General features: G+C 38.9%; 2 protein-coding genes and 1 non-coding gene across 4 annotated transcripts; all 3 read right to left on the reverse strand.

Annotated features, from left to right (window-relative positions):
* Window positions 1-705: 705 nt before the first annotated feature.
* LOC141592466 (oligouridylate-binding protein 1-like) lies at window positions 706-8,295 on the reverse strand. Of its 2 annotated transcripts, none has more exons than XM_074413150.1 (12): window positions 7,848-8,295; window positions 6,065-6,126; window positions 5,589-5,691; window positions 5,429-5,505; window positions 4,941-5,002; window positions 4,741-4,828; window positions 4,558-4,633; window positions 4,442-4,472; window positions 4,003-4,122; window positions 2,952-3,034; window positions 1,864-2,037; window positions 706-1,149 (listed from the first exon to the last, which is right to left on the reverse strand). In XM_074413150.1, the coding sequence occupies exons 1-12, from the start codon at window positions 7,977-7,979 to the stop codon at window positions 883-885; spliced, it is 1,275 nt and encodes a 424-aa protein (XP_074269251.1). In that variant the 5' UTR covers window positions 7,980-8,295; the 3' UTR covers window positions 706-882. The 2 variants fall into 2 exon arrangements, with proteins under 2 accessions (XP_074269251.1, XP_074269250.1); XM_074413149.1 differs by having other exon boundaries at window positions 2,952-3,037.
* Window positions 8,296-10,277: 1,982 nt separating this feature from the next.
* On the reverse strand, window positions 10,278-12,258 carry LOC141590471 (uncharacterized). The gene is made up of 3 exons (XM_074411063.1): window positions 12,061-12,258; window positions 11,215-11,358; window positions 10,278-11,093 (listed from the first exon to the last, which is right to left on the reverse strand). The coding sequence occupies exons 1-3, from the start codon at window positions 12,256-12,258 to the stop codon at window positions 10,278-10,280; spliced, it is 1,158 nt and encodes a 385-aa protein (XP_074267164.1).
* A 44,781-nt stretch (window positions 12,259-57,039) lies between these two features.
* LOC141593868 (small nucleolar RNA R71) lies at window positions 57,040-57,146 on the reverse strand. Its single transcript, XR_012521926.1, has one exon. It is a non-coding gene; the product is annotated as a small nucleolar RNA R71 (small nucleolar RNA).
* Window positions 57,147-72,089: the final 14,943 nt, after the last annotated feature.

Genomic DNA, 72,089 nt, shown 5'->3' on the forward strand with positions numbered 1-72,089 from the left:
TGTCGTGACTCGTGATGAACACTTTTCGACACTTTTGAAGGTCTTTGTGAAGTTTCGCAAGCAAACCCCCTAATGTCATTTATATTGATACTACTACACACAAGTATTATCCTGTAGAACAACTAAATTCCGCAAGTAATTTTGATTGAAAAAAAAACCTTGTGGGAACTTTTCAATCTAGATAAAAAAATAAGCTTATTAGCTTCAGATATAGGTTTATGACTTTATGTTTAAAGTAATTTTGTTAGATTATGAAGATGATGTAAGCAACACATCCATTACACAATGAATGTCGAAGATGATGTAAACTTCTTGTCTCATAGTCCATCCTCATAAGATTTAGAGTGAGCGAATGAAATCTCAACCAAAATATTCCCAAATCAAAGCTGATCTAACCCTATATCACGCGGAAACCGTAGAGTACGATTGCAGTGTCGGCTGTCCCAGGCTAATCTTGCTAAATAGAAAATTGGTTTCAGTTTACCTTCAAAACCTTTACAAAATGAGAGAGTGGCCACTCGCAAGGGTCGTTTTCCTTGAAAAACAAAATGTGTACAAATTGATCGTATGTCGATAATACGGCTTTATATAGTATCATGCTACACCTACTTGGCGGTTATAATATGACCCAACATACTCATTTTGTACCAAGTAAATCAGAATATCACAACTACGTCTACAAGCTTTTATACAGTACACGAGCTCTGCATGTGAAGTTTATATATGACGCAACATTGATACAATTCGTACAACAGTTCATGTTTTATAGATTTGTATGAAACACAGAAAATCAAACCCAACAGTTCGAGACCCAAAAAGACGGAAAAACACTATAAAACATTCCATATTCCCAGGAATGGGAATGGTTAAGGGAATAAGGAGTTAACGATAATACATGAGGTGCTGTGAAGTAGCCATATTAGGGTACCCACCGTCGTATATTGGCTGACTAGCTCCAGGCCCACCCATTCCCATGGCACCTGGTTTCATTGGAATTTGACCCATTACTGGTTGTGTGCCAACCATTTTGGCCATCGCCAGCTGCCTTTCATAGGCAACAAGATCAGCTGGAGAGAAGACTTGTGGCACAGGTGGAGGAAGCGGTGTTGAGCTTGTTCCCGGTGGAGTAGGCTTACTACCCCAAGAACACTGCAATAAGGATCAGACACCATGTCACTATAACAGGCTAATAGCATTAAAGTTAACAGTTAGTCTCGTGGGAAATGTCTCGTGAATAGAAATTCTGAAATTTACCATTAATAAAAGTTGTACTTAATATATTGTTTAATAGTTATTCCACACTTAAGATAAGTCACAAGGATAAAGAAGAATCAAGCTGCAGCACGAATCAAAGAATTTACGATACATGTAACAGCACGCTTCAGAACACTCTTCTAAGGCAACGATGTAAGTAACAATTAAGGCAAGAATGACCTCAACAAAGACGAACACTGCAATGATAATGCAAAACTGATGTAAACATTAAACCCTTTTTTATCCATTGTAATGTTTCCAATCCATTTCTTTTTTGGGCTGGGAAAAACGGCCCTGATAAAAAAAAGAACTAGGCCAAAAAAATAATTTATGCTAAATGACTTCCCACTTTCAAGCTTTTACTAATTCATAACCATTTCTATAACAGCATAGGTGGATATTAGTTTCATAAGAATGAGCATGCTAAATAATGTTGAATTCTTCAAAATGCATGCAAACGAGTAAAAGGAATTACAAAATTAAAAAGAAGACATATTGTCTTGTGCAAGTGTGATACTATAAGTGATTACTTATATTAACCCCTTGCATCATCTCATCATGATGCTATCTCACCAATGTGCTCTTTGTAATGTAAAGCATTCAAATTACCTTAATAGGTTTTCCGAAAAGGGGACGTGTATTTCCAAGTTGGATAGCCCGAGCAGCTTCCAAGTGAGTGCTGTATCTCACAAAACCAAAGCCTTTATCCCTTTGCACCCGAACATCTTCAATAACACCAGCACCTAGGGCATGAAAATGGCGATGAAGATCAACTGAAGTCGCCTGGTGGGAAATCAAAAGAAATGAGTTCCATAAAGAGAAGACATATGTCATAAATTGTATAGAGTAAATACATAGGTGTGATTAACTCATGATTCCAAATGTCATGCCGCAAGAAACTATGAAATGGGCCAATGTAAATAGAGTAATTGAGTATCACTTTAATTGATGGTCCTTTTTTAGTGTATCACTCCAGTTTACAGCATCACACCAACTAATAATATCAACAACACTAATGTAATTACTTTTGGTTCTGAAATAATTTCAAGAACTTCACTGACACTAAAGTACAACATATTTACATCTTCGTGAAAAACATTGTTTTGACATCCAAATATAAACGATGAATGGCCAAACCAGGTATTTATATTGAAAATAACTGATTCTACACCAGCATTGTAATGTTTGAAGCCTTTTTTTAGCAAAGTCAGCACCAAACTCCCATGCAAAACAATACAACATTATCCCAATGCCTCAAAGGATCGCACCTATGGCGTAATGGCAGGATAAGGGGTGTCTGATGTACGCAAAGAGATTGCTTCGGTATACTTATGGTAAGAACCGTGTTTAGAGAATACGGAGTCTTAGGCCCCATTACGCCATTAGAAATGGAAACTTCACATGCACAGCATTACAGCAAAAAAAAAAAAATCCAAGCCATGAGTGAATTATGCTGATTAGCCTTAGGTTAATACTGAATGGAATATATAAACCATCTTTTCAGCATGCAGATGCAAACACCTTATTTACCTCACTTCAACAAGTCCATGACAACCCTATTGTCAACCAGTTTTAGATAACAAACTATCAATCTATGATTAAAAAGATCTAATAAGTAAAAAATCATCGCAGCATAATGGCTCAAAGATATCTCATATTTACATTGGCATCAAATTAAATAAGTAGAGTTGACTTGCCTCCATAGCAAGGTTGCCAACATATACAGTGGTATACTGTGGATTGTTCTCTGGACCATCCTCATTTGTCTTTTCCTGGCCATCTTCTGCACATCAAAGTCAACATTTAACGGTCCAGCACGATAGTAGTGATTAAATACAAAACACAATGTTCCAAAGAAAAATAACCCGTGTAGTTTTCAAACACGTTCTTTCACTCTAAAGGTTCGGATTATTGAAGAATCCAACTTTTTCAGTGATTAGGATTTATTATCCAAAAGGGGTGGTGAATTGGACGGAGAAGTGGCTCACAAAATTAAGGTAGGTCGCTTGAAGTGGAAGAGTACAACATTGTTCTTATGTGATTCCGACATGCCTCATATATTAAGGCCATAATCTACCTAATAAAACCTGCACTATTATTTTGTTTATTACCCAACTTTGCACTTTAATTTGCCTAAAAAAAACATTGCCCTTTAATCTCATTATTATTTTTAATATCCTCATCTTCTTTTTCCAAGCATGGACGGGGTTGGACAATTTTTGATGTGGAAGAAAATGTACTTATTTTATAAATAGCTTACTGGCCCATAAGGAAATAATTCTTACATGGTTTGGAGATTAGGAGAGAATCCATGATTAGAGAATTGGCATTCAACCAGAAAGACGCCTCAAAGTAGCCTACACAATAATCCCCTCTGGTATTTCGAACCTAAGGGATATAATTACACGGTTCTGACCGACTAACCCACACACACAGTGGTTCAGAGGTAAGTAGGTCTGCCTTTGTTGCTCCCTCTTTCCCCAAACTTTTGAGTTGAAGGATGGGAATATTCTTTCAAAAGCAATTTGTTACCTTCAGTTTCAATTTGTCATATCTTATTCTATAACTTATCTTACTAGAATTTGTAACCTTTGTACATGAACTAATTCTACTTTCACAACGGAAGTTCTGACTTCTGACTATTAAATGTCGACTACTGGCTCATGCTATGGAGGAGTTGTGGATATGAATATGAAGAAAAGATTTACAATCCCATTCAAGTTGTGATTGTCATCATTGCAGACTTACCAGATGTTCCATAAGTGACTTCCACGACGCTCTTCGAATCTATGCTCTGATTGTCATCATTGCCAGAAGCTCCCTTTGTGGCCCAGTTACAGCGAATTTGTCTACTTCCAAGCCATTTTCCTACACAGAACAGAGACGACATGTTAAAAAAATAATAATGGTGGGCTAATATGCCAAAAGGAAATGTTTACAATGCACCCAAGCAAGAAGCACGAAAGCTTACAAAATCTAACAACATACACTATAGTACTATACCTATATCGTCGCTAATTCGCTATCAGCCTATCATTACCCTAGTGAGTAGTGCCTCATATGCCATACACATATATGACCAATAACAAGCTAATTCGTCAACAATCAACTGTTCACTACAAAAGGTAGGCAAATGACAGCTGACTCAACGTTTACAAGAAAAAGAAAAAAAATGAATGGGCCATACCATTTAGGTCATTAATTGCACTCTGAGCATCCTACAAAATGTAATGCAAACATAAGTACAGAAATCACATCAGATATTTCAAAAATACCTCAGGCAAATTCAAAGTTCAATTGTACCTGTTGGTTCCTAAATGAAACAAACCCAAATCCCCTAGAACGCCCAGTCTTCTGATCCCACATGACCCGGGCATCTCTGCAACCACAAAAAGTTGAAAACCCAATTCAACGCCCAATAGAGCAATAGTAACAAGTGACTGAACAGAAATGCAGAAGAAACTAAAGGATCAAAACATGACTTACGAGCAGGTTGGATAAACAGAGAAGCACTGAAAGAGTGTGGCATCTGTAACCTCGGGACTAAGGTCTCCTACAAATACGTTATGATGGGCTGCACCAAGGAAGAGACCATATCAGAATACATTCGACTCCAAGCAGTCATCTTCTGTTTGGCCCTTATTACCAGAACAGACTGCTGGCAGTAAAGAAAATTGTCCACATACTTGATGTATCCTCCCTCTGACTACTAGCGTATGCCCAGTTAACTTTGATAGGTTGACCAAACCTGAAAATTATATTTTAGAACACATTAACTTAAAAACTAGGCAACTCGATAAGGGTTAGCTCAAACTAAGCATAACTGTTATGGGGTAATGAAAGTCAAGCAAATATGAAAAGGACGAATGTGAACGAAATGAAGGGGAGATAAATGGGTGGTGAAGAGAGGGTGAAACCATCGTGGGGAAGCTATTACTCCCACGTGGGGGTAATACATTACCGAAAGAGGGAAGTGGGGAACTCACCCCTTCATAGGATAAATATTACCCTCTCATCATTTCCTCTATCAAGTGTCCACTATCACTACCTCTATTTCCTTTGATTTCCTTCCATTACTCCGTAATAAAATCCCCCGATCCTAACAAGCATAATACTTAACTAGCAATAAGAAATTGGGGAACAAAGTAAACCAATCATGTTAAAAAAAACTTACAGATGCCGCCCATTGAGAGACAAAATAGCAAGGCTAGCTGATCTGCGATCATAGTAGTCCACAAAGCCATAGGACGACTGACAAAACAAGAAAACAATGGGTATTTTACTTTTTTACAGCTAAATAGGTATTACAACATTTGAAAATGAGAAAGACCTACTTTCTCCTTCCGAATCAGCTTGCACCCTTCAATCGGACCAGTGCCTGTGAAAACCTCCTGCAGAAGTGGTTCAGTGACTTGGGGGTGAATGTTCCCAATGTACCTGAATCATATCCCATCCAATCGAAATACAAACATACGTTTTAATGATACTAGACCAAGCAAGATACAGAACGCCCATCCAAAGAAAAGTGCAGCATATGTACGCATTAACATATCATCAGTATTCGCCAATAAAACTAAGAATTATGAACAATAGAACTGTAACAGATTATGAAAAAAGACACTCTTCACAAGCAAGGTAGGACAAAAGCTAACTTCAAAACTGTGAATCACTCCAACCCCATGTCAATACTATGAAAAAAAGTCCCCTAAGTTCCTGACTCAAATTTCCTGACTCAAATCTATTCGTCAAAAATATGAAAAGAAAAGGTAAAAAAAAAAAAAGAAGAAAAAAAAATCTAATAAGCACTCACACACTGCGGCATGCACTTGCATCAAACCCAGGTGGCAGATTTCCACTCAAAATTGTCTCTATCTGCAAAATAAAAATGTAAAACAAGAGAAAAAGAAAGAGATTCTAGTATCCTACTTGTTAAAAAAATCCTACTAAATCTGACGTGAATATGCTATATTCTTTCATAAACATGTAGGCATGACGAGAGATATGCCGTCCAAAAAAACTGATACTAATGCTGATGTGTAAAAAGACCAAGATGATAAAAAGACTAGGGTAAAAAAAAAATAGATAACGAAAACATCATTATCTAAATCTATGATCACTTATTGAGATAGCTTAAGCAAATTTCCATAGAACTAGACATTAAGGGTGTGTTTGGATTGAGGGATTTGGAGGGAAAAGAAAGGGAGGGAGAGTAAGGGATTTGGACTTTGGAGGGGGAGGCATTTGGAGGGATCCATTTTCCCTCCTCCAAGTCTTATCAAAATCTCTCCATAATAGGCAAGATTTGGAAGGAAATTGTATCCAAACACTCACACCCCATTCCCCCTCCCCTTCCCTTCCCTCCCTTTCTCTTCCCTCCTTCCCCCTCCCCTCCCTTTCCCTCCACTTGTGCTATCCAAACAAACCCTAAGGTAACAAACCACTTTTTGGTTAGCAAAATGAAGGTGAAAGGATTTTGGAGGAGAGGGAAAATGGATCCCTCCATTTCCCTCCTAGAAGGCAAATTATTTCCCAGCAACATTGGAAAGATTTGGAGGGAAAATCACCTCATCCATTCTCCTTCCCCTCCCCTTCCCTTCCTTTCCCTTCCCTCCCTTTCCCTCCTTTTTTCCAATCCAAAGAAGGCCTAAGGTACCAAACCTTATGCTATGCAGCTGAGAAGTGCATTCATATCTGATAATTCCTCTTTTCAGAGAGACACATCACTACATACTATGTACTGAAAACAAATAAATCCCTACCACACTAACCGGACAAATCATACAAAAAGGAAGAATGCAGAAAGTTGAATAACCACCCAAATTAGTTATGCTCCTTAAAAAAAAAAAACCTTCAAGCCAGCTACCTCTAATTCACCTCAACACAACAATCTGCTAAACAAAACATGAAGCCGCGCTTTGAAACGAGTGGATACATGTATGGCGCTATACTGCTATGCCACTAAACATGACTAAGGTATTCGATGGGACATTGCACAAAGTAACTCGCATCTAAAATGGATCCTCCCAAAATCAACCAACTACATGTATACAGTAAACATTGAGCTATGTAACTCACACCTTATTGAGCCAACTTTATATCTTCAGACTTCAGTCGACAAGCCTCGAGGGTCGAGACTAAATTTAATTGCAAACTTACATTACTTTTTTTCTGGCAGATATATAAAACATGTGTACTCTTAACAGAGAGTTACAAATGTCTAACAAATGAGAAGACATGCTCAAAATCATAACAGACACTTACTCCACATTGGATGAAATTAAACATCTATTCGATTATACCCCGTAAACGTTTTCCAAATTCCCTTCACATATTTTAAAAAACGTAAACAATCAAATGGAACGGAGAATACTAACATAAATGTCGAAACAAGGGTTCTTCAACTTCTATCCACCTCTATACTATAATCAAATTTCCCACCAACATAAACCTTTTTTTTCAATAAAGATCGTTTCTTTATCACTAATACAGGCTAAAATTCATCATATCGAAACACCCATCAAAAACCCATCAATCATTTACCAAAAATCATAAAAATTCAAATATAAAATGAATAAAAATCATTAACAAATAACCTGAGGGGGAGGAGCAAGAAGAGCAGGATGATAGAGTGAAGCTTGTTGCTGAAGCATCTGTTGTTGCATCAATGCTTGTTGTTGCATCATGGATTGTTGCTGCTTCATCAACCTTTGTTGTTGTTGTTGCATTTTAATTTTATATTTATTGATTTTATTCCTAAATTTTAAAGATCAAACTATTTAGGGTTTTATTTATTACTTTATCTATATGTATTGTAATAAACAAAACAAAAAAGGGAAGAAATTTCCAAATAAAAATTGGAAATATACAATGATGAACAAAAATGAGAAAATGGGTTTGCAAAAATGGAAAAAGAAATTTGAAAAGAAAAAAAAAAAGAAAAAAGCCCTCAAAAAGTGAGGAAGAAAAAAAAAAGATGAAGAAAAATAGGAGAGAGAAACGAGGAGGAACAGGGCGAAGGTGTCGTCAATTTAGAAGACGATCATTGATTTTATATTTTTATGTTTTTTTTTTTTTTAAAAAAAAAGAAAAATTACAAATAACCACCACGTACGTATTTTTACAAATTACCACCACGTATTTACATTTTTACAAATAACCCCCCAACTTCACGTATACTTTCCAATCACCACCGTATTTTAATCCCGAGTATCGATTTTCATATTTTTCGTCTTCTTAAGTTACGATTTACGCTAAATACCCAACTTGCCCTTACCTACAACAATGATTAGTCAATCTCACGATTACTTATTCCACTAAAACCCCAATTAATTCTCAGTTCATTCATTGCTTTCTAAGAACCCTAAAACCCAAAATTGTTGGAGCGCTCTCTCATCTTCCTTAACTTGAAAAATCAAAGGTTTGTTTCTATTAAATACTTTGTAATGTTTTTGATTTACGAATTAGGTAGTTTATGGTATGAATTTCTCTTTAATTTCGTTTACGATTGCATATCCGTGTTTCCGGATTTCTTCCATTTTTTGTATACATTATTCCGGTATTTTCTGTTAATAATTTTGGTTAATTCTCATTGAGCTTATGAAATATTACATTTCTCCTGGGGATTTTTTTTTTTTTAATTCTTCCCTCAAAAAATTTGTGGTTAATTCTCGACATTTGTAAATGATTTTCGTTCAGGTTTATAATTATGCAATATTGTCTGTTTTTTTTCTTTTGAGCAGGTTTTGTTTATCTATACTAGTGGATATGGCGTCAAGTGGAAATAAGATTCAAGGTTCAGCTCTTAGCAAGTGTAAGTGCGGATTTCAAGTGAAAGTTTGTAAGTCTCTTGATCCAGACAACTATGGGAACTTGGGAAGAGGTATGAAGGATGTAAATTTTACAGTATGAGCAATGAGCGTCTTGGTTGTAGATATTTCAAATGGATTGAAGAACCTGAAACTCAATGGCAAAAGGACGCAATTGAACAACTTGTAGAAGCAAAAGCGAAGATGGAAAATGCTTTTTTAAGTGTTGTTACTAGCAGATCATTTATCATTGATCAATTTTCAAAAACCGCTGCTGAAAATGAAGTGTTGAGACTCAGGAACAAGGAGTTAGTTGAGCAAGATAATTTTCGTAGAGGTGTAGAACAATTTAAGGGGGTGCTAATTCTATGTTATGCACTTTTATTTGGGTGCTTTTGCTTGTGCATAAGTATGATGTTTGGTAACTAAGCTTTTTCATTCAGTTAGCATGAATGAAATATGTAATGTTAGTGTATTAAGATGAATTTGTAATGGTGAAAGACGGTGTTAAGTTTGTAATGTTGTCAGACGGTGTTGTTAAGTATGAAAATCTTCGTTGTGTCTGATGATTATCACTTCCCACTTCCCCACAAACGATGTTGTGTCTGCTGATATACGAAATGCTACTGCCCGCTTTCCGACGGCTATTATCACTTTCATCACCAATTGATTTTCGACTTTAAGGTAGAAATATTGTATGATAGTGGTCCTATCTAATCGATTTTATGAATTTTACATACACCAAGGAAATTAAAACGAAAAAACAAGAATCTTGAAGGTGATGTTATTGGCTATGCAACACACAAAAATTTTCGCACAACCTGAACTCAGTGCATATGAAATACTACTGGCGACACTCACACATTTTGAACATCATATATAAAGAGTAATAGTTTGCTTAAAATCAAGCTAAACTTTTGTGCTGCTCTTCGTCAAAAAGCAAATTCGCTAAGTGATACAATAACAGGCTCCGAAGTTCGAGTTAATGGCAGCTAAGACAAGTAAGTAATTGATACAAAATAGACTTAAATAGATCTAGACTGTTTCTAGATTACCCAAAAATTAATTTCATTGACAGTTTCACTAAATGACCATCTAGCCTAAGTTTATTAATCCAAAGATGGTTGGCTCCCAGTTTGGCTCAAAATGGTTTGATCATGTGTTGCTTTTGCCTTCTTTGCATCACTTTTCTTTTTTACCGCCTTTACCCAAGCTGAATTAGTTGGAGGTCTTCCGCCTTTGTTCTTTGATTGAGTTGCAGATGCCAGATGGTGCATTTTTACAACTTTTGATATTGTGACCAAGTGTTCCACAATTGCCACACTTAACTGACCTCTTTGCCTTTTTTCTTTTAGATGCCTCATCAGCTTCCTTTCTTCGCTTCTTATTTGATGGTCTCCCAGGCATCTTTCTCATGGAGGGAGGTAATGGTTGTACATGGTCCGTCCTCTCCCATTCGCTTACTCCGGGCATTGGATTCACTACGGGAGTATAGGCTAACAAGTACGTCTCCCTTGAGTATGCCTTATCAACAAAGTGTATAGGCCTCATCCTTTGGTTGTGTATGCAAGCCATATCATGTGTGCATGGTATTCCAACCAACTGCCAATGCCTACAGTTGCAGGTTTTATCCTCTAGATTGACAGCCCAACTATTTCCCTTGTAGTCTACCTCAAACTTGTTGTCTACAGCTTTGTGGATTTTGCAATATCTTGTCTCACTTGTTAACCTTTCGAAGCATTTATAAATATAGGGCATGAAGGGCTTCTCGTACTTTAAAACTCCATCTCTTTTTTCCGACATTTTCTTCATTACATATCTTCTCAACCATTCCATACAAGTGAGGATAGGCTTATCCCTGGCATCCTTTAACACCGCATTAAAAGTCTCACATAAATTGTTCAAAATCATGCTAGACTTACAGGTTGTTGAGAATGCATGTCTACTCCAATGGACAGGGGGAATCCCATTAACATAGTTGTATGCATCAGTTGACAAGGATTTGATTTCCTCAAGGGCACATTTGAATTCGCCCTGCAAATTGAAACTGGTCAGTTAGCTAAGCAAAATTGAAACTGATCAGTTAGCTAAGCAGTACTTGTTTTTTTGAGTCATAAAAAGCATGATTCAAATTAAAGATATGAAAGTGACTAACCTGTGTTGTTGCCCAAGCTGCTCTCCAAAAGCTATCCTTGTAAGCTTGACCAGGGAACTGAAGCTTGAAATTAGCCCAAATGTGTCTAACACAAAACCTTACATCGGCTTTAGGGACAACCTCTTTTAACGCATCTAGAAGTCCCTATGGATGGTTTCGGTAAAATGCACAATTTCAGTTCAATAAGCAGAAAGCGATGCTAGGGATAAATTTGTAAACTCAGTAGTTAGTATATTAATGCTCAAGTTGTAAACTTTTTTTGCGATTATCAAGAATAAATAGTAAATATATTTGGGTTATTGAGACATGGATACGGCAAGGACCAATCTCATCTTAACTACAAAGTGACTCCTACTATCTCAAGTATGTACATCTTCGACTAACTTGAACTTTTTAATTGTATGAAGCTCTTTGACTTGGCAGACAAGTATCGAGGATCTTATTCAGCTTCTTGCCCTTTTTATTTCTCTTATTCTGGCTATCAGGTACTAGTTCATAACCAACCTAACAAATTTCATGATTATCAAAGTAACACCCACTTATCCTTTTTAATTGGTTCTTTTTGTGAAGGATGAACTTTTGTGGGCTGCTGCTTGGCTGTATAAAGCTAGTCGAGCTACCAAATACGCAAAATATGTTTCATCTTTACTGGCCAAAGTAAAAACTTGCTTATGATAAATACATACTTTTTTTTTTTTTTTTTTTTCTGTTTTACCGTTTTACTTGTTCAGAGGGATTAAACACCGATAAAATGCAACTGTTTTTACCAGGAGTTCTTAACGGGAAAGAAGGAATTGAGCGAGTATAAAAGCAATAAAATTAATCAAATGGGTAAAGATGGTATACCTTCTGCCTATCAGACATGAAAGTGATGCCAGCTCTTTCCTCCATACGAGCTTCCTCCATACCAATGTCATTAACCAGCAGGCTAAGGAACCACTTCCAACTATCCTTATTTTCAACCACAACAACAGCCCAGGCTACTGGAAATATGTTATTGTTACCATCCATGGCCACAACAACAAGGATCATATCAGGGTACATTCATTTAAGATGACAACCATCTACGCCAATTAAAGGCCTACATCCTTTCACAAACCCTTCTATGCAAGCCTTTAGACATATATACATTCTCTAGAAAACAGGGGGAGGCCTCTCAATACTACCTGTAGATACCCGTATCCGTCGATATTGGAATTTATAGAGAACCCGACAAACACCCGATGATGATAGGACACATGTATTCTTTAGTTGTCATTGTCATTATTTGGGCTCGTTTTACGATGTAGAATGAGCGTTGTTGACGAAGTATTTTATTAATTTAAATGATATTTAAATTAAATGTTTTTTTTAAAAAAGTGAATTCATTTTATTGTTTTAATTTGAATTTATTTTCTTAAATTTATTTTATTGAAAATAAAATATATTTTTGATTTGAAAAATCATTTATTTTAACGTGTTAATTGATTTGAAAGATCGATTTTGAAAGTTGAAAACTCGTTTTGATCACACGTTTTGGAGCTCCATCGTAGCTCGGTTTTTGAGCCCGTTTTCTTTACGATTTGGCACGAATCTCGAGTTCACTAACCGACCTAGGCTTTCACTTATCCAACCCCAGTTCGAACCCCCATACCCACGTTCCAAATCTCGTCCCAAACATACACAAAACAACCCAACTCTTTCCCCTTACCCGCGTTAGCTTTTCCCCTCTTCCAACCCGTTTTGTTTGCTTCAAAGCTTGACCCAAACCCGCCACAACCAATCCAATTCCTACTCCTCATTACCCACAACAACCCATCACTAAACCCACCACAAAACCCATCCAATTCCCGTCCCAAATACTCCATAAACAGCCCGCAAATAACACAAGCAGCCCCCCCTGTTTTGCGTGCTCAAACCCGCTCCAAACACCACTTAAACCCATGCCCATTAACCCTACACCATACCCTAGTATCCTACCCATATTACCTTAGCTTAACCACCAAGCAAACCCCCCATACAAACCCTAAAAACCCCCACGAAATAGCTGATGGACAGCAGCTATGCAAACCGAGCCCGACTGCTTGTTGCTCTCTTAAACCCTATTTTAACTCCCTATAAATACCTCCTCTTCACCATACATTCAGGGCTCTAAGTTCTCCATACATACTACCGTCACTCACAAGCATTAAACTCCAGAAACAAACTCTAATTGCCTCTCAAAACCCTCGACAAAACCGAGGCATCCAAACTGAAACAGTTTGTGTCTCTCTCGAAATACAATTCGTTTCCCCTTCAAATCTCCATTAAAATTCGAGTTTCTTGTTCCTAATTAACCACATAACATCCATCTACATCTTAGATAAAGATTCACGAGCCAAATTGATCTTGAGAGTACACGAATCTCCTCTTCACCATACACTCTGTTTTCGCGGCTTTTCCTGTCTGTCCAGTTCTGTTTGTGATCGTTTTTCGTGCCCAATAACTCAGAACGAGCGTGGTTTGTTTTAAGATCTTTATTCTACTCTCTTTATAGTTTTCAAAACATCTTTTAAATCTAATTTTCACCGTGAAACGAGTGAGAAATTGCAGTTTGAAAGTTGCTGTCCAGATTTACAAAAAACGTGTTGTTTGCTTTGTTCCTTCGTCGACGACGGCCTCTCGAGATAAAATCTACCATCGATTACGACCCAAGACGGTGTCAAAGATATATGTAGGTTGAGGGTGCATCAAATCCTCCTCTTCTCCTTTTTTATTTCGTTGTTTTTACGTTTGTTTTTTATTGTTCGTTTTACATTGTTTGTCGTTTTGTTTATCGTTTGATATCATTAACTATGAAACTAGTTTAGTCCGAGTATGAGTTAAAGTACCACCATGAACACTCGCGTTGACTTGAGATGGGAAAGAAATCCGCCACATCGGTCGGTCGTATCCCCCGTCTCATTTACATATCCTCGTGTTCAAGGTAGGGCATTAATAAAACGAATTCTAACTTCGTTCCTCGCTTTTGACCCCTTGCCTGTTTCGTTCAAATCGACCTACCCTAGGACTCTTCGCATGTTAGTTCGACCTCTGATTGTTAACATATGACTCATTTAGACGACATTAGATCAATTTAATAACCTAATTAGACATGTTAGGTGGCTTCGACACAAGCATTAAAATCGACTAACAATTCTATAACCTAATTGAATGCATCTCTCCTTTCACATGATTTCTCACTAGTATAAGAGTGCGTGCTTAGAACCTTCTTATTAACACTCGACGAGTTAATTTAATTAGCGAACTTGACCTAATTTGACCCCTTAGGCCGTGTAGAACACTCGGTTTTAGGCGAAGCCTTCTGACCTCTTTTGTCATCGATTTCTAATGTATTTTCCATATCGCTTTGCAAATATATCTAACCTAATGAACCTAACCTAGGAACTAGGGTGGCCGTGTCTGGGGCCGTGTGCTTGGCCGTGCCTTTGTTATTCTTGCTTCATCTTTATATCGTTTATTCATCGTTGTTTCGTATTTTGTAATTACCTTTTGTTTATCGAGTCGTTTCTTGTAATTCGTTTGTAATTAGTTTTCTATTTGGTCGAGTCAAATGATTTACAAAAACCTTAGTCTTATTTGGTTAGATAGTTGTGCTCCAATTCATGTAAGAGCGTAGTAAATCGCATGTTGTTTAAAGCAACATGGCCCGATTTATGCTAATGCATGCTTTGGTGTGTGACCCAATGTCTAATTCGATAAGATTAAGCGAAAGCACACATTACGAGGAGTGGCCCAAGGCCGTGAGTCATGTAAGCCGTGGGCCACCCCCCTTGTGCACGTTTTCCTAGGTCAAATTGGCCATGTAGTGTGTCGTGTATGGTTTTGTGTTTAGCGTTGTATTTTAGATCGAGTTGTATCTTTAATTTCTCGTTGTGTCGGCATGAAATGCATGGGTTGTAATAGGGTAGATCCCAACGGCTCCCCCATTCCCCTTAAGCCTTGTTTGTTTCGTTTTATGTGTTGTTAGATTAATCAACCCACATGCTAAATTACAACTTTGACAAAGTTAGTTTAGTTGCATCTAAAACGACATAGAAATTGTTGTCACATGTTAGGGTTTTAAAACGATGTTTGCATATCATATATCGCAGTAGCTACGACCTTGTTTGAAATCCGATACTTGACTTAGTAGAGGCCGTTATCGACGGGCGGGGTTAGGTGTCCTTATGGGCTTCCTAACACGTACCCTCACCCCTTACTCAAGATCTATGGTTTGTGGATCTGTCTAAATACCATTGGATTACGAGAGTCATTCTAATCGAGTGATATAGGGTACAAGTCTTTATCTTTAATCACTCGTAGTCGATTGGCTTTATGCTTTTCGATGAAAGGTGTAAAGTTGACTTGAACGGTTCCAAGTTCCCATAAAACTTGGTGGCGACTCTAATTTGTCTTAATTCGATTCGAAAGAACCTCGAGTCGATTATGCCTAGTGTGGATCCCGCGGACGCAGTTCCCGCGGGCGTTGTCCACGGATTTGGCGACTCATTTGGGAAAAGAGGACTGGTTACACTTTGTTTCTAGGGTCTTTTCCTCCGAGGTGAAACTTGAAAAGAAAGTATTGGAAAGTAAAACATTACTCGTAGTGCTACGATTCATGCATAAACCCTTAAGGACTTTTCCGGGCCGTCCCAGCGCTTCTTTGTGACGCGTGGGGGGCGACGTCCCACTATGCCAGGAACTTGCACATTGCTTGCTTCCGCTCCGCCTCGTCGTGGTTCTTGATGGTGGGGATTCTCTTCTAGGTACTCTACCTAAAGGCCCTTGCTCTATAAGACCCAAAAAGGATGGAGGGCATAGACCTTTTTGTAGAAGACTTGCCGAGACTTAGAAATGTCTAGGAACATACATCCTTATAACATGAGAATGACAATGTGCAAGGTGAATTTCCCGAGTCTTTTCAAATTTTCCATATCAATTTCAAAACCGAACTTTTGAATAACTTACTTTCAAAATAGCATGGTTTTAAAAACGCGGAATGCTGCCCAAATAGGACTAGATTTTTCGGCCCAAAATGAGCTTTTATAGCCGGCATGCTGCCCATTTCAAATCTCATTTTCAAATCAATCCTTCATTTTTCAAAATCAATCCAAAATGCCTCTCGAACCTTAACCAAGCATGAAATGCGTCGAGTCGTGTCCGGGTCCTGGCCGTGTTAGGCTAGGCGTGTTCTGCCCCGAGAGTCTAGAACACGACCTCGTTGGGTCACCCAAGCTCACCTCTTGGGATTCAAGTCATGTGGGTCAACCATTTGGTCTAGGATAGTCCAGAGAAACGTCCAAGCTAGGCCATTTAGGGCGTTTCACTTAAACCTATGGGCTATGTTAGTCCAATCACGGGTTTACTCACACCGAGTCCAGTTTAGAATCAAGCTATGACAACTTGAGTCATGTCGTCTTGTCGAGTCTGAAATGAATCGAGGTCTAAATCCAACCGTGAGTCGAACCTTTTGGTTAGTCAGTCTTAAGTCGAGTCTTTGTTTGAGTCAAGTTGGTGTCGTGTCCTTAAGTGTGCAGGGGCTCTTACTTTAAATATTGACTCGGTTCGGGGTTTTCTTGTAGAAAGGCCGCCAAAAACCCGACTTCAAGCAATGGAAGATGCTGTTAACAAACTCACCGAGGCCGTGAACCTCATGATGACCCGAATGGATGCAATCAAATCTAAGCTGGGTGAAGATTCCCCTCCACCTACCCCACCTCTGACTGATCTAGAGAAACGGTTCAAATTCATCGAAGACCGTCTGAAACTCTCCCAGGGGAAGAACATCCACTATGAAAATGCTAGGGCCTATGCCCCAGTTCAGGATAAGTTTCCCACGAACATGGTACTCACTGATATCCCAAAGTTTAAGGGCACAGAAGATCCGGTCCACCATGTTAAGGCCTATAAGGGTACTTAGCATGAAGGAGTACTACGACATGCTCTCTGAAATTTTCGCTCAATCTCTAGATGAACACCCGAAGGCGTGGTTCTATAATTTGAACCTCAAGAACTTTCCCACTTTCGAAGATATTACGGTGGAGTTCTGTAAGCACTATGCTGATAATGTCGAGATTCAGACCAATATAAGGACGTTGGAGGTGATGACACAGAAAGAAAAAGAAGGCTTTACTGAATTCCTTGCCAGATGGCGCGCTGAAAGCGTGAAATTAGCCAAGAAGCCTGATGAAGTTGAAATGGTAGATAAGTTCGTAAAGAATCTACGACCTATTTACCGCAATGCTCGAAATACGAGAATTTTGGCTCTTTCAAAGAATTGATAAGAATCGGGATAAAGGTAGAAGATGATGTCATAAGGGGAGGTGAAAGGCCGAAAGGGTACCAAGGGGCCTCATCGTCTAAGGGCAAGGCCCCAGCAACGACCCATATTGATGAAGCCATCAATCTCTTAGAAGGGCAATCGAAGAAGTCGCAGCGCCAAACACCTAGGGCATTCACCGATATCGGATGCACTTATACATACGCTCTCCAAAGGCTCATAGCCCAAGGAAAGCTGAAGCCTATTGGTCCAACTCCAGACCCTCCCACTGATCAACAAGGTAAATGGTATAAACCAAATGCCTACTGTGCCTTTCATCAAGGGAAAGGCCATGATACTGAAATGTGCTATCGACTGAAGCACGAAATTCAAGACATGATTGAGAATGGAACACTCCCGATCCCAACTGTTAAACCCAATAACATCACCAATCCATTTGGCGATCACGCCAACTTTGTTTCTGTCGAAGACAATGTCGATTATTCCCATCTTTTCCGCCCATGTCACTTGAAAGAGGTGTTTATCGGGAAAATATTTGTGGATTGCTTTGAATTCTTGCCAAACCCGAAGAATGAAATTCAAGTCGGGAGTCTTGCTCTAGAATGTACTCCTCTCGTTAACGAAGTTAATAAAAGACAATTCGATTCACCAACCTTCATCACTGGCATAGATCCTCAGAGGACTACCTCGGGATGGAGGCAGACCATCAAAGGGATCAAGGATCAGAGCCGAGCATCTAAGCTGACAGCTGAACAAGAGAAAGCTCAAGACCAGATTTGAAAATTATGAGTCGGGATCTATTTTCTTATTTTAGTCGAGTCGAGTCTAGGACTTTCTTTTCCTGAAGTTGAGTCGTTTGTTCCGCGATGACCTAGGGTGTGTCCTAGGAATCGTTCCTTCGAGTCTGTTAAGCATTTGTCTTTCCAATAAAAAGTTCCAGTTTCGTTTCCAAATTTGTCTTGTTTCCAATCCTCAATCATTTCGAAACATGATAAAATGCACAACACACTCAAAGGCATCCCTGGGGTGGAAGTATGTCCCGTTTCAAAATGTAAGGATACTTTAGGATCCCGTGTCTGTTTCCTTTACCTATTCCATGTCTGGTGGTAGAAAACCTCCATCTGAACCAATGTTTGTGACAAGCTTTTAGATGATTCTATGACAAACTCGGACTAACTCCTTGTTTCCCCTATCGATGATGGAAGGCAAGCCTTTTCCCCAACAAAATCATCCCATCTCGAAGAGAGAAGATATCAACCCGTTCTAACAAGGAATTGTTAGTTCCTACCCAAATTAGTTGGCGAAGCCCAGTTTTCAAGGTGTATCCATTTATGACTAAGAGAATGAATAGAAGATCATTTTCAAAGAGAGAAAAAAGATGAAAAAGAATGAAAAATGAGAAAAAGAGAAAAATTGAAAAAATGAAAAAAAAAAATGAAAAAAAAAAGAAAAATGAAAAAAAGATGAAAGAAAAAGAAAAAAGGAAAAAAGATGTTGAAGTTATTGCGGAATGCTTTTTGGTTGAATGTCGAAGTTACGGAAGCCAGAATTCAAGTCAAGTACCCATAGTTGAGGTTCAATGGGCGAAGCCCAAAAGCGTAAGTAGTGACCTCTTTACCCTCTAAGTCCTTCCTGAGACAGTTACAAGGGGATAGTCGGGAATTTTGAGAATTATTCCGCTTGTGTTGTTACACCCAGCCTTTAGGGTCCAGACATGGAAATTTGAACCCACATCATTTTTCAACCCATTTGCACTCGTGGTTCATCAAACCCGAGACACCCATTCCAACCACATCAGCAGCCATAACCCATTGGCCTTAGCACCACAAAACAAACCTTCAGAATGATGGTTAACCATTCCAACTTGTTATTACCAAGCTCCACATCCCAAAAGATCCAAGCCTTTTATACCTAACCCCAAACACGGGATTTAACGGTACTTTACAGGCTAGAATGGGATATGACATGATACCTTAGGTGAAACCTTCGAGTGTGTACACACAATCAAAATGCCATGTTTATGCACCATGATCGAACTACGTCGGATTTGATTTCGCTCCACGCGAATACGTAGGCAGTCCTTCTGAACAAGGGATTCAATCCACTCATCAACCAAGTTGTCATCTTGTCGGTTTCTTACGGGTCTTAACCAAGTCCAAATGAAGCCACCTTTGTTTGAGTCGGTCTTAGCACTCGATGTAAGCTAGGATAAGGATATAGGTTCGGATGAATAGTATCAAGTCTCAGAATGAGCTTTATCTAACGGTGTAGGCAAACATGCTCGGTCAGGATAGATGTGGGTTTTTGTTGGGAGCAGAAAATATGAAAAACCCATTTGAAAAGAAAGAAGGCGTGGAAGAAAAATAGTAAAAGCCCGCTGAAAAGAAAGAAGGCGGTGGCAAGAAATGATGAATACTCGCTGAAAAGAAAGGAGGCGAGGAGAAGAGTGGCAGAATGTTCCCAACAAGAGTGATGTGTGATGTCCAACTGTTCTCATAAAATCAGTCTGTGTTTAGTGTATAGGCGAAGCTAACGTTGTTGCTCCATGAGTTTAATCCACCTTGTCAATGCCAAGTGATCTTGATTCCCATGTGCCCTTGGGAGCACGCCCATGCCATACGATATCTCTGTCTCAAGTCCGGCGACCTAGAGATTCCCATTTGCCATCTTTTGGCGCCAGAATGGCCAATTTACATTTCTATTCCCAACAAGTCAATAATTGAATTAAAACCCGTGCACACTTACGGTTTTATTTTCCTTTTTTGTTTTATGGTAGCGGGCTACGTCCACGTTGTTTATAAGTCATACAGAGTGTCTGAGTCATATTTCATGCTCACCCATCAAGGTTCGATTTCAAAAAAAAAAAAAATTTCAAAATTTCAAAGTTCCAAAAACTTTTTGCGAATTGTGGATAGATGATCCAGGTAGTGGAATCTTTGTGGGTCGATGATCCAATCCTTCGAAATTCAAAATCTAAGATTCAATTTTTGAAGGGCCGATGGCCGAACATTCCAAGTGATGTCAAATTCAAACTTCGGGTCGATGGCCCAGTTTTTTCAAAATTTTCAAGTTCAATTTTCGGGTCGATGACCCAATCTTTCAAATGATCTAATTTTAGGATCGATGATCCAAATGTGCTTATGTGATGATTATTGCTAGTAGGTTTTTGTGCTTTAAATGTAGCAGGATATGCTTCAACTGGGGGCTCTAAAGTCTTCGACTTTAGAGCCATTCAGAATCGGGGCTCGAAGCGGTTGGCTTGAGAGACCATTATCAAGATGTAAAGGATGACATCCACCAATAATTCAATTCAATACAAGAGTATGAAATGGAAGAATTCCGTAGCTGAAAGCAAATGATGAAAGTGGCGGCAACCTCCTTGGAAAGTCCCGTCCCATTTGGGCACCTGCCAGCAGATGATAAGCTTTGGGCAAATGTCAACAGATGATGAATTTTGGACAAATGCCATCAGATGATAAACTTTGGGCATGTGTCAGCAGTTGCCGAACTACGACGCGGGTTTGATTCCGTCAGAAACGGATACGTAGGCGCCTAAGGATAAGGCTCAATCCACCATATATGCAATTTATGGGTCGACGACCAATGATGACAATTTGACGGAACAGAAGCAAGAGTTAATCCCCGACGAAGTTTCAGGTATGATCTCTTCTTATGGTCAAGCGAGCTTATATACGCAAGTCTAATGGACTATAAATGACCATGAGAATCCTCGGTCGAGAGGGACTGGGGTATACTTTGACTTTCGCCTTGTCCAAGCCTCAGTCAAAGTGGGGGATCTGTAGATACCCGTATCCGTCGATATTGGAATTTATAGAGAACCCGACAAACACCCGATGATGATAGGACAGATGTATTCTTTAGTTGTCATTGTCATTATTTGGGCTCGTTTTACGATGTAGAATGAACGTTGTTGACGAAGTATTTTATTAATTTAAATAATATTTAAATTAAATGTTTTTTTTTTTTAAAAAAAGTGAATTCATTTTATTGTTTTAATTTGAATTTATTTTCTTAAATTTATTTTATTGAAAATAAAATATATTTTTGATTTGAAAAATCATTTATTTTAACGTGTTAATTGATTTGAAAGATCGATTTTGAAAGTTGAAAACTCGTTTTGATCACACGTTTTGGAGCTCCATCGTAGCTCGGTTTTTGAGCCCGTTTTCTATACGATTTGGCACGAATCTCGAGTTCACTAACCGACCTAGGCTTTCACTTATCCAACCCCAGTTTGAACCCCCATACCCACGTTCCAAATCTCGTCCCAAACATACACAAAACAGCCCAACTCTTTCCCCTTACCCGCGTTAGCTTTTCCCCTCTTCCAACCCGTTTTGTTTGCTTCAAAGCTTGACCCAAACCCGCCACAACCAACCCAATTCCTGCTCCTCATTACCCACAAGAACCCATCACTAAACCCACCACAAAACCCATCCAATTCCCGTCCCAAATACTCCATAAACAGCCCGCAAATAACACAAGCAGCCCCCCTGTTTTGCGTGCTCAAACCCGCTCCAAACACCACTTAAACCCATGCCCATTAACCCTACACCATACCCTAGTATCCTACACATATTACCTTAGCTTAACCACCAAGCAAACCCCCCATACAAACCCTAAAAACCCCCACGAAATAGCTGATGGACAGCATCTATGCAAACCGAGCCCGACTGCTTGTTGCTCTCTTAAACCCTATTTTAACTCCCTATAAATACCTCCTCTTCACCATACATTCAGGGATCTAAGTTCTCCATACATACTACCGTCACTCACAAGCATTAAACTCCAGAAACAAACCCTAATTGCCTCTCAAAACCCTCGACAAAACCGAGGCATCCAAACTGAAACAGTTTGTGTCTCTCTCGAAATACAATTCGTTTCCCCTTCAAATCTCCATTAAAATTCGAGTTTCTTGTTCCTAATTAACCACATAACATCCATCTACATCTTAGATAAAGATTCACGAGCCAAATTGATCTTGAGAGTACACGAATCTCCTCTTCACCATACACTCTGTTTTCGCGGCTTTTCCTGTCTGTCCGATTCTGTTTGTGATCGTTTTTCGTGCCCAATAACTCGAACGAGCGTGGTTTGTTTTAAGATCTTTATTCTACTCTCTTTATAGTTTTCAAAACATCTTTTAAATCTAATTTTCACCGTGAAACGAGTGAGAAATTGCAGTTTGAAAGTTCTTTGTCAGATTTACAAAAACGTGTTGTTTGCTTTGTTCCTTCGTCGACGACGGCCTCTCGAGATAAAATCTACCATCGATTACGACCCAAGACGGTGTCAACGATATATGTAGGTTGAGGGTGCATCAAATCCTCCTCTTCTCCTTTTTTATTTCGTTGTTTTTACGTTTGTTTTTTATTGTTCGTTTTACATTGTTTGTCGTTTTGTTTATCGTTTGATATCATTAACTATGAAACTAGTTTAGTCCGAGTATGAGTTAAAGTACCACCATGAACACTCGCGTTGACTTGAGATGGGAAAGAAATCCGCCACATCGGTCGGTCGTATCCCCCGTCTCATTTACATATCCTCGTGTTCAAGGTAGGGCATTAATAAAACGAATTCTAACTTCGTTCCTCGCTTTTGACCCCTTGCCTGTTTCGTTCAAATCGACCTACCCTAGGACTCTTCGCATGTTAGTTCGACCTCTGATTTTTAACATATGACTCATTTAGACGACATTAGATCAATTTAATAACCTAATTAGACACGTTAGGTGGCTTCGACACAAGCATTAAAATCGACTAACAATTCTATAACCTAATTGAATGCATCTCTCCTTTCACATGATTTCTCACTAGTATAAGAGTGCGTGCTTAGCACCTTCTTATTAACACTCGACGAGTTAATTTAATTAGTGAACTTGACCTAATTTGACCCCTTAGGCCGTGTAGAACACTCGGTTTTAGGCGAAGCCTTCTGACCTCTTTTGTCATCGATTTCTAATGTATTTTCCATATCGCTTTGCAAATCTATCTAACCTAATGAACCTAACCTAGGAACTAGGGTGGCTGTGTCTGGGGCCGTGTGCTTGGCCGTGCCTTTGTTATTCTTGCTTCATCTTTATATCGTTTATTCATCGTTGTTTCGTATTTTGTAAATACCTTTTGTTTATCGAGGTGTTTCTTGTAATTCGTTTGTAATTAGTTTTCTATTTGGTCGAGTCAAATGATTTACAAAAACCTTAGTCTTATTTGGTTAGATAGTTGTGCTCCAATTCATGTAAGAGCGTAGTAAATCGCATGTTGTTTAAAGCAACATGGCCCGATTTATGCTAATGCATGCTTTGGTGTGTGACCCAATGTCTAATTCGATAAGATTAAGCGAAAGCACACATTACGAGGAGTGACCCAAGGCCGTGAGTCATGTAAGCCGTGGCCACCCCCCTTGTGCACGTTTTCCTAGGTCAAATTGGCCGTGTAGTGTGTCGTGTATGGTTTTGTGTTTAGCGTTGTATTTTAGATCGAGTTGTATCTTTAATTTCTCGTTGTGTCGGCATGAAATGCCTGGGTTGTAATAGGGTAGATCCTAACGGCTCCCCCATTCCCCTTAAGCCTTGTTTGTTTCGTTTTATGTGTTGTTAGATCAATCAACCCACATGCTAAATTACAACTTTGACAAAGTTAGTTTAGTTGCATCTAAAACCACATAGAAATTGTTGTCACATGTTAGGGTTTTAAAACGATGTTTGCATATCATATATCGCAGTAGCTACGACCTTGTTTGAAATCCGATACTTGACTTAGTAGAGGCCGTTATCGACGGGCGGGGTTAGGTGTCCTTATGGGCTTCCTAACACGTACCCTCACCCCTTACTCAAGATCTATGGTTTGTGGATCCGTCTAAATACCATTGGATTACGAGAGTCATTCTAATCGAGTGATATAGGGTACAAGTCTTTATCTTTAATCACTCGTAGTCGATTGGCTTTATGCTTTTCGATGAAAGGTGTAAAGTTGACTTGAACGGTTCCAAGTTCCCATAAAACTTGGTGGCGACTCTAATTTGTCTTAATTCGATTCGAAAGAACCTCGAGTCGATTATGCCTAGTGTGGATCCCGTGGACGCAGTTCCCGCGGGCGTTGTCCACACTACCAACCATCACCAAGGCAGATGACCCAGGGTTATACTTTTTCAAGTTATGTGCATAATCCCAAACTCTGGTATATTGCTCATCGAAATTACCATTAATCAGTAACTTAGTTCGAGCCCTGGTTAACCAACGCTGATGATAGTTAACATCCACACCATAGTCCAACATCACCCTAGATTGTGTACCCGTCAAAGACTAACCAGGATCAGACCTCCACACCTCTAAGTACTTCTCAGCAATGAACTCAGAGGTAACCATTCTATTCTTTGTTGTGTAAACACAAATATGCTCAAGGTTTAAGCTTATAATCTCAAATGTGAACTCTTCCTCTTTCACCTTTGTAGCATACAATTTGTAATCACAAGAGTTTTTTACTCCACAAGTACACTTAGGTATCCTAGACTTTTTGTAATTCCAACTACACTCACACCTATGTCTGCATTGGATAGTCACCCTTTTACTCTCATTGTGAAGAAAATAAGGCTCATAGCCATTTTCAATGGCATGTTGCCTCACAGCTTTTCTTAGAATCTCCACCGAAGGAAACAAAAGCCCTTTTTTCAAGCATATGGGTTTCTTAAAATCCACACTTGGGTCAAAAATATCGGAACTGTCTAATTCATCATCAGAACCTACAACACTTCGATTATCATCGTCAGATTCTAACTCATGCTCACTACCAAGTTGTACATCAACATCATCAACATTCAACAAAGGAAAGTTATGAACCTTGGGCTGTGAGCAAGACTTATTTAATGTCTGATTAAGTACATCGATTAATGTTTCATCTACGTAATCAGAAAATAATTCATCTCCTTCTACTAAATCACCCTCTACCTCAGTTTCACCAACAACCATGTCACTAAAAGCGCTATCCTCACTCCAGTACCAATCCAAAACCCCACATTCAGGGTGCAACTCATCATCGTGCACCAGTACCTTCTTCTTTTCCTTCCCTTTTTCTTTTTCTTTACCCTTAATTACATCAAAATCAGATTCTTCCCTTTCCTCCAACATCAATCTTCTTCTTGTTTGTAGCTTTTCAATTTTTTTCAAAGGGGAGACGGGAATCATAGTAAATTCAGCAGGGCTACTCATTAATCTTGGGGACCTTCTAACTAAATCAAAACCTCCCACCATTCTAAAACTTATGGAAACTAATTACCCTAATCAGCTACTGCAAACAACTAAACCCAATAAAAAAAAAGTCTCTTTTGCTAAATATTAGGTTTAATTAAAGTACTTACTTTTGTTTTCGTTGTTTTATTGAATCCTATAACCTTCAACTTGATAATATTAGGAGAAGCAATGAGAAGCAGAGACCGGATTAGAATGACTTCATCAACATGATACTTGAGCGCAAAACGTGTAGACGGAGCTATTTAGAGTACTCAGTAACCATTCTTGAGAGACAGTGAGAACAATAGATAAAATTGGGGATGTAGGATCGATAAAATTGGGGATTTGGGAAATTGGGTTTTAGGGTTGTGAGAAATAAGTAATCGTGAGATTAATATAGAGTGACTAATCATTGTTGTAGGTAAGGGCAATTTAGGTATTTAGCGTAAATCGTAACTTAAGAAGACGGAAAATATGAAAATCGATACTCGGGATTAAAATACGGTGGTGATTGGGGAATATATGTTGAAGTTGGGAGGTTATTTGTAAAAATGCAAATACGTGGTGGTAATTTGTAAAAATATGTAAATACGTGGTGGTTATTTGTATTTTTTCCTAAAAAAAACACTAAAACTTGGGAGAGACGGTTTCTCACTAAGTTATTGAGAGACCAATCTTTCGTACCCTTTTATTTGTATTTCGTACCCCTTTTATTGTTGATCGTGACATAGTATTTTCGTACCTATTTACATAATAAATGTACCCATTTTTATCATTAATCATGATTTGTACCTATTTTATTACCTTTGGTACCACTTTTTCTTAAAATTGTACAATGGTCTCTCAATAAAGCTTATTAAGAGACGGTCTCTTAGGAAACCTACTAAAAAAAATGTAATGTACAATGGTTTAGGCCCTATTCTTTTGGACTGAAACGGATCTGATCTGAACTGAACTGAACTTATTGGATCTGAACTGAGCTTATAGGATCTGAACTGAACTTATAGGAACTGAACTGAACTTATATGATATGAACTGAACTGAACTGAACTTATAGGATCTGAACTGAACTGAACTTATTGGATCTGAACTGAACTTATAAGATCTGAACTGAACTGAACTTATAGGATCTGAACTGAACTTTTAGGATCTGAACCGAACTTACAGGATCCATATTTAAATTTTAAATTAATTTAACTGAAATTAAATAATATTATTATTATTATTATTTTATTACTATTACTATTACTATTATTATTATTATTATTATTTTCATTATTATTATTATTATTATTATTATTATTATTATTATTATTATTATTATTATTATTATTATTATTATTATTATTATTATTATTATTATTATTATTATTATTATTATTATTATTATTATTATTATTATTATTATTATTATTATTATTATTATTATTATTATTATTATTATTATTATTATTATTATTATTATTATTATTATTATTATTATTATTATTATTATTATTATTATTATTATTATTATTATTATTATTATTATAAAAGGATGCGCACAGTTATCATTAAAAGAAAAATAAAAGTTTACATGAAATTGATGAGGAGCCGAGAGACAATCTGGGGTCCCACATCCTTAGCAACAACAAAACTAAGTCTAGTAAAAATGTAAGCGGCCATCGGAGCCCCCGCATCCTGAGATACCGAGAATTGTTATTGTTATTGTTATTTTTATTTTTATTTTTATTTTTATTGTTATTGTTATTGTTATTGTTATTGTTATTGTTATTGTTATTGTTATTGTTATTGTTATTGTTATTGTTGTTATTTATTATTGTTTATTATTATAATAATAATAATAATAATTATTATTATTATAAAAAACCCGCAAATTTTTATTTAGATTAAACAATTTTTTTGCAAGAAATTAGTGGGCAGCAAAGAGAGAACATTGATAATAAAATATAGTCTAAAACACAAGGTACGATAATAATATTTTCTACTTTATATACATTAGTTTGTTCATACATTATACTACGATTACATTACGATAAAAAATAATGAGAGGAGTGATAATTTTGTTTTAAAAATAATAATGTATATATGTATCGAATAATTAATGTCAAGTGTTTTTGTATGAGTTTTTAAAAATAATACTCCGTATATAACTTTTCTTAACTGAATTTATAAGATCTGAACTTATAGGATCTGAACTGAACTGAACTTATAGGATCTGAACTAAACTTATAGGATCTTAACTGAACTGAACTGAACTTATAGGATCTGAAGTGAACTTAAATTAAGTGACTTTAAGTCTAAAAGAATAGGGCCTTAGAACTCTATAGGTGTTGCCTGTTGGTCGATCATGGCATGACCGGCTTGATTCACTCAAAGTTCGGTTTGAACTGTCCTAGTTTGGGGAGGTTCAGGGTCTAACATCCCCAACTCAACTCGAACTCAGCTTTGGGCTTCTTAAACTTAGCTTGTGGTCTGGCATAGTTGTAGCATCCCAATGATTCTTTTAAAAAAAAATTAGCCATGTTTTTTTTAACTTAATTTCCGTTCTTATAAATTCAGTTTAATACTATGGGATGGAGAGGTTGATTACCTGAGATCTTCCCTTGTCTCATGGGAAAAAATTTGTAGACCTAAGAATGAAGGAGGACTTGGTCTGAAGTGTGCCATTCATTGGAACAAGGCTGCCGTAGGGAAATTGGTCTGGTGGTTGGCAACTAAACCAGACCATCTTTGGGTCAGATGGGTCAATTCTGTCTATATAAAAGGGAAACACTGGCTAGATTATTCTCCATCAAATAACTCTAGCGGGTTGTTTTGTGTGGATTTTGCGCAAGACAAGATCAGGTCAGGGTTGATTTAGGTATGGTTAACTAGCTCGATATGGTCTATTAGTCAGGTTATCAAGGCAGAATATAAAGATATAAAGATGATAAAAATAACAATAACAAGACAAAAAAAAAAATTGTACGTGGAAAACCCTTAATTGGAAAAAAACCACGGACACCAAGCCAGGAGAGGATTTCACTATTGTATTATATTGTTTAGCACAATGGGACGTAAATATGTAAGATTTGTATATGAATATTGTCTGCTATTTCTCGTCTTGTATATCTCTTCAAATGATTTCCAAATGCTCTTTATATAGGCACTAGCTGAACGGCTGCTTGATCCTGGCATTAATGCGGAATATTCTCCTTAATTACCCGCAATTATTCTCAATATTACGTCCTTAATTGCTGCATTAATTGCGAGATCTTCCTATTCAATGATGCGCGTATATTCCTCTTGTAATATAAGCTCCTGGTCTGATATCGTCCTGATATTTTGACCGTTGTCCTCTCCATGGCCTGACGCCTGTCTTCATGTGTCCTGATAGCCTGACACCCTGGCAGCCTGATAGTCAGGTTAATAAGGTGAAACATTGATTCAGGGATATCTGCGGATTTTTAGGCCTAACAATTGCCCCTTATCTACTTATTTTCGATGTGTCAGGACAAAAAAAAGGAGATAACTTTAATCTCTGGAAAATTACTCAACGGTTGAATCATGCCTAATCAGTTCCTGTAACGGCTACTTTCTTCAGTTTATGACGCGTGTAGTTTTTACAGCAACCTCTTCAATGATTATCCATCCACTTGCGGTTGAAACCCTAATTTAATCTACTATAAATACTTATTCACTTTATTAAGTTAATCTCCATCAGAGTAGCCTCCTTTCTTCTTTCTTAATAATCTTCTTCTTCAATTTTCCCTTAATCTCCAGTTTTTTAATCTTCAATTAACTTTTCATAATCTTTCAATAATGGCTGCGAAAAAGAAATCTACCAGGGTGGTGACTCCTGGAACTCCTCCTCCCCAAAATCCTGAAGAAACCTCTTCTGAAAATTTGCCTCCTTCATCTGTTGCACAATCTTCTGTGGCTGATAATCCAAGTGATTCTCCTCTGGAGATGATCTCAATTTTTCATGGCGATTTCCAGTTTAAGCCTACAAAGGCTTTGAAAGATGACCAGTCTCTTGCAAACCGTTTGAAGCCTGAGTTCGGGAAGGTGCTGAAGGATAAGGGGATAATTCCTGCTGATGCTGAAGTCTGGATCCCTGAGAATTCTCCTATTAGGGCTGACTGGGCGTGTCCTGGTTGGTTCTGTATTCATGATTGGGCTTTCAGGGTAAGTTGTAAGCTTCCTTTCTCCCCTCTTATGGTTGAGGTTATCAAGGAAATTGGTGTTCCGTCTTATCAGTTGATGCCCATGGTGTGGAAGGTGGTCTGTTCTGTTGAATACCTTTGCAAGAAACACAATATCTCGTTTTCTCTTAATGATCCGAAGGCTTGTTATGCTGTCAAAACTAACAGCCTTGGCCGTATAAGTTTTAAGGTCAGGGCTTCCACTACTTCCCTTTTGAGCAATCTGGATAGCGGCCATGATAAGAACTGGGTTGTTGGATACATGTTTGTCAGGACCAATTCTGTGAGTCCTGATCCGGCGTATTTAAATTACGAAGCTTGTGTTGCTGGTGAGTTTTTTTATCTTTCCTCTTATCCTGCATGTTTTATTCGTTAGTGAAAAAAATAAAATGAAATTTATAATAAGTCATACCTCTCACGTGTGCAGTTGATGATTGGGTTACTGAAACTGAGTATCCCACTGCAAATATTTATGCTTTCCTTGCTATTCCTCCTTTGGAGAGGTCTTGGCCTCTCTGTTGTGGGTAGCCATCTTCCTCCTTTGTTTGAAGGTGATGGTACGCGGGGTGGCTAAACCTTCAAGGGCTGTTAGTGCTTCTACTTCAGGCAGTAAGTCCATCTTGTCTTCTTTTTTCTTCTTATTCTGGTTTCTTTGGTGATGCTTAGTTTATATTGCTAATGTAGTGTTTCGTGTTATAGCTAATAGGTCATCTACTCGCCTTGTCAGGTTTGGTATGGCTGACCTCTCAACCAGGTTGGCTAAGATTAAGGAGGAAGGCTCCCAGGGAAGCGGAGATGCTGAGCCTGTTATTGATCTAACCAAACAGCCTGATGCTTCTAAGGTTTCGCCATTCTCGCCTCTCATTGAAACAGGTTCAAGAAACCCCGAGAAAAGAAAAATTGAAGATGTTGATATATCTGCCCCAGTCAGGGAAGTGAAGGCCAGGGTGGACAATATGGAGGCTGCCAAGGTGAAGGTCAGGGATTATGCTGCTTCCAAGTCAGACGCTTACCCTTGTCCCTGTTGAAACTGCTACTCAGGCGGTTGCTTCAGTGGATCACTCAGTCAACCTTTTGGCAAGTGCCTTGGCTGCTGTGAGGGAGGTACACTATCTTTATTTTTATGTGTATTTTGTGCATTTTGTTTGGGTAATTTTATTATTGAGTTATAATATTCATATTATTTTTTCTGTTTTTGGTCAGGGCGCTGCGGCCTGTCTCCATAACGCCTATCGGCTACTTCTTTGGTAGCCGGGATTGATACGATGAGATCGGATAATGATAGGTCAAGTCTCGAACTGGATTTCACACGGCCGATCGGTCGCCAAAGCTACGACTTGGTGAGGGTGCGGTGAGAAGGATCTTTGCTAAGGTTAAGGCAGATTCAAGTAAGCGGCTATTGCAGGAAGCTTTGGACAGGAATGAAGAGCTCACCCAGGAGAGGGATGAATTGGATTTCAAACTTGATGATGCTTCCCTCTATTTCTATATTAAGGGGAAGGTTGCTGCCATGTCAGAGCCTGTCGAGGCTAGGGAAAAATGGAATCCTGAAGCTGAGATGTCTTTTGCTACTTCAAAGTATCCTGACCTGCATAACATGGGAAATGAACAGAAGATCGATTCTCCAGGGGAGCAGGACGTTGATGCTGATCTAGCTAAGAGTGGGAGTGTTGGTGCTGTTTCCAAGGAGAAACAGTAATTTGATTTTTTCTTGGTTGATATTTGGCCCATCCAGGGGGGATGTCCCTGGACAAATAATTTTATTTCTTTTATCTCTATCCAGGTCAGGGAGACTATCACTGGCCCTTATAAATATTTTGGTGCATTTGCCCCAAGGGGTAAGGGCTTTATTAATATAATCGTTGTGGCCTTCTTTGGCTGATTCTGCTTATTTGTTTGAACCTGTGAATTTTGCTTTTTCCAATCCTGTTGGACCTGTCAAAATTTTTGTTTGGTTAACCTGTAAAGCATTTTTAATTTATCCTGTTATTTGAACTGCCGTGAGTAATTAACCAAGTATGGTTTTTTGCCATAATGGTTGAAGGGGTGGGAAAACCGGCCTGTCAGGAGGGCTTATGTCCTCTGCCTGACTGGAGAGCTTGGTATTCGGCCTATCAGGAGGGCTTTTAGACTAAATGGTTGGGATGACACACCCTTCCACCGTCTTGCTGCGTTCAGCCGTTTGTAAACATTTGCAGTAAACCTAGTCAGGTCAGGCAATTATTTCATGCCTGATTGGTCCTGAGATTTACTGTATCCAGTGATGGTTACCAACTCGTCAGGCACAATTAAGTGCAGTAAGTTTTGTTTCAGATTTTGATATATAGTAGAGTAGCCCTCAATCCTGAATATTTATGCATATAAACATTTATCATGTATAATTGTTCAGGATTCAAAAAGTAAGAGAAATTGGGTTAGTTAAATATATAGATATGAGTTTCATACAGAGCATGTAAAACACGTAACTTTTCAGGTAGCACATCAGGTTGAGTAATGATATGAGTTTGTACCTGATTGTAGCCTGATCTGGACTTTACATATGGAATAATTTTAAATGGGTTACATTCTAGGATCTTGGGATCATTTCTCCTTCTAGTGTTTGGAGCCTGTATGCCCCTTGTCCAACAATTGAATCAATTAAGTAAGGGCCTTCCCATGTGGGGGCTAGCTTGCCTGCTGATTTTTCTTTTTTATTCGGAAAAACTTTGCGTAAGACGAGGTCTCCTTCCCTGAAGACTCTGATTTTGACATTTTTGTTGTAAGTCCTGGCAACTGCTTGTTGGTATGATGCCATCCTGATTTTGGCAGCATCTCTTAGCTCTTCTGTTAGGACCAGGTTATCTTGCATCAGGTCTCTGTTTGCTTCAACATTGTTCAGGCTGTACCTTGATGTTGGCACCCGTACTTCTGCAGGAATGACAGATTCGCAGCCGTACACCAAAGAATAAGGTGTTTGGCCTGTTGATGTCTTTGAAGTTGTCCTGTCTGCCCATAATACTAATGGAAGTTCTTTAGCCCATCTGCCTCGTCTTCTTCTTAGCTTTTTTTTAGGCAGCTTATGACTACCTTATTGCTGGATTCAGCCTGGCAATGCTTTTGGGTATTCAGGGGTTGACGTTACCAGGTTGATATTCCATTCTTGGCAAAATGCTTGGGTCTTTTCCCCCACAAATTTGGTTCCATTATCACATACTATTTCTGACGAGACTCCATATCTGCAAATGATGTTTGTTCTGATGAAGGATATTACTTCTTTTTAGGTTACTTGCCTGAAAGAGTCAGCCTCAATCCATTTAGAGAAGTAATTAGTCATAGACAACATGAATACTTTTTGTCCTGGAGCTACTGGTAGCTTTCCTACAATATCCATGCCCTACTTTATGAATTGCCAGGGTGCGGAAATTGAATGAAGGAGCTCAGATGGCTGATGCGTGATTGGTGCATGGACTTGGCAGGCTTCGCATTTTGATGAATATTCCAGGCAGTCAGCCCTCAGTGTAGGCCAATAATAGCCCGTCCTGAGTAATTTACTCGCCAGGCTTTTTCCTCCTTTGTGGTTACCACAGTGTCCATCGTGTATTTCTTGAAGTACTAGTTTGGCTTCGTCAGGCTCCAAGCATCTTAGGTATGGTCCAGCCTGCGATCTATTGAATAAAGTGTTATTGATAATAGCATAAGTTGAAGCTCTAATTTTAAAAGCCCTTGCTTCGTGTCTTTCCTGGGGTAGTATTCCTCGGAGAAACCAATCATAATAGGGTTTGGTCCAAGAATTACTATCTTGAGTGATAGGGTTGACTTGCTCAGGTTTGTTGATGGTTGGCTTTAATAAATGAACGATTGGTATTTTGTCAAAAACTGTAGGGGTAAAATTTGAACCTAGGTCACAAGCGTCGTCACTGTGTGTTCAGGTCTCTTGATATTTGATCTATATCAAATAAAGCAAATTTGGCGATAAGGTTTTTTGCATATTCTAAATATGAAATCATTTTTGCAACCTTAGCCGTATAAATTCCCTTTATTTGATTAGCAATTAGAAGTGAATCAGTTTTTACTTTTAGATTTTGAACACCGAGGTCTAGACATACCTTTACGCCTGCTATCAGAGCTTCATATTCCGCTTCATTATTTGTAGCTTTGAACTCACAGCTTATAGCCTGTGCTATCATATCTCCCTGTGGTGATTTAAGCACTAATCCTAATCCTGTCCCCCTAGCGTTGGATGCCCCATCTATGAACAAGGTCCATTCTTGGTCTGGGGTTTTATTTTCTAATTGGTTGACTTCTTTTTTCAGGTCAGGCTCTAGGTTAGGGCTAAAGTCAGCCACAAAGTCTGCTAGGGCATGCGATTTGATCGCTGCCCTGGATTCAAAGGAGATATTGTATGTGCTAATTTGCACTGACCATTTGGCCATCCTGCCTGATAATTCAGGCTTACGTAGGACAGATTTTATGGGTAAGTTGGTCCTGACTATAATAGGATGACTTTCAAAATAAGGTCGTAATTTAGTACATGACATAATCAAAGCTAAAACATATTTCTTAAGTAACCCACACCTCATCTCAGCATCCAACAGGCTTTTACTTACATAATAAACCGGGTGTTGTTGGCCATCCTGTTCTTTTACTAGGACTGCACTAACTGCTGTGTCAGTGACGGATAAGTATACTGACAGGGGTTCTCCCTTCTCTGGTTTAGCCAGTAAGGGTGGAGATGATAGGTAGGATTTTAAATCTTGAAAGGCTGTCTCTTGTTCATTCGTCCACTGGAACTGTTTATTCTTTCTGAGGAGGTTGTAAAATGTTTTGCACCTTTCAGAGGATCTTGATATGAATCGGTTTAGGGCAGCTACCCAGCCTATCAATTTTTGGATATCTTTGACAGATTTGGGTGACTGTAGTTCCAGGATAGCTTTTATCTGTTCAGGACTGGCTTCTATGCCTCTCTTTGTGACCATGTAGCCAAGGAATTTGCCTGCAGAGACTCCAAAGTGGCATTTTGAAGGGTTGAGCTTCATGTTGTATTTCTCCAATATTTCGAATGTTACTTCTAGATGCTTCACATGATCCTCCGCATTTTTAGATTTTACCACCATGTCGTCTATGTACACTTCCATGATATCACCTATTTGGTCTTTAAACATCATGTTGACCAGGCGTCAGATACGTTGCCCCGCATTCTTGCCGAAAGGCATGGCGGTGTAATAAAAGATATGCCTCGATCCGTAATGAATGCGATACTCCCTGGTCGGTCGGGGTGCATCTTTATTTGATTGAATCCACTGGAAGCATCCATGAATATTAGCATCTCATGGCCTACTGTGGCGTCTACCATGGCATCAATATGTGGCAAAGGAAATGGATCTTTGGGACAAGCTTTGTTCAGGTCAGTGTAGTCTACATAGATTCTCCACTTTCCATTTTTTTTCTGTACAACAACCACGTTGGCCAGCCACTCAGGGTACATTACTTCCCTGATCATTCCCATATCCAAGAGTTTTTCCACTTCCTCGTTAATTATGGCATTTCTTTCAGCTGTAAATTTTCGTCTTTTCTGTTTTACAGGCTTAAAAGATGGGTCAACACTGAGTTTATGCGTAATTATACCAGCACTAATTCCAGTCATATCAAAATGTGACCAAGCAAACCAAGACGATTTATTTTAAAGAAACTTTACCAGTTCGGGCCTGACACTATCTGGGGCGTCAGATCCTACTAAAACATACCTGTCAGGGTACTGGGGTCCGAGAATTACTCGACTGTTTCCATTCTGGGAGGTGCTACATAAGTGCTCCTGACAGGGTACTGTAATTGGTATGCAAGGGACTTACCTGCCTTGGAAGGTTTCAAGGCTGTTGTGTAGCATTCCTGGGCTGTCTTGTGATCCTCTTTGACTATGGCTATGCCCCAGTCTGTTGATATCTTGATACACTGGTGATAGGTTGATGGCACGGCCTTGATATTATGAATCCAGGGTCTACCCAAGATAGCGTTGTAAGACGACAGGCAATCAAGGACTCCAAATTTATCGTTAGATGAGACTTCTTCAATGTAGGTTGGCAGGTGGATTTCCCCTAGAGTGCTTCTGGTTTCTCCACTGAATCCTACCAAAACGCTGGATTTTTTTGGTAATTTGGTCCTCGTTGATTTTCATGGCTTTCAGCAAGTCAAGCATGATCAAGTTTACTGCGCTGCCTCCATCTACCAGAATCCTTCTCACTGTAGCGGTTTCAATCTGCATAGAAATTACCAAGCCATCATGATGAACATCAGGGATACCTACCAGGTCACAATCATTGAAAGTGATTGTTGGGATATGATCTGGTTTGCAGGGTGAGATAGTCCTTGGCGTCCTGGCTATCTTTTTTGGTGCTGAAATGGTCAGGCCGCATATTTCTGATCCACCACATATGAATTTTACTTCGTATATTGGAGGTGGTGGAGGAAGGCTACGATCCTGCTTGTGCTCCTGATTCTCTTTGCCCTGGTCCGCATTCCTGCCTTTCGTCTTGATCAGATCTTTTAAGTATCCGGATTTCAGTAGGTAAGTCACTTCTTTCCTCAGGGTGAAACAGTCATCCGTCGTGTGTCCAATGTCCATATGGAATTCGCACCATTTGGAATTGTCCCTTCTAGGGTTGAGATTTTTCGTCTTCCTGGGCCATATGACTACTGGTCCCATGTTATCAAGTCTCTGGATTAATCCTGCAATATCACTGAAGTTATGCTCGGAAATAGGTGGAAAAAATTTAGCCTTACCTTGATACTCATGTGCCAGGTTAACTTCTGAATGGTCTGGCCTGAAATATGGAGTAGGCCTGTAGTTGTTTCCTTTGTTGCTCTTTCTATTGCTCTTTTCATAATCCTTTGGTCCACTGGGTGATCCAAGTCTGTAGCTCTTGTCCTCTTCTAGCCTGATAAAAGCAAGAGTTTTGGCCTAGACGTCTTCGAAGGTATGGCAGGGATACTTAGTGAGCTCGTTGTATAAGTCACTGTGTGGTAACAACCCATGCCTGAATACCTCCACTGCTGTTCCGATGTCACACCTAGGAACATATACTTTCTCTTTGTTGAATCTTGCAAGGAATGTCCTGAGAGTTTCATCGGGCTTCTGTGTAATTCGGTAAAGATCACTGGATCGTTTCTCCAACTCCCTACTACTTGCAAACTGCTGGTTGAAGCTGTTGATCAGGTTGGCGAAGGAATGGATGCTCCCAGTTGGCAGGTTGATGTACCATTGTTGAACAGGGCCGGTCAGGGTCGTTCCAAATCCCTTACACATGAAAACTTGTCTGAATTCGTTGGGAATAGATACAGCCAGTATTTTTTGCTTGTAGAGAGCCATATGATTTTGTGGATCTATGGTTCCATCATATATTTTCATGGATGGGACTACAAACTTCTTTGGTAAATCTACTTTTGCTATTTCGTTTATGAAAGGCGAATCAGCATAGCTGACAGGGGCAGCTTCTTCCATGCTGGCAGGTACTCCGGGTATCTTGTCAAATTTTTCATTGAGCTTCTTGATCTCCTGAATTACTGCCATCATGATGGCTGCTGCGGACTCATCAGGTTTCTCATTGTCATTCTTTGGCTCATTATCACCATCAACATTGATAAATTTAGAACCACTTGGGCTCCCAAAACTGGAGAAATCGATGTTTTTGATGATTGATGCAAATGGGGTTCCTGGCTGGAATCTAGAGCCTGCTCCTTGGTTTTTTTTCTAATTTTTGTTTCAGAGCTGACTCAGATTCTCTTAATTGCAGGATTTCTGCCTCAATTTGGGCCACTTTTTCTTTCAAGCTTTCCAACTCAGCGATTTGTTGAAGGGCTGCGTTTCAATTGTTCTTCAATAGTAGGCTGGGCCATTTTTGTAGGATTTTTGAATTTTTGTAAGATGAGAAAAAAGGATTTAAAGAGCTAGATGCCCCACGGTGGGCGCCAATTGTTTTGTGTGGATTTTGCACAAAGCAAGATCAGGCCAGGGTTGATTTAGGTAGGGTTAACTAGCTCTATATGGTCTATTAGTCAGGTTATCAAGGCAGAATATAAAGATATAAAGATGATAAAAATAACAATAACAAGACAAAGAATTTTGTACGTGGAAAACCCTTAAATGGAAAAAAACCACGGGCACCAAGCCAGGAGAGGATTTCACTATTATATTATATGTTTAGCACAATGGGACGTAAATATGTAAGATTTGTATATGAATATTGTCTGCTATTTCTCGTCTTGTATATCTCTTCAAATGATTTCCAAATGCTCTTTATATAGGCACTAGCTGAACGACTGCTTGATCCTGGCATTAATGCGGAATATTCTCCTTAATTACCCTCAATAATTCTCAATATTACGTCCTTAATTGCTGCATTAATTTCGAGATCTTCCTATTCAATGCTGCGCGTATATTCCTCTTGTAATATAAGCTCCTGGTCTGATATCGTCCTGATATTTTGACCGTTGTCCTCTCCATGGCCTGGCGCCTGTCTTCATGTGTCCTGATAGCCTGACACCCTGACAGCCTGATAGTCAGGTTAAGGTGATACATTGATTCAGGGATATCTGTGGATTTCCAGGCCTAACACGGGTCATGGAGGAAAATTTGCCAAGTCTCTTTATAAGGACTCCTACCAACAGCATATTTGGTCCATTGATAAGGGGCGAGAATACTCAATAGCCAAAGGCTATGATTTCATCAGAAGCAAGGGGGAACGAGTTCAATGACAGAATCTCATCTAGAACAAATACACGACCCCTAAACATGGTTTCCTAGCTTGGATTTATTTCCATAATGCTTTGAACACCAAGGTAAAGCTACACAAATTAGGGATTAGTGAAGATGATACATGTGCAATTTGTGGTAATGGATCAGAGACTGCTTCTCACCTATTCTTTGAATGTGAGTATAGCTCCAAAGTTATCTCCCTCATTGGCGACCTGATTGGAGAGAATATTCCACCTGATGCTCCCACAGAATGGAGAAGACAACTGAGTGGTTCTGGGATGAGAAAAGGAATTGTCAACTCCTTTATTAATGCCTGTATATATTCCATTTGGAGGCAGCGTAATCTGTGTAAGCACGAATTAGTTCTCCTCAACCCAGCGAAAGTTGTGAATTCGATCATTAAAGAAGTAACAAGCCGTACCTTGAGCTTCTCTGAGCAATTGGGAGGTCGAGACAGAGATTTGATAGAGAGGATGAGAAATCGCAGCTGATTGAAAGTATGGAAGGAGCAGATGAGAGGTTGGGACGATAATGAGTAATGTAGATGATGTCTCCTAGTGTTTGTTGATCAGTTACAAATTAGGCATGTCTGATTTGTCTAGCTGTTCATGTTTTTTTTTTTTTATTTTGGGCTTGACTTGTGGGCCTCTTATAGTCTGGTTTAAGTAGTTCGGGTTGAGTCTTATGACCACCGCTCTCCTTGATGTATGGTGACGTCTTTTTGCTTAATATACTTACATTTTACCAAAAAAATAATAATAATAATATTATTATTATTATTACTATTATTACTATTATTACTATTATTATTATTATTATTATTATTATTATTATTATTATTATTATTATTATTATTATTACTATTATTATTATTATTATTACTATTACTATTACTATTATTATTATTACTATTATTATTACTATTATTATTATTATTATTACTATTCTTATTCTTATTCTTATTATTCTTATTATTATTCTTATTCTTATTGTTATTATTATTATTATTATTATTATTATTATTATTATTATTATTATTATTATTATTATTATTATTATTATTATTATTATTATTATTATTATTATTATTATTATTATTATTATTATTATTATTATTATTATTATTATTATTATTATTATTATTATTATTATTATTATTATTATTTATTACTAGTTGGTTGCCCTCGACCTAACGATCGCGGTATCCGATTACGTTAATTTGATGTTTATCTCCGAGATTAAAGTTGTAATTGTCTAATCTTTAGATTGACTTACGTTGACTTTAGCATATTGCGTATTTTGGGTAAATTGTAATTCAATTTTCTCATTTAATAGACCACATCAATTTTCTCATAATGTAAACAAATAACCCAAAATCAAGTAGAATTTGTAACATTCAAACGAACATCTCTTTTGTATTCATCCTCGTCTAAATACATGTAGATGGTCATTTTGCCATATTAGATAGTTATAGAACAACGAAACAAAATACGTTTCGGTTTAGACTAAACAATGTTAGAGTTTGCAATAGCTAGGGTACACTTTTACGTCGAGATAGGCTTCGCCATTGGATTATGAGTGCAGTAGATACTTTTGTTATTCTAAACTACATGCTAAAAGTGCTCGCTTTACAGCTATTTACAAACTGCACAAATCACTTGTTAAGGGATCGAGGAGCCCAATAATGTCTGAAAATCGCGAAACCAATCGACAACCATAATCGGAAGCTGCGAGAATGATTACCAAGGTGAGTGAAGTTTTTATAATTTGGGGCAATGAATGACCTAGGAGGTTGAGATTAGGATAAGAAATGTCTTGGACGGCTAGGATCGCGAACAATTCACGTATGAGAGGTGCTTTGCACGACTAGGATCGTGCACAATTTACATGTGAGAGGGTGAATGAGTGGCCTAAATTGAATGGCCAAGTAAAACTCCATGCTAAAGGCGCTCGCTTTACAACTATTTACACGCTGCACAAATCACTTGTTAAGGGATCGAGGAGCCCAATAATCACTGAAAATCGCGAAACCCATCGACAACAATAATCGGAAGCTGCGAGAATGGGTTACCAATGTGAGTAAATGTTTTATAATTTGGGGCAATGAATGACCCGGGAGGTTGAGATTAGGATAAGAAATATCTTGGACGACCAGGATCGTGAACAATTTACATATGAGAGGTGCTTTGTAAGGCTAGGATCGTGCACAATTTACATGTGAGAGGGTGAATGAGTGGCCTAAATTGAATGGCCAAGTACTATTGCTAAGGACTATTCATAAGAGCATCACTATTCATAAGAACAAAATAAGGGCAACTTCTCACATTTTAAGAGTGAAGGATTATTATTATTATTATTATTATTATTATTATTATTATTATTATTTTTTTTTTTTTTTTTTTGAAGATGCGCGCAGCTTTCATTAAAACAAAAGTAAAAGTTTACATGAAATTGGTGGGGAGCCGAGAGACAATCTGGGCTCCCACACCCTTAGCAATAGCAAAGCTAAGCCTAGTAAAAATGTAAGCGGCTACCCGAGCCCCCGTATCCTGAGATACCGAGAATTTCTGGATCCGCTTGAGCAAGGCGACAGCATCCGAACCCAGCTCCCCAAGGGAAGAGAAAGAGAAAGGTAGGAAACCATAACCCGCTACCGCGCACAAATCCCCATACTTAGCACACTTTCGCTGAGCAAAGATCGCCGACAACCCGGCCCGCACACAAAATCATCAACCGATCCGAGTCAAAGGTGAAGAACCGTCGGTCGACGCACACATCACGCCCCCTGTCCCAAGAATAAAGCAATAAATCCGCAGGACGGAGAGAGCCACCATGCCCATCAACCAAACCGATATCATCCTCCTTCCCCGATAATACGGATCTATAGCGAGATGTCGAAAAGGGTGTCCGGACAAGGTTATGCCGATGTTTAACGCCCACACATACCAGTACAAGAAACAACGTGGTCCCCAAAAATATCCTCAAAGAAAAAACCCGAGAGCAAGGGGACAGGGGCCTAGATACCGCGAATAACGGAACACCCAGACGATACCCCAACACACTACGGTAAGTCCTCCCGTTCATAGTCCCCAGACCCCCGAGATAGGAACCGCACGTAACCAATCGAGGAGTGAGAACCCTGCTGAGACCGCCATAAAGCAAGCTGGCGTGGTGTCAAAGAGAAAACAGACTCGAGGTAGCCAAGAACCGTCGTGAAATAAATGTCTGCCAATTTCTTCATAAGTTTGGGGGCAGCAATCTCACTAGGGTGACCTAATATACCAGAACCTGTAGTCGCAGTAAACACCGTGCGACATCATCAAAAGCAGGGCAGGAGCTACAATACCGAAGGGCCGAGGAGCTTAGCCCGCAAACCAACCAGACCGCAAGCGGGACGCAATAAAAGCATAAAATAAAACATCTCCCGCCGCATAGACACCAAGACCACCAAGATGAAAAGGGAATGTAGCAAGGCGCCACTGCCAATCTCCAAAACCCGGCCCTGATGCGGTGACAATACGTTCCAAGCTAGAACGAAGAGCGGTATCAAAAGGAAGATGGACAAACCCAAAAACAGTAGGGGAACAAGTACGAAGGGAGAAGTAGAGCTTAGAGATACCAGTACAAGCTCGAAGAAGAAGCAACTCACATTGCGGGTCCTTAATCCTCGCAACCAAGTCCATTAGCTCAATGGTCTTAGTTACTCTCGTCGCCACAATCTCACTGCTAAAACCAGGACAAGTACTGACAGGTCCTCCCAAAACAGTAACACCACGCAATGGTCGAGAAATAGAAGTGGGATTATTATTATTATTATTATTATTATTATTATTATTATTATTATTATTATTATTATTATTATTATTATTATTATTATTATTATTATTATTATTATTATTATTATTATTATTATTATTATTATTATTATTATTATTATTATTATTATTATTATTATTATTATTATTATTATTATTATTATTATTATTATTATTATTATTATTATTATTATTATTATTATTATTATTATTATTATTATTATTATTATTATTATTATTATTATTATTATTATTATTATTATTATTATTATTATTATTATTATTATTATTATTATTATTATTATTATTATTATTATTATTATTATTATTATTATTATTATTATTATTATTATTATTATTATTATTATTATTATTATTATTATTATTATTATTATTATTATTATTATTATTATTATTATTATTATTATTATTATTATTATTATTATTATTATTATTATTATTATTATTATTATTATTATTATTATTATTATTATTATTATTATTATTATTATTATTATTATTATTATTATTATTATTATTATTATTATTATTATTATTATTATTATTATTATTATTATTATTATTATTATTATTATTATTATTATTATTATTATTATTATTATTATTATTATTATTATTATTATTATTATTATTATTATTATTATTATTATTATTATTATTATTATTATTATTATTACTACTATTATTATTATTATATATTATATTTATTTTTGGTATATATATATATTTATTATTATTAATATTATATTTTGAGATATTTTACATGGTACCCCTATGTTTTTTTTCATATTGTACGGGGATCCCTCTTTTTGAGCTAAAAATCTTTGACTATATATATACTTGGTCACGAACTCGAAAACGACATTTTTTTTCAAATTAAAGATCTTGTAAAGACGATTAAATTGAAAAAAAAAAACGTTACTTTATGAACTCGTAGCCATAAGAAAGACAAATAGGTAATATTTATAGGCATAGAAGGAAGGATTTAGAGGCGTTTTAAATATTGTCTTGTAATTTGTTTTTAAGAAGACTCACTACAAAAAAAACACGGTAAACTGACGGAAAAAACCCGTCAAAAGAGCCTGTTTTCCGTCAGGAAAGCGCATTTCTGACGGTTTTTCCGTCAGGATTGAAGCGTCACTACAATTGGTCACATAAAATTATTTTCTGACGGTATTTCCGTGACACGCTGAACTCCTGACGGTTATTCCGTCAAAAGGTTACATTTAGGATTTTAGGGTGACGTAGCAAGTCAACAAAATGTTGACCAAACTGAATGGAAAAACCGTTAGGATAGTGGGATTCCTGACGGAAATTCCGTCACAGTAGTCAACAAAATGTTGACCCAACTGACGGAAAAACCGTCAGGAGAGTAGCATTTCTGACGAAAATTCCGTCAGCATGGTCAACATTTTGTTGACTTCTGTGACGGTTTTTCCGTCAGGAATTTCTCCTTCCTGACGATTTTTCCGTCATTTTGGTCAACATTTTGTTGACTTTAGTGACGGAATTTCCGTCAGGACTTATCTGTGCAGTGGCTGGAAACAACAACTTGCTGCCTAGCCACAATGCGGATTTTGCATTGTTTTTACGCACCAAACCTGCAAAAACCAAATACAACCGTCGACCGCCAAGCGGGAATCCATTATCATGTCGACCGCATGAGCGGGAATCAAGAGTAGACAACGAAAGCATCGATAGAAAACCAAACACGATTGGAAGAACGAAGTTATTATATAAAAACTAAAGGTCAAATTTTTACATGTCTCATAAAATAATGTCTTTTACATACCAACTAAACTACTAATCCATAATCACTACCAAAGCCTTAACTAATAATTACCTAGAGGCTCAATAAAGTCACTACCAATACATACCAACTACTAATACATACCAACTAAACTACTAATATAAGAACATAGACGACGATACTAACAATTACCTAGAGGCTCAATAAAGTCACCACCAAAGCCATACCCGCCATCCTCATTGTCTTCTCTACGGAAAGGGCGGGCGAAACCTGAGCACGAGGGAGGGGGTTGAGATTGGCGCATCTCAGCCAAAGCTTTTTGCATTTCTGCCATTTGCTCATCTTGGAGACGAACTCTTTATTTAGTGGCGCGCATTTCTTTCTCAAGACTTTGTCGTGCGGCTCGCTCATTGTTTAAATGGGTGGCAAATTGAGTAAGCTGGGTAGGAGTGTAAGAGAATGATCGACGAGTACCTTTGTTAGACGGACGTTCATACCATTGTTCGGCCGCTACATCACCGTTCCCAAAAAAACTTCCACGATTGTCAAAACCATCGACAGCGGTGTAGAACGAACGATACTCGTCTGGGGCCTCTCCGGGGAGCGCTGGTCGACTCATCTCTTCTTGATAAACGGCCTAAAAGAAAAACAAATAAGAAAAAAATGATGTTATCTTTAAAAATGAGGAAAATATAATAAATATTAACATTATGAATTAGAGAAATACAATAAATATTAACTTACGTCGGTCTTAGCAGCTCGAGGATTAACCCACTCTCCCTTCTTGTTTTTCTTGGTCTTTGTAAACAACTTGTATGGTGTGGTCGACTCACCCTGAAAGTAGCATAAAAACGTAAATTGATTATATTCGGCAATCAATACTTGTAACCAATTTGTGAAAAATAATAAATATAATACTTATCAATTCCTTGAAAGCATCGGAGCAACTCTTACGGTCTAGGGTATGAGTGCCTAGTGCTTTCCCGTCCTTAGCACCCGACTTTCTATTTGCCGTATTTATCTTAGAACTTTTGGCAAATTCAGGGTCTTTTGCTTCTCTTTCCTTCAAATTCACCCACCAAGAGAGCGGGACCCAATCGGGTTTGTTCTTTAGATACTCGAGTCCATTAATAAGCTTGGTAATCCGCCTTGTGACCGCCTTTTGCCAATCTTGCTTAGGGTCATACTCTTTATCGACGGACTTCACATGTTTCTATTTCAAAAACAAGTGTTTAATTAGTAATAGAAGAGATGACTTTAATTAAAAAAAATAAAATAAAAATTATTAACGTAAAGTAAATAATAGGTAACTTTTAAATTACCCTAAACCAATTCCACATATTCAAACGCTGCGCTTGGCTCGCCTTAGTCCATTTGGTGAAGTACTCTTCATCTGAAATGTTATTTGTGAACGACCAACTGACATATTTTTTTACGCACTTGTCACTCCATCTGAAAATTAAAACAAACATATATTGAAAATTTAAATAAAATGATTTGAATGATATATATTTCATAAAGCTAAAAATAAATTTTATAACACTTACCATTTACCACCTGGTTTGTTTTGTGAGAGAATTATCTACATATTATCCTGTTCCGGTGTTATAGTCTCAACACCCTCGTCATCATCATTATCAATCTCATCGTTCTCCTCGTTACGGCGACTTCCCCCACTACTGCTCCCTATCAACTTTTGAATGAAACATGCCATATACTAATCATAAACAACAAAAATTGTCAGTTCAATAAAAATCGTTAGTACAAATTGTTAGTCTAAAAAAAATGGAGTGTCATGAACAATATAATAAATAAATAGTTTAACACCGCAAATTGGTAGTCCAACAAAAATGAAAACAAAAATGAAGTGTCATGATTAAAATGCTTCAATTTGATTCAATGATTAAAATTCATACATAAAAATGATTTCATTAAAATTCATACATTAATATAGTAGAATTACAACAACTCTCATCACTCATCACTATCACTATCACTATGAATCAAAAGAGGTTCATCATCTGAAAAAAACATTCCGACTTCTTCCTCTTCTTCCCCATTTTCCTCTATTCTATTTTCTTCAACTTCATTATCCTCTTCTTCTCCAACATCCCCATCATATTCCCTTTCACCCATTTCCACAACCACTTCATATTCATCTTCAGTTTCTGACTCTTCTACCAAAATTGGTGAAGATGCGTGATCATTGACAACCACATCCTCTTGGAATTCAATTTCGTCAACAAGAGCATCAACATGTGATCTTGCCTTGATTTTAAAAACCGCGGATCATTGCTGATTACCTTTCTTAGTGGTTGGATAAGGAGCATAACAAACTTGATCGACTTGAAAAGCTGCCACGAATGGGTTATGTCCACGAAACTTCTTTTTCTCATTTACATCTACAAGTCCGTATGCCTTATGGATATTAAGTCCTAGTTGGGAATTATCAAACCAATCACATTTAAACAATATCACCCTATAAACCCTTTTCTCGGTATAATAACCAAGCTCAATTACTTCATTTAGGGTTCCATAGCAGTCCAAACCTTCTGTAGAATTCACACAAACCCCATTTCTTGAGGTAGCTTTCGAAAGATCAACTCCCTCCTTATAAGCTCAAAATTTATAGCCATTGATAGAATATCGTCTCCATGTCTTCACCTTGCTACTAGGACCTAATGCTAGAACTATTATTAAAGGGCCCTATAATCTATAAGACTATCAATAAAACAATATGTTAATTAAGGTGTTATATATATATATATATATATATATATATATATATATATATATATATATATATATATATATATATATATATATATATTTTAATAATCTCCATAACTAATGATATGGACAAACAAAGTAAATGGATTGGTATATGATAGTATGAGTCAAACGTATTACTTACTTTATTTCGGAACCATTTCGGATAAATTTTGTCATGTTTGCTCCAAACATCATCAGATGACATGACATCAGGAAATGTGAGTTTGATATGTGTCTCAAATTCTCTATATATAGCAGGAAAATGTTTTAATTATGTATTACCTATAATTTTCATCTAATTTGATAATTAAAAATGTATTGATTAATGACGAAATAATAACTTACTTTTCATAAGGCTATAACAATTTCCCACAATTCCTTAGCACATAAAAATGAGAATCTTCATACTCTTTCTGACTCAAGTGCCTCTGAATACATTTCCCAGTTGTAGTTCCCATGTCAGCATTGAATAACTCGGGTAATTTCATTGAATCTATGTCGTCATCGGAATTCACACCAACATCTAAATCTTTCGCTTTTGTGTCAATGTGACTTTCAAAATATAGGGAACAGAAATTTGCACTTTCCTCTAACACAAAAGAATTGCATATGGAACCCTCCACCCGAGCTTTGTTGCCAATCTTTCTTTTTATATGATTAAGAAATCTCTCAAATGGATACATCCATCGATATTGAACAGGTCCTCCAACCTTCGCTTCATAAGGTAATTGAATTGGCAAATGCTCCATGGAATTGAAGAAAGATGGGGGAAATATCTTCTCTAACTTGCATATTATGTCCGCAATGTTATTCTCTAGACGTTCCATAGAATCAACTTTAATCGTAGAAGTACACAGGTCTCTAAAAAATTGGCTGATCTCAGTTATTGCATTCCAAGAACCAGTTGAGAGCAACTCTCTCAAGGCAACAGGGAGTAGCCGTTCCATAAAGACATGACAGCCATGACTTTTCATGGAATGCAACACCTTATTTTTATGGTCAACACACCGACTCAAATCTGAAGCATAACCATCCGGGAATTTCAAATTAGCAACCCATTCACATATAGCCTTTTTTCTCCAGATTTTTAAAACAAACCTAGATGATATTGGCCGTTTATAACAAAGTTCATTAAAGTCTAGTTTTTCCTTAGGACCAAATTTAGTTTTACCTGGTACATCCATCATCGTGTTGATAAGTTGTTCAAAAAAGTTTTTCTCAATGTGCATAACGTCTAAGTTGTGTCGAATTAACAATGTTTTCCAGTAAGGAAGTTCCCAAAGTATGCTTTGTTTCCACCAACCTTCATTCTTGTCTTTCAATCTTTTCAATTCTTGATCAAAAGCATCAACTATTTTTGGCAAGTCTTTAACGGAATCCCACACTTCATCACCTGTTAATTTCGACGCGGCTATGCGATTCTCAGTTTTTCTGTTCTTTAGAAAATGCTTACAATTGTTGCGGAAAGGATGATCAGGTCTTAAGAACTCACGGTGACAATCGAACCAACAAACCTTTTTGCTATTTTTAAGCCAAAAAGATCTATGTTCTTTTTCTTGACAATAAGGACAAGCACGGTACCCACTTGTGGACCAACCGGAAAGCATGTCATATGCCGGGAAATCATTGATCGTCCACATTAATGCAGCCTTTAATTGAAAATTTTGTTTCTTAGAAACATCGTAGGTGTAGACACCGGTTTTCCAAAGTTCTTTCAACTCTTTAATCAACGGTTGCAGGTACACATCTAAATTTGTCTTAGGGTTCTTAGGACCTGGAACGAGCAGAGATAAGAACATAAATTGTCGCTTCATACATAACCAAGGAGATAAGTTGTATGGAGTGACAATCACGGGCCAACATGAGTAATTCCTCCCAAATTGCCCATAAGGATTAAATTCATATGTACACAAACCAAGCCGAACATTACGAGGCTCACTTGCAAATTCTGGATGCTCTCTATCAAAATGTTTCCACGCTTCTCCATCACTTGGGTGTGCCATTGTCCCCCTTTCTCTTAATCGAGAGTTTCTATGATGCCAACTCATCTCACCTGCTATCTGCTTGGTTGCATATAATCATTGTAACCTTGGCGCAATCGGGAAATAAGTTAACGGTGTACAAGGAATTCGCCTCCCACTTGAATTTTTTGTACTTTTATACCGAGATGCATGACACTTTGTACATTCCTCAAGATTAGCATTTTCCTCCCAGAAAAGCATGCATCCAAAGAGGGACATGCATCAATCTTCCGGGTGGGGTAGTTGAAGTCCCTTAAGCACATTCTTAATCTCATTAAAATTGCGCGCCATGTCATTATTCTTTGGAATAATGTCACCTACGAACGGCACAAACCCATTCGCGCATCTAAGAGATATGTTATTCTCACATTTGAGTGTTACCAACCTAGTGGCCACTTGTAACAAACTCATATTACTTCCCTCATACACTGGTTGTTTGGCTTTTTCTAGCATTTTATAGAAGGAAGAAACTTGGGGGTTTGGGGTTTCATAACGCACTACTTCATCGCTAAGGTCGTCGGGATTGAGTTGCTCCTCCAATATTTGTTCAACATTATCACGTAATGCATTTTCCACGAGCTCACGGTAAGGATTTTCACTAACTACGATACTAATTGAACTTCCTTCGGTAGGCATTTCCTCACCGTGATACGTCCATACATAGTAATTATCGGCAAAACCATTCGACCAAAGATGATCTTCAACTACTTTTTTTCCTTTAAAAGCTCTGTTATTGCATTTCTTACACGGACATCTTATTTCACCAAAATTCTTATACATACTAGTTTGTTCCACGAATTTAATAAACTCGTTCACCCCCTTTGCAAATTCACGCTTCGGTTTCTTTTTTCGTCTAATCTTTCATACATCCATTGTCGTTCTAATCTTTTCATGTTTATATATATATCTACAATACAATTTGTTTGTATATATGTCATAAAAACACAATAAAAACAAAAAATAATACTCAATAAACATTATCACAACCAAATAACTATTGTCAACAAGTAGTCTTTATTTATTTTTTTGAATTGGGTCCTTATCAATCCAACCTAAACCCATCAATGTACGTTTCAAGTCACTAGCAAACACACACTTGTGATTTATTAACGAGGAAAAAATTCGGCAGCAATTCCCCTTAGTTCTCCAAATACACAATGTAGAATAAATAATTACTCCACATATGCATTCAGAGAACATTAAAGGAATTGTCACCGAGCTCTTTCCTCATTAAAAAATCACAAATACATGTTTACTACCTAAGTGACTTGAAACGTACAAAGACAGTCCCAAAACGGGAACTATTCAAAAATTACTCCTAATGAGTAATTTTTGAACAGGTACTAAGTCAATGTGAACATTAATTTCAATAATATTAAAAACAAAACATACAACAATGACTTCTTTCTTAATAATGTCAATTAACAAAAACTAAGTAACATGACTAATTTTTCATTTTAAATATCTAATCTAATTAACATTAATTCAAATTATCATTTTAAAAACATTAACATTACACAAAATTTAACACTTCACAAAACTACTACTAACTATTACTAATTAAGCTACTACTAACTACTACTAACTACTACACAAAATTTAACAATTCACAAAAAACTATAACAAAATGGCTTCTATCCTAATTCAACATGCATCAACACTAACTAATAGATAATTAAACAAAAAAATTAATTAAAAAGAGATTAAAAATACCTAATTAATTTTAGTAATAAGTAAAAAGGAAGGATGAGAAAGAAGATGGAAGGGTGGATGGAATCGGCGGCGGCGGTGACCGGCAGTGGTGGATAGCGGCGGTGGCGGCAGCGGTAACCTATAAAAATAACATAAATAAAGACAAGAAAAGGAAAAAGGAAAAGGAAAAGGAAAAATAAGAGATAAATGACAAACCTGGAGTGGTGGTGGTCGGCGGAAGGAGAGAATAGTGGTGGTGTGGTGGTGGTTCCGTTGTATCGGATTTGGGGAGATTTAAGGGGAAAAATCGATTTGGGGGAGAAAAAACAAATAACGATAGGAACAATGCTGTCGCGGTATTAAAAACAGTCCTGACGGAAATTCCGTCAGGATTCCGTGTTTTTGGACAATACTGACGGAATTTCCGTCAGAAAAGTCAAACTTTGTTTGACTTACCTGACGGAAATTCCGTCAGGATTGTCCAAAAACACGGAATCGTGACGGAATTTCCGTCATGACTTTTCTCTCAATTATTGCTGGTTGGGCAATAATTGAGGGAAATAGTCTGACGGAAATTCCATCATATGTCCTCATTTTTTATACCTATTGACGGATTATCCGTCACATATTTAACAAATTGTGACGGTTTTTCCGTTAGAATCTAATGGCGCCTTTGGATTTTTTAGCGCGCCAGTATTTCCTGACGTATTGTGATGGATATTCCGTCAAGAATGAACATTTGACGGAATTTCCGTCACAAATCCATCAATATTATTAAAAAACTGACGGACTTCAAATTCCGTCACATGTACCATCATTTTTCCGTGTTTTTTTTTTGTAGTGACTGCACAATTAGCATGGAGAAGACGTACAACACAATGTTTAGAAGACTGAGTAATCCATATGGGAAAACCACGACAGTCAGTATAGAAGATTGAACTATCAGGCTTGGAAATTGTGCAAACAAATACATAGAGAATAAGTGATTTCACTTCCAAAAGGGTAGAGCCTCTTCACTACTACACATATTAGTAGTGTAAACCAAGTGATCACTTATAAACTATATACTCTAACTTATCCTACCAATGTTGGATAAAAAAAGCTTCTTTTGAAGCAACACTTCCAACAATCCCCCACATGATTCAAAAGAAGAAGAAAAAATAGTTGTTATAAGGCAACATAACATATGTCTTAAGATGACAATGTCCCGAGGACTTGAAAATCATTACCCAGTGCATACAATTTACCTACGGTATAGTCATATTGAGTAGCTCTTGGCTTTGAACCTACACAGTGTTTTGTAACAGAAAATTGCGCACAAACCTGCATTCGAATTTGCGTTCGTCCTCGCTAAATGTCATAAAAGGTTCCCTCCACATGCTTGGGATCTTGTGAACGCGCTAGAGGTCCTAAAGCCTAAAGACCTCATAGGGAATATGACATTTCCCCCCACATTCACATAGGTAAATCCATCATGTTTTATTGTCACAAAGCACCCTTAAAAACGGACTATATATGGACTTGTTAAGAGTATAGCTCAACCTTCCTCACATGACAGATATAACACAATCTATGAAAAAAAATACTACAACACGTTTTATTATAAAAGAAATGGTAGTAGTATCACAACATGAGATGCTCGTGACTTCGTTTGAACCATTGAACTTAGTTAACCCTAAGTTGGGGATCCCCATCATGATTCACTCCCAATAGGCTTTAAACTCATTCCTTGCGGTGCCACCAACACCAACTTCTACCATGACCATTGATAGGAGGATCTCAATATCCTCTTCACAAGTTACGTACGTACTATCATGATATCACATTGTGTAAGGGATCTCAATATCCACTTACAATTCACAACCTTTGTGAACCCATTATTCAATCAGATTATCCATCATACTCTTGACAATTTCTTGTGAACCCATGATATTGAATATATTATCCATCATGGTCAATAGTCACTTTATTGTAACTTCTTACCGGTGTTGTACTACCCGGATATTGTGGGACCCGTACAAGAACCTCAAGATGCGTGAGAGGACCATTAGACTTGATGAGAGACTACTCGGGAGTAAATTATAGTTGTACATTAAACCAAGTAAGACCTAAACTAGACCTAGTGAACTTGCAGTAGACCGAGTAGATCTTTCAGTGGACCGAGTAGATTCCACTCGGCCGAGTACGGCGAGTAGTCGACCGAATGAGTGGCACTTGGCTGAGTGGACTCGGCACTCAACCGAGTGCGGTTAAACAGTACTCGATAAAGCTTATTTTGGGATCTTATCCTAAATCATTCTATCCTTTCTCCTTATCTATCAAATCCGCTCCCTTATCTCTCTAACCCTCACAAACACCTTCTCCATGGAATTCAAGCTTGGTTTAGAGGATTACTCACCTTATCCTTCCTTCCTTTCACCTTGTAAGTTGAGATCTATCTTTCTCTAGTTAGTATGAACCCTAACTTTTGGGGGTTTTGTTATAGGTAATTAATTAGTAATTAGTATGTGGCTATGTGTAATATGGGTAATTAATGGGTAATAATAATGGATTTTGTATTGCATAATAGTGTAGGATGTATTGTGATAGTATTATGTGATTTGTATATTAGGATGAGATGGTTTCATGAGATGGAATCGAGTCGGATTCGGGTAGCTTTTGAAGATTGCTAAAAGGTAGCTTTATCCTACTCGATTTCGATAATGTATATGCTTGTTAATTTGTCTTTTGTCATTGTTTTGCTTAGCAATGAGTTGTATTGCATCAAATAAGAGTATTTGAGGCTGCTTGTGAATCTCATGTAGTGTCGGAAATGCATTATAACATGGTATTGAGTTATGGCGACTCTATAAGTCGAGATATTGGAGGATTTTATGTTCATAGTACATTAGGAAGTGTATTTCATAATGAGTGGTATTTTGGTGTATTGTATTGCATATTTCACTGTTTTGATAATTGTGTATGTTGGTGATACTTGGTCGTTGAGGAGACGTAAGGCAGTTGGGAGACCGTCTTACGCTTGGATTGCCCCTTGAAGCTTCTCACTCCAAGAGGGATATGCATATTGATGACTTGATAATGGAGGGACGTGTGGTTGAGGCACGACATCTGATAGGGGATCCGGTTTTGGTACCGCGGGTGTGTCCCGAATACCTTGTTACGGACCGAGGTCCGACTGTTTGGTAGGCGATGCTGCGGTACTATCACCGGGTTGTGGGTACATTTGGTTGTGTCCTGATACCGGTTTGATGATTGCATTATCGTATTTGATGTAGGTCATTGACATGTTGCATATTTACATACCGTCTAATGTCAAGTGTCTTTATTTATCGAAATTGGCGTGTTTTGGGTTGTGAGTAATTGCCACCTATTTCCTGGGTGGCGTATGTTGATCCATATGATATTGCCGATCATATGGGGAGCAGTTTGAGTACAGGTTTGCTTGTTGACGTGATCGGGGTTCGGGCCGCTCTTTGGACTTGAAGTTGAGTTACATAGTTGGATGATATAGATAGTAGTTGCGTTGTATATGTCATTGTTACGTTCGTTACTCATTTATTCATATGTAATTCACTAAACTTGTAATTTATATATAATGTTTCTCAATTGTAATTCCGATTTCACTGCCTCGTCAGAAACCGAGACGGTAACATCCTTCCATCACCTTGGCCGGGTAAGAAGGAGGTGTTATAAAGTGGTATCAGAGCGACGATTTTCGAACCTAAACCAATGAACCAAAATGAACCTGGGAAAGTCTAAGAAAAAAAGCCCGACATGAGTATAATAGGAGGTCGACTTTGGTTGAGTAGGCGCCCTCAATATCTCAAAACTAGATCTTATTGTCTCGGTTGATCACTACTGATATAGGATTCTCTTGCACCACTTTTCCCTCTATTTTCATGCATTCCGACTCCATTTGGGTCGGTTTTATACGTTCTTGCTTGTAATTCATGCCCCAATTCCCGTGCCTATGATATTGTACCTTCCTTGCAGGAATTGAGGCGGGAATGGGAGAAGTGAAGCCAAAAGACGAGTTCATTGACCCAAGCATGAAAGAAGGAGGAAAAGAAGCTGAGAAGCACTCCCAGCCGGTAGGCCGGCAGCCGGTCATCTGGCTGGGAGCACCAAGTATATACAATTCAGCATAAATTAGGTGAAGTTACAGAAGACTCCCAGCCGGTCCCTTGACCGGCGGCCGGTTACCCGGCTGGGAGAGCACGAAGTGAAGAAATGGAGCCTAACTTACAAGAACTTCCCAGCCGGTCCCTTGACCGGTAGCCGGTTGACTGGCTGGGAAGACACATAGAGTTTGGAAGTCAACTGAAGAATGGAGAAGTCAATGAGCTCCCAGCCGGTCTGGGAGCGGTGGCGGTCAACCGGCCATGGCTACCTGATGATGCAAATTTAATTCAACTTTCCATAAAACTCCCAGCCGGTCATGGGACCGGCAGCCGGTTGACCGGCCGGGAACACTACTCCGCATTCCAAAGGCCCATTTGTAATTCTACCATAATTAAGAGTGCAACCTATAAATACCCCTCCTCTAATCAATTGTACAGATAACCCTAGATCTGAAAACTTTCCCTAATTTATGTAATCTTTCCTTAATCAAAGCATTATTCTTTCCATAATTATTATTAATCATTTAGTAAAATTAGCTTAGTATTAGTTATTATCAATTGTTTACATTTGGTTTTTGGGATTGTATTGGGAGATATTGAAGGATTTCCTTCATTTATTCAATCAAAGCAATCATCTTTACTCTTGTTGGTACATCTCTTATCTTATTTACTTGTTTAATCAATTGTTTACATTTTAACTTGTCTTTTATAACTGTTGGAATCTTTACCATGTCATCTCTTTTTGTTATTTGTTCTTTTCCATTTGTTTGTTTGAATAATTTTAACATGAGTGAGTAGTAATATTTCTAGGGTTTAGGGGGAGTCTAAATGGGATTATTGAGCATGATAGTTTGATTATTTTGAGTCTTTGGTGAAGTGTTTGTCTTTCTTAATCATGCACACAAGGTGTTTGATGAATTGTGTGAGTGAGAGCTTGTGCCTTTTGTCATAATTGCTTAATTCCTCCATTGAATGAGAGTTTGTGGTGGTCTTGTTGCATGTTTTAGAAAAGTGTGTTGCCTAATGAGAGTTAGTAATCACCTTTAGGATAATCAAGAGATTGATTTTTCATCCTAGGATAAACCCTCATCATAGACTCCTTGAATCATCTTGTTTGCCCTTAAACCATTTAGATGAACCCGAAAGCCCTAGCCTTTAATCAATCATATACATCTCTTCTCAATCGTTTGTTTAGTTACTTCTAGTAGTTTAAATCAACTCCTTTCCTTTCAATTTTGACTAGACTAGACTCCTATTTAGACTAAGTAGAAACCCCTCTATCCTTGTGGTTCAACCCCGATTTACGCACTAAATTGGGTTAAAATATTGTTGGTGAGAAGAGACTTGACCCTACCATAAAATATTACTCATCAAATGGCGTCATTTCTGGGGATGGCGTTAGGTTATATTTAGTTTATCAAGAGTCTTTGCTTTAGTCTTATCTCACTTGTTAGTTTGTTTTAGTAGTTGTGTGTTTCATTGTAGAGTGTATGATTTCTTGCCCTCCCCTAGTGTGTAAAAACACTAGGAGACTAACGGTTTATTAAGTGCATGCCTAGAAGGAACCACCAAGCTCTACTCTTCAATTCCCACCCCGAAAGACTTTTTCGGACCTTGAGGACAAGGACCCTTGATAGAGTTCGGAACCTTCCTCAAGCAAACATTGATCAACCAAACTCACACACCCCACAAAACATTGATACCACAACCACACTTCAACCAAACATCACAATTGAGACTCTACTAGAAAACCCATTTCATAACTTCCCTATTCTAAATAGCCCACCTCAAACACCACCCCCTCATATACCAAATCCTCCACCATAAATGGCTCTACGATATCACAACTGGCCTAACCATAATGATGCTTGTAACCCCATCAATTTTGGCCCATTGGCTCCTAATAACTTCGAAATGCACCCCGCTCAAATGAGCTCAATAGAAAAGGATTGCTTTAGTGGAAATCCCGATGAAGATGCTCATGCCCATCTTAGGAAGTTCAAGAGCAAGGTGAGCATGATGAAGAGAAATGGAGTGTCCGAGGAGACCTTGAGGTTGATGTTATTCCCTTTCTCTCTAACGGGGATGGCGGATCGTTGGTTAAATGTCCACCTACCAAACACATTTACCACTTGGGATGCTTTGGCCAAGGCCTTCCTAGCAAAGTATTACCCAACATAAAAGACCGCTATGCTCCGGAACGAAATTCATACATTTCAACAAGAGGAAGGAGAGTCCCTCGGAGAGGCATGGGATAGGTACCTAGATCTACTTGCTAGTTGTCCTCATCATGGGATCCCGGCTTGGTACGTGACTCAAACATTCTTCCAAACTCTACTTCCAAGGACCAAGGACATGGTAAATGCCTCCGCGGGAGGAGGGTTCGATCACTTGGGTGATGAAGAAGGCACGTCTCTTATCAAGAAAATGGTGGATTCGGAGGGTAACTATGGTACAAGAGGCAATGTGCTTAGAAGAAATGGAAGATATCCCAAGGAGAATCCCTCAAACTCCGAGACAAATGCTAAACTCGACCTCCTCACAAAACAACTTGAAAAGCTACAAAGAAACCAAGTGCACCAAGCCACAACCTCGCATGGTCCACCCATGGAGGAAGTGGTTCAAGCTTCAAGTTGTGAGCTTTGTGGAGGGAGCGGTCACACCTTTGATATGTGTGCCAACAACTATAACGGTGGCTATGAAGAGAATGTCCAAGATGTTAATGCTTTCCAAAGCTATAACAACAATACAAGACCACCAAGACCACCCTATAACAATCCCAATACCTACAACCCAAACACTAACTTTACCATCCGGGTTTGAGAAACCACCCCAATTTTAGCTACAAAAGTACCAATGTTCAAAACCCACAACACCTTCAACCACAAGCCCCAAATAATCCACCCGGTTTTTCTCAACCAAGGGGAGGATTCTCCAACCAAAGAAGCAACCCCGGAAATCAAAACCAATGGCCAAACAACAATCAAAACCAAAACCATGGGAACCAACCACAAGGGTACCAAGATTTTGGTGGAAATCAAAGCAACCAAGGGTTTTACAAAGGGAACCAAGTGAACCAAGCTAATCAAGGATTTGGGCAAGGGTATGCTCAACGGTTTCAAGAACAAGGCCAAGGACCAAACTTCAACAACAATGGTCCTAAAGGTATCTTTCAAGGGGGACAAAACAACAACCAAGGTTCCAACACTCGGTATGACTATGGGTTCCCTTTACCCATAGCCAACCAACCTTATCAAGAACCCCAAGGTGATATCTCCCAAAATGAGCTTTTAAAGATGATAAAAAACATGCAACTTCAACATAGTCATAAAATGGCTAATTTTGCTAAAGCAACCCAACAAGAACAAACAAACTTGAGGGCTACCTTCCTTAAAGACATGAGAGAAATGGAATCAAGTATGGCCTCTCATGCTATGGCTAACCCTCAAAGGCCGCCCGGTGGTCTATTAGCCCAAGGACAAAGTTCCAAGGACGCCTCAAATAGCCACCATGCTCATGCGGTAGTTTTAAGGAGCGGTGTAGAGCTTGAGGACCCTTACAAAGACCTTGAGGTAGAAGTTGATGAATATCCCAAGGGGAATGGGTTGGAAATGAATGGTGAAGAGGGAAGCTCACCCATGGTACCGTCGGCTAAGGTTAGTGAAAACAAGAAGAGGAAGAAAGCTTGTGAAGATTCGTCAAAAAAGGGGAATTCAAGTGGACAAGGATGTTAATGGATATGTGGAAGACCTACCTTATGAGGAAGAAGCTATTGAAGAAGTACCTTTGCAACACACTAAGAAGGTAACAAAGAATTGGGTTCCTCCAAAGGTATCTTCCAATTCCCAACTTGTATCTAAAATTCCTTACCCTTCAAGAGCTATTAAGAGTAGGTAAAACCTTAAGTATGCCAAGTTTTTTGATATGCTTGAGAAACTTGAGGTTACCCTACCCTTTACGGAAGTGATTATGAACATGCCAACTTACTCAAAGTTTTTAAAAGACATCTTGACTAAGAAAAGAGTCTTGGGTGACCAAGAGATAGTGGCTATGTAAGAGGCATGTAGTGCTCATATCCTTAACAAAATGCCCACTAAACTTGGTGACCCGGGAAGCTTTTCAATCCCATGTGTAGTTGGTGGTGTTCCTATATCTAGAGCTCTTTGCGACTTGGGAGCAAGTGTGGGTGTTATTCCTTTAAAAGTTGCAAAGAAAATTGGCATTCAAAAACTTGCTCCTACTACCATGACTCTCCAATTGGCGGATAGGTCCGTCAAGCGCCCTATGGGGGTGCTTGAAGACGTACACGTCAAAGTTGGAAAGCTTTTAATTCCCGCCAATTTTGTTGTCCTTGATATTCCGGAGGATAGCCATATCTCCATCTTCCTAGGTAGGCCATTTTTAGCTACCGGAGGGGTGCTCATTGATGTGAATAATGGGCGGCTAACCTTCCAAATTGAGGGCAATAATGTCGAATTTAACCTCCCAAATTTGATGAAAGGACCAAGAATAGAAAGGTGAGGTAGTGTACGAAGTAGCTCGAAAAGAAGTGGAAATGGAAGAGGTTTTTAAAATCTCCTTGCATGATGAAGCTATTAAGGAAGATCATGAAGAGCTTTTGAAGAAAGTGGAGGGTTTTCTCCCTCCAAAGGTACAACTCAAACCCTTACCTCCCTCACTCAAGTATGCTTTCCTTGATGAGGGGGAGGCTTACCCGGTGATCATAAATGCTAACCTAAGTGAGTCACAAGAAAAGAAACTTTTGAAAACCTTGAGAACTCATAGAGGCTCACTTGGGTATAGCATAGATGACATCAAGGGCTTAAGCTCGAGTTTGTGCATGCATCGAATTGTCTTGGAAGAGGGGAGTCAACCCAAGGTAGATGGTCTTAGGAGGATAAACCCCAAAATGGCCGAGGTTGTCAAAAATGAAGTTTTGAAATTACTTGATCCCGGGATTATCTATCAAATCACGGATAGTAAATGGGTTAGTCCGGTTCATGTGGTACCAAAGAAGGGGGGGGGGTGAAAATGGTTGAACAAGAAGATGGGACCACTCTACCTACTAGACTGGTGACGAGATGGCGGATGTGTATTGACTATAGGAAACTTAATGCCGCCACCCTTAAAGACCATTTCCCGATTCCCTTTATAGACCAAATGCTTGAGAGGCTCGCGGGACATGCATATTATTGCTTCCTAGATGGTTACTCCGGGTTCTTCCAAATCCCCATTCACCCGGAGGACCAAGAAAAAACTACTTTCACTTGTCCCATAAGAGTCTATGCTTATCGTAGGATGCCATTCGGGCTTTGCAATGCGCCCGACACCTTTCAAAGGTGCATGATGGCAATCTTTTCGGACTTTCTAGAGAAAAGCATGGAAGTTTTCATGGACGACTTTAGTGTCCATGGGGACTCATTTGATAATTGTCTTGACAATTTGACTAATGTGTTGAAGAGATATGAGGAGCACAACCTCGTCCTAAATTGGGAAAAATGCCATTTTATGGTAGAGGAAGGGGTTGTACTCGGCCACGTTGTCTCTAGAAGGGGTATTGAGGTTGATGGTGCTAAGTTTGCCGTTATAGAAAACTTGTCACCTCCTTCCAATGTAAAGGGAGTGAGGATTTTTCTAGGCCATGCCGGATTGTATAGGCGTTTCATTAAAGATTTTTCAAAGATAGCAAAGCCATTGACCTCATTACTCCTCAAAGATGCCCCTTTTGTATTTGATGAACCTTGTCTTGAATCTTTTCATAGGTTGAAGAAAGCATTGGTCACGGCCCCAATAATCCAGGCTCCGGATTGGAGCCTTCCTTTCGAAATCATGTGCGATGCTTCGGACTTCGCGGTTGGTGCGGTACTTGGGAAAATGGTGGATAGGAAGCATCATGTGATATATTATACAAGTAAGACCCTTGACCAAACACAATGCGGGTATTCTACAACCGAGAAGGAAATGTTAGCGATTATTCATGCTGTTGAAAAGTTTCGGCAATACCTAGTTGGATCTAAGGTGGTGGTTTACTCCGACCACACCGCCTTGAGACAATTGATGGTGAAGAAGGATGCTAAACCCCGACTTTTGAGATGGGTACTACTCCTTCAAGAATTCGATCTAGAGATTAAGGATAAGCCGGGATCCGAAAACCTTGTGGCGGATCATCTATCGAGGTTAACTAAAGCATCCCGAGGGGATAAAGACGATGGGGTCCCTATTGATGAATGGTTACCCGATGATTCTATCCTTGCTATTACCTACTCCACCCCTTGGTATACGGATATAGCCAATTTCTTAAGTTCTAGCTTTATCCCCGAAGAATTTTATAACCAAGCTAGGAAGAAGTTGAGATATGAATCAAAGAGATATGTGTGGGAGGACCTTTACCTTTATAGAAGATGCAATGATGGGATTTACCGGAGATGTGTCTCTCAAGAAGAAGGTCGTGCGATCCTTCAAGCTTGCCATTCTACCACTTATGGAGGGCACTTTTCCACATCTAGAACCCAAGCTCGGGTTCTTCACTGTGGCTTCTATTGGCCCTCCTTGTTCAAAGATGCATATTCCATGGTACACTCTTGTGATTCTTGCCAAAGGAGAGGTAACATCGGGAGAAGAGATGAGATGCCATTGAACAACATTTTGGAAGTTGAGCTTTTTGATGTATGAGGTTTGGATTTCATGGGACTATTCCCATCTTCTTTCGGCAACTAATATATATTAGTTGCGGTGGACTATGTGTCCAAGTGGATCGAAGCAATCGCCGCCCCTACCAATGACTCTAAGGTCATCTCCAAGCTCTTCAAAGACTACATTTTCCCCCGCTTTGGAGTACCCCGGGCCGTTATAAGTGATGGTGGGTCACATTTCATCAACCGCACCATCTATACACTCCTCAAGAAGTACGATGTCCGGCATAAGGTAGCTCTTGCATACCACCACCAAACCAATGGGCAAGTGGAAGTTTCCAATAGACAAATCAAATCTATATTGGAGCGGGTTGTAAACAAGTCTAGGAAGGATTGGAGTGCTAAGCTCAATGATGTGTTGTGGGCTTTAAGAATTGCATACAAGACCCCAATCGGCACTACTCCTTACCGGTTAGTCTATGGTAAGTCTTGTCACCTACCTCTCGAGTTGGAACATAAAGCAAGATGGGCCCTCAAAGAGCTCAAATATGATTTAGATGCCGCGGGAAACATGAGGTTTCTTCAACTCAATGAACTTGACGAGTTGAGGATGGATGCTTATGAAAGTGCTAAATTTTACAAGGAAAGGACCAAGAAATGGCATGACTCGAAAATTACAAGAAAGGAGATCGTTGTGGGTGACAAGATGCTACTTTTCAACTCCCGTTTTAAACTATTTCCCGGAAAGTTGAAGTCCCGATGGTCGGGACCATTTGAGGTAGTCACCGTATTTATTTATGGTTCCTTTGAGTTGAAGAATGACAAGGGAGAGTGCTTCAAAGTGAATGGTCATCGAGTTAAGTACTTATATGAAGGTCTACCCATTGAGACTCGTAATGAAGTTGATTTGGAAGATCCCCCATCCTTGGGGGATGAGTAATCTTAAAATTGAACAAGCTTTGGTTTGGTGGAGTTCCACAAGAACCACCATTTGTATATAGCATGCATTTAGGTAGTCTATGAGAATTTTGTTTGGATCGATGATACTTGACATTTTGATTGATGACGATCGTCATCTTGAAGAAATTGGATTTTGGATGAAGAACAAGTGTATAACCATTAATTAGCTTCTTTCCGACATGATGAGTCGGCTTTGAAAAAGGAAAACACGCAAACCGAGGCTAATTGATGATGGAACGCGAGCAAGGGGAATAACTTAGAAAACGAGCTTGAATGTACTCCCAGTCGGGTGACCGCCATCGGTCTTCTGACCGGCTGGGAAGCTTCTGGAACATTTGGAAAAAAATTAAAGTTTTTAAGGAAGGGTGTACTCCCAGCCGGTCACCGGTCTTCTGACCGGCTAGGAAGTTTATGATTGTTAGAAGGAAATTCGAGAAAAAAGAAGGATGGTGAGTCCCAGCCGGTAGGCCGGCAGCCGGCTGGGAATGCATGTATACTTGAGTTGATGAGAAGTGGGAAGGAAATGAAGTCCCAGCCGGCAGGCCGGCAGCCGGTCCACCGGCTGGGAGTACGCATATTGAGAAATTCGTAAAGAAATGAAGGAAAAGAAGCCCCAGGCGGCAGGCCGGCCCACCGGCTGGGAGAATGCAAATATAGAGGAATTGAAGTGTGGGTGTTCTCCAGCCGGGCGACCGGCCGTCGATCTTCCGACCAGCTGGGAGTTTCCTGTAAGTTTTACAAAATTTTCGAAAAATGCCTTGATCTCCCAGCCGGGTGACCGGAGGCCGGTCTTCTGACCGGCTGGGAGACCCCTGATCACAAATTAAACACAAAAACACTCCCAATTCCCTCATTATTTCGACACTTCTTCTCCCTCCTTCCTCCTTCCTCCTTCCTCCTTCCTCCCTCTAACCCTAACCCCTCTACCTCAAAATCACCACCACCACTTCCCACCAGCTTCAAACACCACTCCAACACCACCAAATCATCACAACAACCTTCCCCTCCATTAACCCTTTCTCAATCATAGAAAAATGGCACCCAAAATAAGAGTGAGGAAGGGAGATTTGGCACTTAATCAAGCCGAGATGGTGGCGGCGGCGGCTAATGACATGAGCTCCGACCCGGATTTCCCAGACCTCTAATTTGTCTCCGTCACAATGAAAGGTAAATTCGTTCTATTTAAACAACATCCTCTTACCCCGACCCGGTTTATTGATAGACAATCTATGAGGAAATTAGGAGTAGATCAAGTTACCTTAGAATTGTTCGAGGGCGTAGGAATGAAGTATATGTACGGGATTCATGAGAAAAAATATGTCCGTCTTACTTGGGAATTCTTGAGCTCCCTTAGGATAGACAAGCATTGCCAAACCCAAAAGGTCGCGTTCTTGCATTTCCGTTTGACAAACAAGGACCACTCTTTGACCCTACCGACCTTTGCCTCTCATTTCGGGCTTGACACGAGCCCTCCTCACAAGGCCCCCGGGAACTTTGATATTGGAGCCTTATGGAAGGCCATAACTGGATTAGATGATAATATTCGCCTCAAAAGAGCCGCCAATACCGTCCATGATGCGGCTATTCGGGTTTGGCACCGGTATATGGGTTGGACCGTTTTTGGCCGGGAGGAAAACCATAACTTCCGTGCTGAGGAGATGGAAATACTCGGATCCTATCTTTGCTCCAACTCCACAACCTTCAAAATAGACATCGCCCATCATATGGCCTTAAACATCCATAGGCTTAGCAATTCCCCGGGCCAAAGGACCTCTATTGTGGTGGGTGGACTCATCACCCACCTAGCCAAATGATTGAACCCCAAATTGAATTTAAATGGGATGCGGTACGTTGTGGGGACACAATGCTCTTCAAGAACTACATCCACCATAACCTTAATTGGTTGAAAACCAACCCGAATGATGGGCAAAACTATTGGCAAATCCGGGTGGACGGTGTTGATAGGAACTCTATTCCCCTTCCTAATCCCGAGAAAATGAAGGTGGTGCCCAATTCACCACATTATTTGCTAGAAATTGAATATCCCGAGGACCCCTCCGTTCCCCAACAACCAAAATCCCAACCTTCTCTACACCGGTGAACGACCAATCATCCCCGCAAGACCTTCCTTGTGGTATGCCATGCCTACTTCCCCTTTTGTTGCCAGATCCTTTCAACAAGGGGAAGCTTCTTCAAGTCATCAACCGCAACAACCTCCTCCTCTTCACAACGACCTCATCTCTTTCATGGATGAGATGAGGATTAGCATGGCCTCCGCCGCTAGTGAGCGCCTCGGTCTTCAACAACGCATGGACCGGATCTACTACGACCACTCTCTTGGTCAATTCCCGGTTTATGATGATTTCATGAGGCGTCAATACAAGCACCCCTCCCAATTGCACCCCTCTTACTATTTATTCCCGGATGGCGGACATCCGAGGACGGGTCGCGCATCCTCTATGGTGACATCAACTTGCGGCCCGACTACTATAGCGCTCAAGTTTTCCCTACCCCACCTTCCAATCAAGGGGAGGGACATGACACACGCTGGTTTGGGAGTGCCCCTTCCGTCTTTGGGGAGGGAGATACTAGCGGGGCCGGAGGGAACCAAGGGCCCTTTATCGACATCACGGGGGAGTTTGATTCGGATGCCCCTTTGAACACGGACGACTTCATTCGTGAGTCCGAGTTCGGAGAAGGTAATGATGATGGTGATGATGATGGCAACGGTGATGGTGATGGCAATGAGACCGATTACGAGTAGAGCCTAGTAATGAGGGCTCTATTCTCTCCCTTTCAATCCAAAAGTCAAGTATGATCCCTCCCTTAATCCAAACTTTCTCATTCATATTTAATTTTTCGCATGCATTTAGGTTAGAAACTCACATAGTTGCATTCATCTAAGCTTACATTAGATTTAAAAATTTGTAATATATCGTCACATTTAGACATTGCATCCACGTAGTGTACCTTCCATTGTAATTCGAATATCGCACATAGAATAGACCATGCATTGCATTCTTATTCTAAAATCACAAAAAAAAAAAAAAATTGAAAAATGACAAAAACCAACAAAAACATGTTCTTTTATTTCTCTACTTGCCTTCCCATGTCTATAAATAAGTGTGGGGAGGGCCTAAAAAAAAACAATCGAAAAATCCCAAAAACATGCATTTTAATTTTCATTTTCCTCCACACATTTATTTCCCTTTGGAAGCAATGTAAATAAATAAGTGCGGGGAGGAAATTCATATATTGAAAAACACCAAAAATATGTTATTTTTATTTTCAAAAACAAAAATACCAAAAATATGTTATTTTTATTTTCAAAAATCAAAAATACAAAAATATGTTGTTATTTTTCCTATTTCCTCCCTATACTTTGTTCCATTGAGGACAATGTAAATATTAAGTGTGGGGAGAGAAATATACACTTTGTGTTTATTTGTTTTTATTTGTATATATGCTTGTAAATTGGAGAAAAATTTCAAAAAAATGCCTAAAAATTGAAAAAATTCAGAAAAATCACAAAAACAATTGCATTGTATATATATGTCTTATCTAACCTTTGGCATAGCGCATTGACCACTTGAGGCAAAAAGGAGCTAGAAGACCGCTTGGTATAATCCTTCCTATCTATTACTCCTTTTTACTATTCTTTCTTTTTGGTATCTTGGATATTTTGAAGGAGAATTGGAATTTTGTTGCCTTGGGTGTCTCCTTGGGAGACCATATGGATTGTTTGGTGTTGATGCGTGCTATTAGGATTAGATATTGGTTGCATGTTTATTTTCATGTTCTTTTGATTCCCGCTTGCATTTTATCGCATGTGCATATGTGTTGTGGCTAGACTTAGTTGCATTTCGTTTGTAAATGTTTTGCACAAGCATGGTCAAGGAAGGGAACCAAGTACCCCCATGATGAGTTATGTGTCCAATTGTGCCTTTCCCCTCCCCGTGGCTCGCACCCGTGGCCTCTTAGTTAGCCGAGGAAGGTGGGCTTGGCCAATGAGTTTAGACCGATCTTGTGAGACCTAGGGCCGTAGACTAGACCTAATGCTCGACTTAGCCACTCAAAGGTAATGGTAGAGCCTTCTAGGGTGGGTACATACATACCCCGCCCTCATCTAGGTTTGAGAGTAGGCCTCCTCGCGGGGCGTGTCACATCATGACGCATAAGTGTGTCATTTCGTCCTTAGACCGTGAATTTGCATTACATTTTTGTGCACATGATATAAAACGAAATCCGTTTGTATGAACCTCACATAGCAAAATATCCTTGTTTTGTTCCTTCCATTATCCCCCTTTTTGATTCGCCCCTCCGAGCCTTAGCCTATTCCTTTTGGCAAACCCACTAAAATAGCTACATTCCATAATCACCCTTCCTTGATCAAGAATTGGTCGGTTTTGTAGTAGTGTTGTAGGAGGTAATTTGGGTCATAGTGGTGGATAGTGTACATATCCACTCGGGTCGGAATTTGGTATGCATTTGGCATTGTATATAAATAAGAGGTTTTGAAAAAGAAATGAAAAACAAAATAGAAAAGTGAAAAAGTCATGAAAAGTCCAAAAAAAATGAGTTACTTGTGTTGTATATATGCTGTCAAGAAAAGAAAGAGGCAAGCAACACCCCTCCTCATCATTAAATGGGGTAGAAAATGCCGTTGCTAAATAAAGAGGCAATTTGATGTTTTTCCAAAATGAGTCGGGTTTACACATTTTTTGCATGACTTGGGAAACCGGGTTTTTGTTAGGGTGTAGACGTTACCATTTGTTGAAATAAGAGGAGTATTTTCAAAGTTTTTCCAATTTGAGTTGGGTTTATGCAATTTTTGCATAGTTTTGGTCATCCATTCTATGTTAGGGCATAGACGTGTCTCATGTGTTGCAATAAGAAATGGGAAGTGATGTGTCGACTATTCTTGATTTGAACTCCAAATATCCAAATGGTGCTTGCACCAATCCCGTTTTGTCCTACTCCCTAGCCCCGTTACAACCCTTGTTTCATATTGTGTGCATTATACCATTGTTTGCATTTCATTGGACATAGGACGGTCTTACACATTATATTGCGGGCACACTTTCGTTAGTCAAGTTAGGAGAGTGATTTTGGTTACTATTTGTCACAAAAATCACCTTGTTCTTTCATTGAGTGACGAGTGATAACCGTGAGGATGTCGTTGCCTAGGTCCCCTTAGTCATGGGTCCTTTGGTTGAATTTCGTGTCGGTTTTGTAATTCTTGGCGGACTTGCCTATCTCCCATTACCCCGCTCTTGAATGTGTTTCTTGAGTATTGGTCACACTAGGGTTGCTTGAGCCATGCTTATGGGGTTGGCACCTCCGTTGGATTTTCTGAGACGGTAATCCGACCAAGACCGTGTTTTGTTGCCCGAAAATCCAGCCACTTAGATGAGGAAAGTGGACCATTTTGTTAAGATGCATTCTATTGCTTGATTATGTGCCTTCATGATGGATGTATCGCGATTTTGTAGCAAGACCCAACTTGCCTTGCAATAGGGCACTTTTCCCTCATAAGTGTCAAATTGTGAGTTGAAGGGGCGTTGAGTGCGCTAATACTCGATCGGCTTAGGTAGTAGCTTAGTTGTGTGATGCTTATATTGTGCATCCACTCTCCATATTTATCTTAGTAGTGCCTTGTACATTTATTGAAGACTTACTCGGGGATGAGTAATGTTCAAGTGTGGGGAGGTTTGATATAAGATTCTTTTGCACCACTTTTCCCTCTATTTTCATGCTTTCCGACTCCATTTGAGTCGGTTTTATACGTTCTTCCTTGAAATTCATGACCCAATTCCCATGCCTATGATATTGTACCTTCCTTGCAGGAATTGAGGCGGGAATGGGAGAATTGAAGCCAAAAGACGAGTTCATTGACCCAAGCATGGAAGAAGGAGGAAAAGAAGCTGAGAACCACTCCCAACCGGTAGGCCGGCAACCGGTCAGCAGGCTGGGAGCACTAAGTATATACAATTCAGCATAAATTAGGTGAAGTTACAGAAGACTCCCAGCCGGTCCCTTGACCGACGGCCGGTTACCCGGCTGGGAAAACACGAAGTGAAGAAATGGAGCCTAAATTACAGGAACTTTCCAACCGGTCCCTTGACCGGAAGCCGGTTGACCGGCTGGGAAGACACATAAATTTTGGAAGTCAACTGAAGAATGGAGAAGTCAAGGAGCTCCCAGTCGGTCTGGGACCGGCGGCCGTTCAGCCGGCCATGGCTACCTGATGATGCAAATTTAATTCAACTTTCCAGAAGACTCCCAGCCGGTCATGGGATCGGCAGCCGGTTGACCGGCCGGGAACACTACTCCGCATTCCAAAGGCCCATTTGTAATTCTACCCTAATTAAGAGTGCAACCTATAAATACCCCTCCTCTAATCAATTGTACAGATAACCCTAGATCTGAAAACTTTCCCTAATTTATGTAATTTTTCCTTAATCAAAGCATTATTCTTTCCATAATTATTATTAATCATTTAGTAAAATTAGCTTAGTATTAGTTATTATCAATTGTTTACATTTGGTTTTTGGGATTGTATTGGGAGATTTTGAAGGATTTCCTTCATTTATTCAGTCAAATCAATCATCTTTACTCTTGTTGGTACATCTCTTCTCTTATTTACTTGTTTAATCAATTGTTTACATTTTAACTTGTCTTTTATAATTGTTGAAATCTTTACCATGTCATCTCTTTTTGTTATTTGTTCTTTTCCATTTGTTTGTTTGAACAATTTGAACATGAGTGAGTAGTAATCTTTCTAGGGTTTAGGGGGAGTCTAAATGGGATTATTGAGAATGATAGTTTGATTATTTTGAGTCTTTGGTGAAGTGTTTGTCTTTCTTAATCATGCACACAAGGTGTTTGATGAATTGTGTGAGTGAGAGCTTGTGCCTTTTGTCATAATTGCTTAATTCCTCCATTGAATGAGAGTTTGTGGTGGTCTTGTTGCATGTTTTAGAAAAGTGTGTTGCCTAATGAGAGTTAGTAATCACCTTTAGGATAATCAAGAGATTGATTTTTCATCCTAGGATAAACCCTCATCATAGACTCCTTGAATCATCTTGTTTGCCCTTAAACCATTTAGATGAACCCGAAAGCCCTAGCCTTTAATCAATCGTATACATCTCTTCTCAATCGTTTGTTTAGTTACTTCTAGTAGTTTAAATCAACTCCTTTCCTTTCATTTTTGACTAGACTAGACTCCTATTTATACTAAGTAGAAACCCCTCCATCCTTATGGTTCGACCCCGATTTACGCACTAAATTGGGTTAAAATATTGTTGGTGATAAGAGACTTGACCCTACCATAAAATCTTACTCATCAACTACGTGGTTGGTTACAAGTATGGGTAAACGAAATAAGAAATGTTGTGTGGATGCATGAGTGTTGTGAATGTTGATAGATCGACTTTTGCATGTTATAACCCTTCATGTGATATGTGATGAAGTATGGAAGTTAGATTAGTAGATTTACGTATTATGGCATGTTTTGAAAGTGATTAATGCGTGCTGGTATGAAGGACAATAGTCCCATTCTTTGGATACATATCGTGTACTTATCTGATGCTTGTTAGTGTTATCATTAGCGTGTAACTAATGATGATTGTTAGTAGAGTAGTTGCGAGTGTGAAAGTAGTGTGCCAGAGACGATAAGTAGGATGATGTATGAGCTAACTCGGGAGGAGTCACTGATAGTCGGTGATCCCCCGAACCTTCTCTCTTGATGCAGGGATACCATAATTCAAGTTTAATTTAGAAATTTTAAACCATAGGGAGTCACTCGATGAGTACGAGCCAGCACTAGGCCGAGTGACAGAGCACTTGACCGAGTGGATCTTGGCACTCAACTGAGTGGACCAATTTCCAGAATCTGGAAAGTTTCTGGAAAGTGGGCACTCGGCCGAGTGAACTCGGCCACTAGACCGAGTGAAAGTTCACTCGGTCGAGTGGACTCGGCACTCTACCAAGTGCCTACACGGAATGAGTTAACTCGAGTGAAATCTACATTTTACTCCATCTTATTTTTTTTATTTTTTCATCTTTTCTCATATCGTCAACACCACAAAATCTCTAAAAACATTTCAACAACTCCATTTTCATCATTTTGTTTCTAGATTAAAGAATCTTACTCCATTTTCTCCATTAATCTTTACTAATTCAACAATGTAAGTATTTCATCTTTGTAACATTCCGTTTGTTGGTTCATCTCGCTTGGTGGATTGCCTTGATATTTGATTTCCTAGTGGATAATATTTTAGTGAGACGGAGTTAGCGACATTAGAGGAGGTAGTATTATGTAGTTAGTGTAGAGAGGTTATGCTATAGTTGATACGTTATCGTGAGCCGCATTGTGGAGGTAGGCATAGTGGGTGGAGTTAATGTTATGTGTACCTGTTTTATAGGTTGGGTTTGAACTTCGGGGACGAAGTTCATTTTTAAGGAGGGAAGACTGTAATACCTCAGATATTTGAGCTGTTGGGTACTCTATCGGCTAGGACTTACTCTGTCGAGTAAGTAAGTGACGGATTCTGGAGTGCATTCTACTTCGTAGGTACTCGATCGAGTAGGGGCAATTCGATCGAGTAGGCGGTACTCGATCGAGTAAGTACTATTTTACGGTTTTTCATCCGGGTTTGATAGTAAAACAAGTAGAGGCATATAAAGTTCTTTCAACAGTTCTTTTACTTTTACTTTTTTAAACCTTTCACAAAAGAAAAACAAAACGACGTTCAATCCTCTTCTCTCTTTGCTGTTAAATCAAGGCTAGGGTTGTCGTATTTCTGAGATTGTCATCGTTTGGGTGACGATGTGGTACTCTTGTACAATTGTATGTTTGGCTGTAGTTATAGCGGATTGCGAAAAGGTAGGGTTTTCCCTACTCAGTTGATTGTATAATGAATTTAAGATGTGGTGATTGCATTTGTGGACAAGGCCCTCGGGAACTGCGTCCGAGGGATCCACACCTGACATAATCGACTCGAGGTTCTTTCGAATCGAATTAAGACATATTAGAGTCGCCACCAAGTTTTTTGGGAACTTGGAACCGTTCAAGTCAACTTTACACCTTTCATCGAAAAGCATAAAGCCAATCGACTACGAGTGATTAAAGATAAAGACTTGTACCCTATATCACTCGATTTGAATGACTCTCGTAATCCAATGGTATTTAGACGGATCCACAAACCATAGATCTTGAGTAAGGGGTGAGGGTACGTGTTGGGAAGCCCATAAGGACACCCAACCCCGCCCGTCAATAACGGCCTCTACTAAGTCAAGTGTCGAATTTCAAACAAGGTCATAGCTCTTTGCGATGTATGTAATGCAAACGTTATTTTAACCCTATCATGTGACAACAGTTTCTATGTCGTTTTAGATGCAACTAAACTAACTTTGTCAAAGTTGTAATTTAGCATGTGGGTTGATTGATCTAACAACATACAAATAAAACAAACAAGGCTTAAGGGGGAATGGGGGAGCCGTTGGGATCTACCTATTACAACCCAGGCATTTCATGCCGACTCAACAACAAATTAAAGATACAACTCGATCTAAATACAAATGCTACATACGAAACGACACACGACCACACCCATGGCCGTTTGGCCTTGAAAACCGTGCACAAGG

This window comes from Silene latifolia, chromosome 7, assembly GCF_048544455.1.
Source record: "Silene latifolia isolate original U9 population chromosome 7, ASM4854445v1, whole genome shotgun sequence".
NCBI classification, from domain to species: Eukaryota; Viridiplantae; Streptophyta; class Magnoliopsida; order Caryophyllales; family Caryophyllaceae; genus Silene; species Silene latifolia.

Excerpts from the sequence above, each read along its gene's own strand:
- LOC141590471 (XM_074411063.1), bottom strand. The coding sequence starts at position 12,258 with ATGTACCCTGATATGATCCTTGTTGTTGTGGCCATGGATGGTAACAAT. Across the intron at positions 11,359-12,060 it reads TCATGTCTGATAGGCAGAAG|GGACTTCTAGATGCGTTAAA; the intron begins GTATACCATCTT and ends AACCATCCATAG. Across the intron at positions 11,094-11,214 it reads CAGCTTGGGCAACAACACAG|GGCGAATTCAAATGTGCCCT; the intron begins GTTAGTCACTTT and ends TTCAATTTGCAG.
- LOC141592466 (XM_074413149.1), bottom strand. The coding sequence starts at position 7,979 with ATGCAACAACAACAACAAAGGTTGATGAAGCAGCAACAATCCATGATG. Across the intron at positions 4,634-4,740 it reads TCTGTTTATCCAACCTGCTC|AGATGCCCGGGTCATGTGGG; the intron begins GTAAGTCATGTT and ends TTGTGGTTGCAG. Across the intron at positions 1,150-1,863 it reads TTTTCGGAAAACCTATTAAG|TGTTCTTGGGGTAGTAAGCC; the intron begins GTAATTTGAATG and ends TCCTTATTGCAG.